Source organism: Sorex araneus, chromosome 1 (assembly GCF_027595985.1).
Source record: "Sorex araneus isolate mSorAra2 chromosome 1, mSorAra2.pri, whole genome shotgun sequence".
Lineage (NCBI taxonomy): Eukaryota > Metazoa > Chordata > Mammalia > Eulipotyphla > Soricidae > Sorex > Sorex araneus.
Window position 1 is genome coordinate 177,755,546 of NC_073302.1, and position 72,089 is coordinate 177,827,634.

The window sequence follows — 72,089 nt, forward strand, 5'->3', positions numbered from 1 at the left end:
TACACAACTGATAAGGGGTTGATATCAAGGATATACAAGGCGTTGGTTGAATGTCACAAGAAGAAAACATCCAACCCCATCAAAAAATGAGGTCATGACCACAGAGAATGGCACACATCGAAAACAACAAAAGCAACTGCTGTTGGAGAGGATGTGGGAGAAAGGGACCCTTTTGACTGCTGGTGGGAATGCCGACTGGTCCAGCCCCTTTGGGAAACAATATGGACGATTCTCAAAAAATTAGAAATTGAGCTTCCATTTGATCCAGCAATTCCACTGCTGGGAATATGTCCCAGAGAAGTAAAAAAGTATAGTCGAAATGACATCTGCACTTATATGTTCATCGCAGCACTGTTTACAATAGCCAGAATCAGGAAAAAACCCGAGTGCCCTACAACAGATGACTGGTTGAAGAAACTTTGGTACATCTATACAATGGAATATTATGCAGAAAAGATGAAGTCATGAACTTTGCATATAAGTGGATCAACATGGAAAGTATCATGCTAAGTGAAATGAGTCAGAAAGAGAGAGACAGACATAGAAAGATTGCACTCATCTGTGGAATATAAAATGGCAGAGTAGGAGACTAATACCCAAGAATAGCAGTATATAATACCAGCAGATTGACTCCATGGCTTGGAAACTAGCCTCACATGCTGGGTGAAAGTCATCCCAGATAGAGAAGGGAGCACCAAGTAAAATGTGATTGGAAATCGCAAGCGGGGAGGGAGATGCACGCTGAAAATAGACTAGAGACTGAACATGTGGCCACTCAATACCCCTATTGCAAACCACAACACCCAAAAGGAGAGAGAGAACAAAAGGAAATGCCTTGCCACAGAGGTGGGATGGGGTGGGGGGATGGGATTGTGGGGTGGGAGTGATGCTGGGTTCATTGGTGGTGGAGAATGGGCACTGGTGGAGGGATGGGCTCTCAAACATTGAATGAAGGAGAAACAAGCATGAAAAATTGTGAATCTGTAACTGTACCCTCACTGTGACTCACCAATTAAAAAATAAATAAATTATAAAAAAATGAGGTGATGAAATGAACAGAAACTTTCTCAAAGGAGAAATCTGAATGGCTAAAAGTCACATGAGAAAATGCTCTACGTCACTTATCATCAGGGAGATGCAGATTAAAACAACAATTAGATATCGATTCACACCACAGAGACTGGCCCAATCCAAAAGAACGAGAGCAACCGGTGTTGGCGTAGATGCAGGGAAAAAGGGACTCTTCTTCACTGCTGGTGGGAATGCCGACTGGTTCGGCCCTTTTGGAAAACAATATGGACGATTCTCAAAAAATTAGAAATTGAGCTTCCATTTGACCCAGCAATACCACTCTTGGGAATATATCCTGGAGAGGCAAAAAAGGTATAGTAGAGATGACATCTGCATTTCCACGTTCATCGCAGCACTATTTACAATAGCCAAAATCTGGAAAAAACCCGAGTGCCCCAAAAGAGATGTCTGGTTAAAGAAACTTTGTACATCTACACAATGGAATACTATGAAGCTGTTAGAAAAGATGAAGCCATGAAATTTGCATATAAGTAGATCAACATGGAAAGTATCATGTTAAGTGAAATGAGTCAGAAAGATAGAGACAGACATTGAAAGATCTCATTCATCTGGTGGAATATAAAGTAACAGAGTCGGAGACTAGCACCCAAGAGTAATAAAGATAAGGACCAGGAGGTCTGCCCCACAGCTTGCAAACTGGCCTCACATGCTGGGGGAAAAGGCAGGTCAGATAGAGAAGGGAGTACCAAGTAGAGGATATTGGGAGGACACATTCAGGTTGAAAGATGCGAGCCGAAAGTTGACTATAGACTGAACAGGATGGCCACTCAATACCTCTATTGCAAATTACAACCCCCCAAAGGAGAGAGAACAAAAGGAATTGCCCTGCCGCAGAGGTAGGGTGGGGTATTGGGGGATGGGGTGGATACTGGGAACAGTTTTGGAGGAGAGTGAGTACTGCTGGAGGGATGGGTAAATGATCCCTGTATGACTGAAATGCAAACACGAAAGTTCATAAGTTTGTAACTGTACCTCCGGTAATTCACTAATAAAAAAATTATTCTGGACCTGGGCTTATGTTTTTGGGAGACTTTTGATTACAGTTTCAATTTCCTTAATATTAATGGGTCTATTCAGGTATTCCAAGTCTTCTTGGTTCAGTCTTTGGAGATTGTAGGAATCAAGGAATTTATCCATTTCTTTTAGGTTCTCTTGTTTCATGGCATACAGACCTTCAAAGTAGTCAGTCTCTGATGATCTTTTGAACCTCATTGATTTCTGTTGTGATGTCCCCCTTTTCATTTTTGATTTGGTTTATTGCGGTACTCTGTCTCTCTCTCTTTCTTTGTGAGTCTTGCTAGCGGTTTATCAATCTTGTTTATTTTCTCAAAGAACTAGCTCTTGGTTTCATTGACCTTTCGATTGTTTTCTGAGTTTCCATGTCATTAATTTCTGCTCTAATTTTTATTATTTCTTTCCTTCTGTCTGGTTTGGGTTCCTTTATCTGGTCCTTTTCTAAGGTCTTGAGCTGTGAAGTCAACCTATCTATGTAGGCCCTTTCTTCCTTCCTCAGGAATGCTTGCAGAGCTATAAATTTTCCCCTTAACACGGCTTTAGCATCCCATATGTATTGGTAGCTTGTGTCTTCATTCTCTTTTGTTTCTAGGTATCTTTTGATTTCTTCCTTGATATCCTTCCTGACCCACTCATCATTTAACATTGAGTTGTTTAGTTTCCAGGTGTTTGATTTGGTTCTCCGTGTTGGTGAGTGGTTAGCTTCTATCTTCAGCGTATCGTGGTCTGAAAGTATGGTTGATACAATTTCTATTTTTCCTATTCTATTGAGGTATGTTTTGTGGCCCACTATATTGTCTATTTTGGAAAATGTTCCATGTGCACTGGAAAAAAATGTGTATTCTTGCTTTTTGGGATATAAAGCCCTGTGTAGGTCTATTAGGCCTCTCTCTTCAATTTCTTCCTTCAGTGTCAGTATTTTCTTGGTGAGTTTTGTTCTTGTCGGTCTATCCAGAGGTGATAGGTGGTATTGAAGTCTCCGACTACTATTGTGCTGTTAGTGATGTCCTCTTTATAGTCTGTTAGGAGTTGTTTTAAGTATTTAGCTGGTTGTTCATTAGGTGCGTATACGTTTAAGAGTGTGAGTTCCTCCTGTTGTACATGTCCCTTGATAAATAGAAAATGATCTTCACTGTCCCTTCTAATCTTTTTCAACCTGAAATCTATGTTGTCAGATACTAGTATGGCCAGTCCAGCTTTTTTGAGGGAGTTGCTTGCCTGCAGTATTGTTTCCCATTTTTTGACTTTGAGTCTATGTTTGCTCTGACTGCTCAGGTGTGTTTCTTGTAGGCAGCAGAATGTTGGGTTTAATTTCTGAATCCATTTTGCCACTCTGTGTCTCTTGATAGGTGCATTTAGGCTATCGACATTGAGAGTGATTATTGTCATGAGGTTTTGTGTCATCTTTCTGTGGGGTTTGTTGTTCTTATGGGGTTCCTCCTTGTCTTACAATAGCCCCTTTAGACCTTCTTTTAAGTTTGGTTTTGAGTCTATGAAGTTCCTGAGCTGTATTTTATTTGAACATTTAAAGAGGACCTGCTGCCAGTTCTCCTCAAGCTTTTCCAGGAAATTGAAAAAACAGGAACTCTCCCAAACAGTTTCTATGAGGCATATATCTCTCTAATACCAAAAGCAAACAAATTAATAACAAAGAAAATTATAGATCAATATCCCTGATGAACACTGATGCGAAGTTCCTCAACAAAATATTAGCAAATTTAATCCAACAACTCATCAAAAAGATCATGCACCATGATCAAGTGGGATTCATCCCGGGGATGCAAGGATGGTTTAACATTCGGAAATCAATCAACATAATCCATCATATCAACAAAAATAAAGATATAAACCATATCAATAGATGCAGAGAAAGCATTTGACAAGATCCAACATCCATTCATGATGAAAACACTCACCAAAATGGGTTTTGGAGGAACTTTCCTCAAGATAGTCAAAGCCATCTACCACAAACCCATGGCAAGCATTATCCTCAACGGGGAAAAACTAAGGGCCTTTCCTCTAAGATCAAGGACAAGATAAGAATGCCCACTTTCACCACTTCTATTCACCATAGTACTGGAAGTACTTGCAACAGCTGTTAGGCAAGAAAAAGAGGTTAAGGGCATCCAGATAGGAAAGGAAGAAATCAAACTCTCACTATTCACAGACGATATGATACTATATCTAGAGAAGCCTAAAACCTCTACTAAGAAACACTTAGAAACAACAGACTTGTACAGTAAAGTCACAGGCTATAAAATCAATACCCATAAATCCATGGACTTCCTATATGCAAACAATGAGTTAGAGGAAAGGGACATAAAAAAAGCAATCCCATTCACAAATCTGCCCCTGAAAATCAAGTACCTCGGAATCAGCTTAACCAAGGAAGTAAAGGACCTCTACAAGGAAAACTATAAAATGCTACTCCGCGAAATAAAAGAGGACATGAGGAAATGGAAACATATCCCCTGCTCATGGATAGGGAGAATCAACATTGTCAAAATGGCAATACTCCCCAAAGCATTAGACAGATTCAATGTGATCCCTATAAATATACCCATGAAATTCTTCAAAAAAATTGATCAAGCTATCCTGAAATTCATATAAAACAACAAATGCCCATGGATAACTGTAGGATAACATAACCTCAGGTAGTTTAGGTTTATTGGATTACTCCTGTCACAGTGCTCCCATTCCTCTGTGTTTATTTGTAGCTTCTTTCTTAGTGTTCTGTTGACTTGTAAATACTGTTTTTCTCTTTTCCTTGAATCCTTTGCATAGTGTATTCAGAACAATGTCCTTTTTGTATGGACACAGGAAGACTTAGCAAATGCTATGCTTTTGTAACCTGGGAGTCATTTAACTCTACATGATATTTTCCTCCTGGGCATCTGTTCTCGTGACCTAAGTCTCAGCTGCCCTTACTTCCTAGCACCCCCAAAAGCAGTGTTCTGAAGATGGACGAGATGGACCCAGGGCAAGCGGTGAGTTGTGTGCTACCCTGGCATCGCAATGGGCCTGGCCAAAGTGCCTAATGCTAACTATAAGTTAAGAGCTTGGTCATGGACAAATGCTGTCATGATCAGAACAGTGATAACTAGATTTGGACCCTGCTAGGGTTAGGAATGATTAATCTGGCCTGAGTGCTGTAGTCTTAGTCTGTGGCAAGATGTTGCCAGGAGAGCTGCCTTGCAAGCCTCAATGTATACCTTGCTATGTCCATATAAAAATAACTAGTATTAAGATGTGAATAAGTTCTTGGACTAAGGAAAGGAGAAAAACCTTTAGTGGTATTATGCCTGCTGACAGTTCAGAAGGGCTTTGAAATGCCCTTAGGTGTGTTCCCTTTGAACCTGATGGCCCTCAGGAAGGGCTTTCTTATGTTGATTTTGCTATTTGGCTGTGTGTAGCCTAGAGGCCAAGGTTTGAGAGACAAGTAAAGGAAGAGACAGAGTGAAAAAGAGGATCCAGGGGGCTGTAGATCCAGAGAGAGGACTGAGCTGGGTGTGCAGGAGATGAGAAAGATGGAAAATTGAATAAACGGTAACTGATCAACAACCAGCTTGGTCCTCGTTCTTTCCCTCATTCTTCCTTCACCTGTCCTTGGCCAATGGCCGTCCCGATCCAGCCCATACACAGAGGTTCCAGAGCACTGAACATGGACAGTGAGACAGAGCTGCCTGGAGAGCCCGCAATTGTACACGCCCTTTGGCGAGCCTTAGCTTTTTACAGATAACTAAAACAATTCTCAGGAAAAAGATGATGGGAGGCATCAACCTCCCCAACCATAAACTTTACTACAAAGTGGTAAAAATTAAAACAGTATGGTACGTGAATAAAGGCAGAGCTGCAGACCAATGGAGCAGGGTGGATTATCCCTACACACAACCCCAAATGTATGATCATCTAATCTTTGATAAGGGAGGAAAAAATGTGAAGTGGAGCAAGGAAAGCCTCTTTAACAAATGGTGCCGGCACAACTGAAACAACCACAAAAGAATGGGCTTAGACCTTGACCTGACACCATGCACAAAAGTCAGATCAAAATGGAGTAAAGACCTCAACATCACACCACAATCCATAAGGTACATTGAGACAAAGTTGGCAAAACCCTTCATGATATTGAAGCTAACGATATCTTCAAAGATAACATGCAACTGATCAACCAAATGGAAACAGAGATAAACAAATGGGACAATATTAAACTAAGAAGCTTCTGCACTGCAAAAGATACAGTGACCAGAATACAAAGACAATCTACAGAATGGGAAATGATATTGACCCAATACCCATCTGATAAGAAGTTGATATCAAGGGTATATAAAGCACTGGTTGAACGCTACAAGAAGAAAACATCCAACCCCATTAGAAAATGGGGCGAAGAAATGAACAGAAACTTTCCCAAAGAAGACATACGAATGGCTAAAAGGCACATGAAAAAATGCTCTTCATTTCTAATCATCAGGGAGATGCAGATCAAAACAACCATGAGATACCACCTCACACCACAGAGAATGGCACACATCTAAAGAACAAAAGCAACCTCTGTTGGAGGGGATGTGGGAAGAAAGGGACCCCTCTACATTATTGGTGGGAATACCAACTGTTCAGCCCTTTTGGAAAAGAATATGGACACTTCTCAAAAAATTAGAAATTGAGCTACCATTTGACCCAGCAATACTACTGCTGGGAATATATCCCGGAGAAGCAAAAAAGTATAATCGAAATGACATTTGCACTTATATGTTCATTGCACCACTGTTTACAATAGCCAGAACCTGGAAAAAAACAGAGTGCCCGAGAACAAATGACTGGTTAAAGAAACTTTGGTACATTTATACAATGGAATACTATGCAGCTGTTAGAAAAGATGAAGTCATGAATTTTGCATATAAGTGGATCAACATGGACAGTATCATGCTAAGTGAAATGAGTCAGAAATAAAGAGACAGACATAGAAAGATTGCGCTCATCTGTGGATTATAGAATAACAGAGTAGGAGACTAATACCCAAGAATAGTAGAAATAAGTACCAGGAGGTTGGCTCCATGGCTTGGAAGCTGGCCTCACATGCTGGGGGAAAAGGTAGTTCAGATAGAGAAGGGAACATCAAGTAAGCTCTGGTTGGAGGACCCGCTCAGGAGGGGAGATAAATGCTGAAAGTAGACTATAGATTGAACACGATGGCCACTCAATACCCCTACCCCTATTACAGACCACAACACCCAAAAGGAGAGAGAGAGATCAAAGGGGGGGGCGCAGAGGAGAGGGGGTATGACTGGGAGGTGGGAGGGATACTGGGTTCACTGGTGGTGGAGAATGGACACTGGTAGAGGGAGGGGTACTCGAACATTGTATGAGGGAGACACAAGTTTGAAAATGTGTAAATCTGTTACTGTACCCTCATGGTGATTCACTAATTAAAAAATTAAAAAAAAATTCTATCTTTGTCTTTGGAAGATATTTTCACGGACTATAATTCCAGGTTTGATCTTTTTATACTGCTCTATTTTCTTTTACTTCAATAACTGCATATTTAATTTTTTCCTTTTATGTAATATAACTTCTTTATCTGGCCATGTTTTATATTCTCTTCTTAACACAGGTTTTATGAAATTAAGTATGGTCAATATTGATATAGTTTTCTTAATTTTCTAGATGTCAGAGTTTCATTGATCTTTTTGAATTTATAATTTTCACCAAACACAGAAAGATGTTCCTCAAATATTCTTGTCTCCCTCACCTCTGGATTCAAGTGAGTTTGAAGTTATTCCACAGGTTGGTAATGTCTCATTAAAAAAAAATTAAAAATATTTGTGTAATTTCTGTTCTATATTATTTATAGAATAATAATATACTACTGTCTACTGCTATTTATTTCACTGTCACTGTCACCCCATTGCTCATCGATTTGCTCCAGCGGGCACCAATAACTGCCATCTATTTAAGTTAATCAATCTTTTCTTCTCAATATCAAATTGACCAACAAGCCCATTCAGTGTATTTTCTACTCTACACACTGATTATAGGTATAATGCCTGGGAAAAATGTGGGTCCATGTAAACCATCACTTTGTTGGCTGTGGGTGATATGGGTAGTTAGGAGGGTAGCAGCCTTCATGGAGACATGCCACTTCCTCCTGCTTGAACCGCTTCTCCCCTGGAAAGAGACTTGAGGGATTAGAACTTGTTAAAAATCTGCTGCGAGAACCTGAAAACAGCAGACACTAAGGTGTCCTCGTATAAGGCAGTCAGTAAAGTGCACCTGAGTCCCCTTGATTGAGCAGCCCAAGAGTTGGCCCCATCAGCTTCCAGGAAGAAATCCGTGTTCTCCAGCAAGGATGAGGGCGTGTTCTGCAGGAAGTTACTTCCGATCTTCCCCAGACTCATCTGCTCTCATGGAAAAGAATTTCGTGAGATAAATAGCGAAGTAATTTATTTTAAGGGGAGAGAGAAGAGGCCAAGGGGGAACATAGGAACGTAAGACTTTATGGGCTTCTACACAGAAGAAAGAATCCACTTTGTGAAGGGAAACAACTCTGAAACTTTGGTGGTCTCTTTCACATCTTGTATCAGCCTTCTGTTCCTATTGAGGTCCACCTCTGTGAGATGGTGGAGGCTTTTCTGGGCTGGCACTTGGATCATTAGAGTCTTATCAGATCCCATTTCTTCCAACTCACAAAGGGATCCATCCTTCATGCCTCTGAGCTGCTTTTGAACTGCAGTCACTTATTTTCTTTAGACCATATCTTAGTTTTACCAGTCCCTGAAAATCATTGTCAGGATCCCACTACCTACTTGTCTGCCTCAATTTTATACATAAGTCCAGACTTACTAGTGCCAATAGATTTTTAAAAACTGATTTTTAAGATTAAAAAAACTGTAGAAAAAAACAATTTTCCCACAAGTTAAAAGATACAAACAAGAGTTAGGTTCACAAGATATTTATAGTCACGGAATCATTATCAATCTGCTACTATTTAAAATCCAAACACTTGTAATAGTAACTCTTAACCTCTCTTCATTCATTTTCTAACACTTTTTATAGTTCAGGGTTGATGATTGTCAGTTATCCCCATGGCTGAAGGTGCAAAAGGGCACAAAGCAGAACAGGAAACCTCCTCTTCCATCAGTCTGCCTTGTGCCCAGACTTGCTTTGACTGCAAGATAAACTTAATCTGCTCATCCATGGGATTAATGAGGAAAGTAGAGTGCTCAGACAAAACCCACACCCACGTGGGGACACTGTTCAAACTCTACACAGACTGTGGACAATGTTGGAGTAAAATACTTTTCACCTTCCTTACACTATAATGAAACAAACAAAAATTCATTTTTCAGGGCCTACTGTATTTTGTATCATCTTTTGTCTCTTCTGGAAGATTAAATGGACTCTCTATTCTGATCTTTTGAGTAAATATAGAGTTTTAATAATATTTATTTAAATATTATGAAAGTATTTCATTTAGTTGACAAATTATCTATTGCCTCATCATTTAGGTACAGTCTGTTGAATACCTAGTGAATACCTAGATAATGGTATTTTGCATCCAGCTTTTGTATTGCTCTCTGAGAATTGCCTTGTAAATGAATGATTTGAGCTGGCATGAGCTTTATCTCCTTCAGGTCTTTGTTTCTTCCACTTAGCACTTAACTGATGCTTCTTTTCTAATGGGCTCTTCCATTACATTTCTTATATGTGTGTCAACTAGGCTAATTGCTTTACAGCAACAAAGCTTTTAAATTGTTATTGATTCTTTATTACTTCAATGAGAAATTTATGAATGAAATAATGTTTTTGATTAAGTGCATAATAGTCAAGGTTTTCTAGTAGATTAGGAAATTTAAAAATTCTGCATTATATGTAATATGAAAGTAAACTTGGTAAACATAACCCAAACAAATATTATTTAACAATATTTTATTAAATGACATTATGTTATTAACATCAATGAAATATTAATTTATTAGCATCATTATGTGTGTTAATATTAACATTAATATTTCTATTTATTTGATACAACATTTATTAAATATTATGATATGTCATTGGTCAGACACGTAGCTATTTCCCCCAATACTACCCTCAATACATACAGGAAAGCGAAATATATCAGCAACTATGAAACAAATAGTAAACCGGTAATGACACTAAAACATTAGCGCATACAGTTAATATCATGCAATAATTGGGCTTTGTTGAAATTCTGACTGCCATATACTAGCTACATGACATTGGACAAGTCATGGAGTCCTTCTGAATCTCAGGTAACCTTTAGCAGGGTTGTGGTGAGAAAGGAATCCTCGTCCACTGTCAGTGGAAATGTCATCTTGTACCCTCTATGAAAAACCATATGGAAATATCTCAATGATCACATAGTGGGATGCTGTTAAAAGGGCTGAATTTATGCCAAGTGAGTTTACAACCTACTTAAAAAATAATTTGTTTTGACAATTTGATGGCAACACCAAAGAATAGATACTATAGACATAGCCACATAAATACATAATAACAAAAACTCCAAAACAAAGACCTACCTGAATCACCTCTCTAACTGACCTTCCTTTTGTCTCTGATCCTGACAAGGCTACCAGACAACTCTGATTCTATCAAGTTGTCCACACTGTTCTATTAAGTGTGGATATTTCAACTTAGTAGGAATGACTTTTATTTGTGTATACTGATGTTCTACTTTCCTGACTTTATTTAAATGTTCTCTACATGTTTCATACAATGTCAATGATTGCTACTAAAAATGACAAAATTAGAGAGATGAACAGACAATTAGCTGGAGAAGAATGCATGTGGCTAATAAACATATGAAAGTTTTTTATCATCACCTATGATAAGGGAAATGCAAATCAAAACAATGAAATATCTCACATTAGTGAAAATGGAATATATCAAAGAAGTGATATATCCATTTTTGGCAGGGTTGTGGTGAGAAAGGAATCCTCATTCATCTAGTTCAACCTGTAAGTTTTCATTTAAAAGAAGAGAATAAGAAAGGTGCGGTGGTTGCCATGGTGGGCACGCTCACAGGTAGGACGCAGGACGTGCGAAGAGCCACCTCCCCCAGGCCAGGCGACGGGTGAAGGATCAGCGACAGATGTCAAAATAGGAGCTTGGCCTCAGGCTGGTCAGCAGTTGGTTTATTTCTCTCTTCTCCGCTAGTAATCCGATTTCTCTGATTTACAGCACAGTTGAAGTTGTTTTGGCCATAGTCCCTGTCATCATACTTCCATTATCCTAGTCTTCTCACAGACCTCAAAGTTTCCAAAGTCTCAGTTCTCCTCCTCATCTTCAATGTCTTGTCCTCGACCCTCTTGTCCTCAACATCTAGTCTTCAGTATCCAGTATTTATCTTCTTCCCAACATCTCCTTCTCAGCATCTCCTTCTCAGCATCTCCTTCCCAGAGTCCAGTCCCAGAGTCTCATTCCAGAGTAGTTCTGTTTTCCTTCCCCAATGTCTGGTCTCATTTTACCATTCTATTCCGTTCCATTCCATTCTGTTCTCTTCTTCTGGTCTAGTCTTCTCTCTTGTTCTGTTCTACCCCTTACAGCATAGTTATATAAGAATCATGTAGGATTGGGATACAAATGTTGGGTTGAACATGGCCATAACAACAAAGAGAGGTAAAGCCCACTCCTTCAGGAGATTAACTCAGGGACAAAATCTCATCTAAGGAGATTACTCAATATCACTAGGAGATTCCACTCAAGGCCGGTATTCCATCCAGGGCGTGTTGTTTTCTCCTTCCCTCAGATAGTAATCCATTTAAACAGTTATAGTAAATTTACTTCTTATATTATTTCTAGCAATGTCATTTTGTATGATTATAGTAAGATATATAGTAAACTTAAAGGTTGGTTCTTCCTGGGAACATCTCACTATATATTCCAGACCACAGTCTTCAGGCCAGTTTAGTTTATCCTAACCCCAGCAGGGTCCTTATTTAGTTGCCTCTTTTTGGGTCATGAAAGAGTTTGTCCATTACTGTGCTCTTAACTTATAGCTAAGTATTATGGCACTTGGCCTTGCCCATTTTGATGCCAGTAGCTCACAGCTTGTCCTGGGTCCATCCAGTCCCTCTTCAGGACGCTGCTCTTGGAGTGCTAGGAACTAAGGGAAACTGATGCTTAAGTCAAGTAAATATGGATGCCCAGGAGTAAATATTACTTTGGAGTCAATTAACTCCCACTTTACATAGCATAGCATCAACTGTCTTATTGTCTATACAAAAGGGGCATTGTTAAGTAAACCATACAAATGACATAAAGAAAAGAGAAAAGCAATATAGAATTATTAGTGCCTGATGGAATTGGGGGGCTGGAGCAATAGTGCAGCGGGTAGAGCATTTGCCTTACATGCGGCCAACCCGGTTCGATTCCTCTGCCCCTCTTGGAGAGCCCAGCAAGCTACCGAGAGTATCTCGCCCACACGACAGAGAGCGAGCTACCAGTGGCATATTTGATATGCCAAAAACAATAACAATGAGTCTCACAATGGAGATGTTACTGGTGCCCACTCGAGCAAATCAATGAGCAATGGGATGATAGTAACAGTGATAGTGACAATGATGGAATTGGGTGTGCCTCAGTTGCACTGTTGTGGGAGTGGCTTAATAAACCTTACACTGCTTCCTTCGGGAGAAGCAAGGACAGCCCAGTATTATCCAACATCAACGTTCTTGGAAAACAATATAGAAATCTCTCAAAAAATTAAGAATAGAATACCAATGAACCCTGAAATTCCATTTCTTGACATCTATCCACAAACAGGTAAACATAATTCAGAAGGACATATACATGTGTTCATTCTAGTGCTTAGTATAATAGCTGTCACTGTCACTGTCATCCCGTTGCTCATCGATTTGTTTGAGCAGGTACCAGTTATGTCTCTCATTGTTATACTTATTATTGTTACTGTGTTTGGCATATCCAATATGCCACAGGTAGCTTGCCAGGCTCTGGCATGCAGGTGCGATACTCTCGGTAGCTTGCCAAACTCTCCGAAAAGGGGCGGAGGAATCAAACACGGGTTGACCGAGTGAAAGGCAAATGCCTTACCGTTGTGCTATCGCTCCAGCAATAGCTAAAATACAGAAATAATCCAACTCCTCAACTGTAGATGAATGGATCTAGAAGTGTGGCATATATGCACAATGGAATACTATGCAGTTGTAAGAAAGGATTAAATCATGCAGTTAGCCGTACATTGATGGAGCTACAGAGTATTGTGCTGAGTAAAGTGAGTCAGAAGAAAAGATATAGATACAAATGATGTTTCTGATATGTGCAAGAAAGAACAGTGAGATTGGAGAGTTGGTCATAAAACTGAATTTTGTGGGAGAAAGGAGGGAGCAGTTCAGTAAGTGGAGCTTAGGGGATCTTGATGGGGGTACCACTATGGTGGTGGGTGTGATGTTCGAAAGATTTATGCATAAAGTCATCATTAAGATTGAAAATCACCATACTTCAATAAAGATTTTTAATCATGCATCCCTATAACCAAATGAAATAGATTTCAAAATTTACGGAATATACTTTGAATAATGTTTTTTAAAGCTAATTGTATACCATTAAATAATTACTAATATTTGTTGAAAACTTTAACAGTAGGTAGTATGAATCACATGTCTATGGATTCAAGATCTTCAATGTATAATGAGGAAAGGGCTGATAAGATCCTCTTCACCCTGGTTCTGAAGTGCCATCAGTACCAAGATGTCATTTTGAGCACCTTTTATTCCTAGAGAAAGCTGAACATGGTAATGTGAATCATGTAACTAGATTAATGTGTATTTTTCTTTCTATTAGGCAAATTTTGTATTACATTATTTTCCTCTTGGAAAAATATTAATTTTGTGCTTATGTACTTAAAAAAAGAAAACAAGGCCAACTGGTTTAAATGGACTTTTTCAGAATCAGGAAAACTGGCTCCTCCTGAGCCTGTCTGTAAGTGGTTGAGTGCTGGCTGCTCCTGGCAGAGGGGACGCCTCTGACACCTAACCCCGTGGGCAGGAACATTTCTCTGTTCATTTTTACACTTAACTCCTGGTAGTTCAGCCAGAGTTCTGTTTTCACATTGGCAACTGTGCAGTGCGGAGTGAGAGAAGGGAGCCTAGTCAGCTGAGAGAAAATACCATTTTTCTAGATCTTTGCCTTCAGGTCATTCTCCATCCTTGCCTCCCATGTGCAGAGAGTATTGAGAGTGAGCTCTCTGTTTTGTCCTGTTAAGATGACAAGTGTGAGTAGCAAACATATAGAAATTGGAGTGGAAATACCGGAAAGTCATTAATGAATCTAAGATTGACTACAAAGACATACTTCTATAAGAAATATTACCCTTTGTGAAATTTCAGCAATTTTTTTTATAACTGCCCTCATTTTAATTTTAAAAGTCCACAGGTTATATTATGTTACTGGATTAAGATAAGGACAAAAGTACAATGCTTACTACTAGTAGGTACAAAACCAAAGTACAGAATAAGCTCTTATTTTTGCCTCCTTGATAAAAATTCTTAATTAAATGAAAATACTGGGTAATTATATCTGAGACACTGCCTGTCCAATTCTGCAATCTGTTGGAATTTATTTGGATAGCATTAGCAGCACCAATGTGAAAAACAATCAAAGGGGTTAGAAAAATTGAAATGACTGATTCCAAGAAAGGCTGAAAGGCCACTCCCAGCATGTGTCAGACAACTGGACTATCACTTTGAAATTAATGTCATCCTGCCCTTAGCATTGGCACAGAGAAGCATCTTCTTTGACACAAATGCAGTCAGCCTGGACAGAAATCTGTTTGCACAATTAAAAGTGAAAACTAAGGGATTATGAGGATACAGTCTGTTTCACTGTACTAGAAATCTTTGTTTCAGATATGTATAGTTTCTACCAATTCTGACTCCAGTAGAAATGTTAACATGCAGATCCTGTAACCCCAGTCGGACAGCGTGTCTAAAGCTCTGCATTAGGTCGAAGGCTACTGCTGACTTTGGAGTCAATGGCTGATTGAAGGCCAATAAAATCACACATAAACTAAGGGTAACTGAGTATAACAGGAATCTATATGCCTCCCGTAAGATATCGGCTTTCGGAAATGCAGAATGCAGATTGAATAACTGTCTAATTTACTACACCTTTGTTTTCAACAAACCATCATGAAAGAATTGTAAGCACGCAGCCCTCCAATCATTCGAGGCTGGCTACAAAGCCCTTTGGCCTCTACAACAATGTACCTTGCTGTCGCTTTGAACTCAGCCAATGCAATGGAGTTTAATCACCATCCTCACCATTCTTTAATTTCTTTCTCTGAAGGGAATCAAGTATTTTTCACTCATTCAAGTGCCCTTTGACTAAAGTAGTGGCAGGATGCACCTGCTTCCTGGGGACTCCCCTTCCTTAAGTTTGGGATAAATCCCAAGAACAGAGAGGGTAGTGGCAGGGCTTGGGAAGACCAGAGGACAAACAGGTGCCACACACAATATTGCACATAAAATTGGCATTGAGAGAGTTGCATTTTCCTCCATTTTTGTCTCTTCTGCAGAGATTTCCTTTCAACGAAGTGTCCGTTCTCCAACTACTAAGAATGCAGTTATTTGCACTGATCCCTATCCCACTGGCAACCTGTTGCCCCTCCTGAACATGGCAGATGCTCCCAGACATACCTGGCCTGGCCTCTGCTAGGACCTACCTCTGTCTGAATTACAGAGTATGGAGTCTCCGAGGGAGATTCTGGCTACTCGGATCTTCACAAAAAGATTCCGTTTCTAAGTGAAAGATCAGTGGAGTTATTAACTCATTTGCCTAAGTCTTCAAGACTTACTCAAGAGCTCTAACAGCTGCTCTTCTTATTTCACCTGACAGAACTCATTACTCCTCTCTTTCCCCTATTTCAAACAGACTCCTGAAAACTGTGCTCAGGAAGACTGAACACTTAGTTCCCCAATGCTTTCAACAGTGGCTTCATTTTAGAGTGGAGAAGCAAGATGTGATCTTCCTTTTGTCAGAAGAGATTTAGAAAAAGGGTAAAAAAACCTACCTTCACTCACTGCTTTGGGGATTTAAGTTTCTGTTTACTTCTAAGGCTTTCTAAATGGAATAGGATTTAGAGCAGCAAAAAAGGGAAACTCTAGCACAGTTGACATATTAAATTATGTGGATTGGCTGGCATATTTTAAAACATACCAAATTAGACAGGCATCAGTGTTTGACAAATTTTACACAAAATATATTCTAAGAAACAAGTGAAAGGAAAAGTGTCAACAAATTTCTCTAAAAAATTTAAAAGATAAATGCCCAGAATTTCAGTTGGAATATTAACTCCATGTAGAATTTAAAGTGACTTTTGTGGTTTATAATCCTTTTAATATTCAATCTGGAAAATTGCTTTGGAACAATGAAAACATGAAATCAAATCATAAAGCAGAGTAACGGATAAAGACTTGAACACAAATTGACATATTTTATCCTGCCTGAGCACATTTCCATTCCTTTTATAAGCACAAAGAGAAGCCTACATTAACTTGTCTCACACAATCATTATTTCCTTTTCAAAATCTAGTTATTTTAAAATGCTAATCTGATCATAATTTTCATTTTTACTCATTCAATTTTTGTATATATATGTATATATGTGTATACGTATCTACATATATCATGAAAACGATTCAAAATAGATAGTTACTGGGGTTAGAGCAATAGCACAGCGGGTAGGGTATTTGCCTTGCACTCACCGGGTTCAATTCCCAGCATCCCATATCGTCCCCTGAGCACCGCCAGGAGTAATTCCTGAGTGCATGAGCCAGGAGTAACCCCTATGCATCACCTGGTGTGACTCAAAAAGCAAAAAAAAAAAAAAAAGATAGTTACTGATGGGCATAGAGTGAAGGCCATAACAAAATAGCTGATGTGGGACTGCATAGTAGCTGAGCACTTCAGGGCATAGATTTTACTTTGAAACTATCACCTTTCTGTTTGAATTATGCTGATAATCAGTATCTGCCAGGCACAGACTAGGGAGAACAAAGTCAGAAAGCACACTTTAGCACCGGGTTTTATTCCTTTACTATTTCAGTGCAACTTTTCAGAGCACATTGAAATTCTCTGCTGTTGTCACCATGTGACTGGGTATAAATGTATGGAGGCATGTCCCAAGGGCAGAGCAAATTATGCTACCTGAAGCCTTTATCTGTAAGCAGCAATACAACAGGGTGATGTAAAATAGAGGACAGATTTATTTAGACATAAACAATGTAAAAATATTATTCGATACAAGAAACATAAAATCCAATATCCCAATAAATCTAGCTGGCAAGGCTTACCTTATTGCTAAATGATTGCACAAAAGAACAAACTTTCTTTAATGTTTCTAGCTTGACAAATGCAATATGTTCTGTCCACAGCCTCCTAACTTTGTCAGGAGCTATAAAGTCCTTCTCTCTTGGGTGCTAACATTTCGGAGAAGGTTTGCAGGATTTCACAGTCTATTGTTTTGCAGCTTACTGAGGTCCTGGCCTTGCATTTGTCCCCTGATATTGATTAAAACAGTGGACCCCACCAGAATGTTTTATTATAAAAGTTGTTCATATTTTGTCCTTAAATTATTAAGCAGTTGTGAAAATGATCTGGTCCAGTGCATCTCAAACATTAATGTGCCTATAAATTGCCTGAAGACCTTTTTAAAGCAAAGACTCAGGGTTGTTTTTTGGTGAGGTTGGAAGTATTTTGAACACGTTCCCAACTATAGTCAATGCTACTTGTCTGCAAACCATACTTTGGGTTGCAAATATCTATCTGCTCTCATTTTCAGAAGAAAAAATGCCTGACCCAGACTAAATATAGAAACTCAAATTTTCGAATATTCTTAGGACAACATATGATCAAGCTCTTTCTGTGTGGTCGGGGTCAGACAATAGGGATATGCAGTCAGCATTCTATCTTCAAGTTGCTTAGATAGGTATGGGAGGCAGGGCAGAGAGAAGAACTTACAGAGTTCACAGCTAGAGCCAGACTCCTACCCCCTGACCCTTAGTCCATGCCATATACAATCTTTCATATTTCTATCTTTTTTGCTGCTTGCTCAGGTCCATTACTTTCTGCCACCAATTCTAGGCCTAATTCCAGTACCTTCCCCAAATTAGATGACAAATCCTTGCATTATAGAGACCTAGGAAAGAGTGACTAGTTGTGACAGAAGGTAAGACTATTATCCTGCATTGTCTTTGATGTAGATTCTCTCTCTCTTTTTCTCTTTCTTTCTCATTCTCTCTCTGTCTCTCTGTGTCTCTCTCTGTCTCCATGTCTCTGTTTCTCTTTCTCTCTGTCCCTCTGCCTCTGTGTGTGTGTGTGTGTGTCTCTCTCTCCCCACCTGCACATACTCAGGCAGACTTCAGAATCACATAGAGTCCTTAACCAGACACATGGAATATTCAGGTAGGGACAGACACTGTACATGGGCATCTCACCCACACATACCACATACATGGCTGGAGGGAGGCTGGGAGATCAGGAAAGAACAGCAGGAACTGCTTGGGTACAGTTGAGAAAGGCCTAGAAACAGTACAGAACACAGGGATCTTACCTGCAGCATGTGGTGGCAGACTGGAGACTTAAGGAAAGCCAGTGCAAGACAGTAGGGAACCACTGGGGTACAGTTCAGGAGAGGCTCAGGGATACATATTCAAACCAGGAAAGCATAAACAGGCCAGAGAGTGACACGGGTACAGACCTGGCCGTGGTACACTGGAGGCGAGTAAGCCATGTGGGACAGGACCAGGAGGTGATACCCAGGAGAGGCCAACACCAGGGACAGCATGAGTGATGCTTACCAGTAAAGAGGGGCCAGAATACTTGGGGAAGGACCTGGACCCATCTACTTAAATTTTACAATAAACCCTAACTTTTAATCTACTGAGTTTTGTATGAAAATCTTTCATGCAATTTTATACATACTTAACATGGGATAATTCACTTTAATACTATGATTCGGATTAGGAAGAATGTTTATAATAATGTCCTAGCCACTAAGTTGATATTATCATTCGGAATCTTGAAATCCAAGAGCAGCTGGTCCAAACTGTTACTACTAGGTTGGAACCCAAGACTCCCTAACCCCAATATTTCTTTGTTACATGAGTGATCCTGCAGTATGCAAGCTAGAATAGGTCAAAATGATCAAGTATTCAAGAACAGGATTCAGGAGATCTGGGTCCATATTCTGCTCTGTCGCTTCACGGTGGGCCTGGGCACATTCATCTCAGAGCCAAGTTCCTCTCCTGCCAGTGGCACAATGCCAACTACTGCAAGATCTGAGAGTGAGAAAAGGAGACAATGTAGTGATGAGAATTACTGAAGCAGAGTACTCAGGACATACCCAGCACCCAATAAACCAAAGTAATATTATTTGCCATATTGTAATTATTGTTAATAATTTTGCTTATAAATCAGTTGAAGAGCTAGACTGAATAACAAAGAAACATTGTCCTTGTAAATGATTGTTTCCTAACTAGAAAATATTTTTAGAATAAAATTGTAAAAATATTACTGCTTATTTACTGTTCTGCCTAAAGACCAAGTGCTAAAAAGGATTCTAAATCTCTTAATTTGTTTCCTTTCTAAATAAGGAGGTAGCCATAATTAAAAAAATTTGAAATTTAAGTGTCTAGATTAGTTTGAAAAATATAAAGCAATGTACACTCTCTAACAATTATCTTTTCTTTTCTCTAAAACACAATTGAAATCTACTTTGATAACCCACCAACTAAACAGTATTTCTATATTAGTCACTTGTAAATAGGAACTGTATAAGTGCACCCTACCCACAAATACTAAGGGAATATATTTTGGGGAGGTTACCATAGCAACCTATACCCCCATTAAGAATGTCCTTAAGTCTGCTGAACTCAGTTCTGTTACAGTACATACTCAATCACAATATTAGATAAACTTGAAGTAGAATTCAAACCAATTTTCATTTTTATTGAGAATACTATTTATATAATAATTTACCCTCATGGTGTGTATTTCACCCAATGTGAAAAAAACCTGCTCCATATGGTAACTACTACCCCACTATTTATATCTGAACACATCACTCAGATAAACATTCATTTCTCAAAGATCTTTCATCTTAAAGTATTTTGGAGCTAGGAAGATAGTTTAGTACGCAGAACACTTACCTTGCATGTAGCCAACCTGGGTTCAACTCCCCGAGTCTATATGGTTCCCTGAGCACCTCTAAGAGTGATCCTGAGCAGAGGTCAGGAGTGATCCTCGACCTCTGCCAGGTGTGAACCAACACCCCCAATCCCAACCAAATGAAAGTTCTCATTTGTCTAGATAAAGATTTTTGTAATACTGTTAAATTTTTCTGAAAATTTCTGAGGCAAGACCAAATGAAAACCCGTTAGAGTTACAACTTTTTAGTAAATATTGGTTGATTATATGATGATGTTTACATTATATTTTCTGAACTCAATTTTTTGACAATTGAATCACCATGAGATACACAGCATGAGATACAGTAGTTACAAAGCTGCTCATGGTTGAGTTTTAGTCATGCAGCCTTCCAACATCCATCCCTCCACTAGTGTACATTTCCCACCACCAGTGTCCCCGGTGTCCATCAGTCACCTTGCCCCCCAGCCTTCTCTATGGCAGGCACTTCCACCCCCTTCTCTCTCTTCTTTTGCAGATTAATGAACTCAATTTTTATTTAACCTTACAATTTCTATTCAGAAAACTGGTTATATGAAGAGAAATCCAGACAATAAGATATTTTACAAATAAACAATGCATTTTGCTAGCTGGACAAAAGGTACAATTAAGTTATTCTGATTAAACACATGCAGAAAAGAAAAAGCTATACAGCAGAATGAGTGAAGACAGCCCCACTAAATAAAAAGCAGACATTATTTTCAAACACTTGTTTGACTTTCAGAAAAGCAATTATACCAGGGGATTAAAGAATTAAGCCTTCAGAGTACATATAAGTGCAAAAGTGCATCTCAAACCATAATGACAAAAACTAATGCCTTTGTGAACAACTTTAATATATCTAATAGTAGTTGGCCTAAGAATCCTTCCCTATCCCTTCTGAAACATCCACTTGGTAATACTTCAGGAATCTTCCTTCCTCCCTCTCTCCCTCCCTCCCTTTTCTTTCTTTCTTTCTTTCTTTCTTTCTTTCTTTCTTTCTTTCTTTCTTTCTTTCTTTCTTTCTTTCTTTCTTTCTTTCTTTCTTTCTTTCTTTCTTTCTTTCTTTCTTTCTTTCTTTCTTTCTTTCTTTCCTTCTTTCTGTGGGCGGGGAGGGGGACATCTGCAATGCTCAGGACTTATTCCTGGCTCTGCACTCAGGGCATAGGAGACTATCTGGAATGCTCAGGAACAAACCTGGGTGAGGCATATGTAAGGCAAATGCCCTACCCACTGTACTATTGCTCTGGCCCCTTAACTTCTTATCCCTTAATAAGTATATTGGTGTGTGTGTGTGTGTGTGTCGGGTGGGGGGGGGAGTGTTGGGGATGGAATTTGGTCACCACCATTAGTGCTCAGGGTTATTCCTGTCTCTGTGCCCAGGGAGCATTCCTTATGGTGCAGAGGGTACTATATATGATACTGGGAATCAAACCAGTTTTGGCTGCATGGGAGGCAAACATCTCTGTTCTATCTCTCTGGTCTCTTCTTTTTTTTTTTTTATTGAATCACCATGTGGAAAATTACAATGCTTTCAGGCTTAAGTCTCAGTTATACAATGCTGAAACAACCATCCCTTCACCAGTGCCCATATTTCACCACCAAAAAAACCACAGTATACCTCTCCCTCACCCCCCCACCCCCGCCTGTGTAACTGATAAATTTCACTTTACTTTCTCTTTACTTTGGTTACATTCAATATTTCAACAAAAATCTCACTATTATTGTCAAGAGTTCCCCATTAGAGTCAGACCTGCTGTGAAGAGATATGAGGTTTTGGATTTCTGTATTTTAGCAACTAAGTCCAAGAAAATTTCTTCCAGAAATTGGATCATTGCAAGCTTTTATCTCTCATTAATGGTCCTCATAATATGGCGGTCGCCACGCCCTTCCTCCCCGCACCCCTCAAGGAAAAGGCAAGAGAGAAAAACCTTTCTCCTCCTGGGCAGGCATGAAATCATGCTCCTGCAGCTGCAGTGAAGCCACACACCTGTGGCCGCTGGGATCACATCTCAGCAGAGAGCCTCTGGCTCTTCTTATCCCACTATTTTTTTTAAAAAAAACCAATAGATTCAATAATTGTGAGAATTTTTCTGATATACACATATGTAAATATAATTGTAATACTATTATAAACATATTTCTGGAATCCCAGAAAAAGGTTTTTTTAAAAAAAAACATTAATTGAATCACTGTGAGACAGAACCTTACAAAGCTGTTCATGATTATATTTCAGTCATACAATATTCCAACACCTATACCTCCACCAGTGTACATTTTCCAGCACCAGTATCCTCAGATTAGAAAAAGATGTTTTTCCAGGGTTATTTAAACAAGTAATATTACTCAACCTTTGGACCACAGATCTACTAATTTATCTAGAAAAAAATTAATGGTATAATTGGAAGAACTGATGCAATGGTTTAGAATAAAAATAAATTGGACTAACAGGTAATTTCTTGGGCTAAAGTCACCTGACCAATTCGTTTTAATTGATTAAAACACTGAAAGGGGACAGCTTAGTTAAAGGGCTAACCAGGAACTCCAGGGCTCCTCTGTGACTCATCCCCATGGCAAGTGGTGAGTGTAAGAACTGGAATGGGAACTGTTGACAAAAGAAGGCAGAGATGGAGAATAAAAGAAGATGAAATAAATTTGCATTCAGAGCTCTGCAGCTAATTTTGAACTCCTTATAAAGCAGAGAATGTCACACAGCACCAAGTCGGGTTTTGGAAAAGCAGAGAATGACAAAAGAGAATTCTGAGAAGGCAAAAGCAAACAGTACTTGTCAAAAGAAAGTTAAATTCTGAGTGATGTTCAATGCGATTCTTCCGTTAGAGCTTAGAAATATTCAGGAAAACTTCCAGAATTACAACATAATTAGTTATTTGTTATTTTTCAAGGAGCTGGGGATCATGCACTTCTGTGAATGTTTGGTTCAAGGGACAGGATTTCCATGAGAAACCCAAAAGATCCAAGAAAATTGCAGCTGGTTTGGACTGTCAAGACTATTGTAGATGATGGAGATGAGATGGTTTGCGAATGCCCTCCAGTCACAATGAGGAGCACCTTTAATTTGGAAAGACGTTGGAATGACTCTCTGCTTTTATATTCATAAATATTTCTGGGAAGAGATCTACAGCCATATAGATTCAGATGGATCCAGATTCATAAACAATTTATAGAGTCATTCAGAGATTGAAAACAATCTTCACCCAAGAACTGATGTGATTATAATAGAATCAAGGAGAGCCTTAACAGAATAATGGGCAAGTGTTTTACTTTAAAAGGAAGGAAAGCAAACTTTAATAGTAGTAAGTTCAGATGGATGACTTGTATATAAAACTCTATCTTTATGAAGACAAATTGATGGGGTGACTTTCATCTGGGACCTGTCTGTCACTGTCATTCCGTTGCTCATCGATTTGTTCGAGCGGGCACCAGTAATGTCTCTCGTTGAGAGAATTTTTGTTACTGTTTTTTGGCATATCCAATACGCACGGGTAGCTTGCCAGGCCCTGCCGCTTGGGCTCGATACTCTCGGTAGCTTGCCGGGCTCTCTGAGAAGGGCGGAGAAATCGAACTCAGGTCTGCTGCGTGAAAGGCGAATGCCCAACAGCTGTGCTATCGCTTCGCCTTTCACGTGGCTGATCCGAGTTTGATTCCTCCGCCCCTCTTGGAGAGCCCGGCAAGCTACCGAGAGTATTGAGCCCGAGCGGCAGAGCCTGGCAGGCTACCTATGCGTATTGGATATGCCAAACACAGTAACAATATGACTCTCAATGAGAGACGTTACTGGTGCCCTCTCGAACTGGAACCTGTCTAGCCTTTGCAAATCATCCTCCTTCATTATTTAGTTATTAAATTTTGTAATTTTCTGAGCAGAAATTCTTTCCTAAACTAAATTCTGTTTTCCTCCATAAAATTCATATAAAATATAAATCTTCTCTCATACAGAAAATGGGACAAAGATAAAGTTTCTAACTACCTGCTTATCCAACATGCATAAAATAAACTACATGGGAAAGGGTTGCTGAGGGAATCTCTTGACTCCATTTCTAGAAATTTTACAAAGACAACTTTCCACTATGATAGATTTCAGATAATAAGATTCAAGTCTTAGGTCCTGGTTCTGATTTTGATTTATTTTATCTAATTTTTATTATACCCAACTGTTCTTCTAAGATAGTGTGCTAAGGCATATCACTTAAAAGTAAATTAAATTAACTTTGAGTAGTTTTAAAGTTCCCTCATGATTTCCTCAGTTCAATGTTTCAAATACATATGAAAATCCCTGGTCTATCTGCATTGACTTGGACGAACCAAATGATTCAAAACTTTTTCTGGCTCTATTATTCCATGAAATCTGAGTGACAACATTTAGCTTTATATTACTTATTGATATTATTATTGTTATTTTTTTCTGAATAGCTCCAAGGGGTCTTATACAGCGGTTTGCTAAGCCTTGGTTTCCTCATCTAGGATAGCACTGCACTGTAGCACTATAATCCCTGTTGTTCATCGATTTGTTCTAGTGGGAACCAGTAATGTCTCCATTGTGAGACTTGTTGTTACTGTTTTTGGCATATAGAATATGCCACGGGTAGTTTGCCAGGCTCAGCAGTGCGGGCAAGATAGTCTTGGTAGCTTGTCGGGCTCTCCAAGAGGGATGGAGGAATTGAACCCTGGTCAGCTGAGTGCAAGGCAAACACCCTACCTGCTGTGTTATCACACTAGTACAACTAGTTATATTACAAAGAATTAAAAAGTAATTTCAGTGTTGGGGAAAGGGTGAATATCCAGTTCTCAAACCTATTTTTTTCAACTCATAGGCACATATTTACTATATAGGTGACAGAAATTTTACAAGTTCTATTTGATAACCTTTTAATGGTGCAGAATGTAAAAAAACTTTGGAACCTGGCATAAAAGCATTAACAAATAGCCAGTCCACAATTGAGCACATAAGAAAGTAATTTTCGAAACTTCTACTAAAGCACTGTAATTCCTTTTCAAATGCTGTAAGCTATCTTTTTTATTGGATCACTGTGAGATACAATTACAAACTTTTATGATTATGTTTTAGTCATACAATGATAAAGCACCTATTCGTCCACCAGTGCACATTTTCCACCAAAATTGTTCCCAGTGTCCCTCCTGCCACACCTATCTCTTCCCACCCCTTGCTTCTGTGGCAGATACATTTCCTCTTACTCTCTCTGTTTTGGGGGCATTATGAGTTGGAATACAGATACTAAGAGGTCATCATGTTTGGTCCTTAGTCTTCTTTCAGCACACATCTCCCATCCTGAGCAATTCCTCCAACAATTATTTCCTTGGTGGTCTCTTCTCCATCCCAACTGCCTTTTCTCCCAGAATCTGAGGCCAGCTTCCAAACCGTAGAGTGGTCCTCTTGGACCTTATCTCTATCCTTAGGTGATAGTCTCCTATTATGTTACTTTATATTCCACAAATGAGTGCAATCATTCTATTTATGAACCTCTCTTTCTGATCTTGTCAAGTGCTTTCTCTACATCTATTGATATAATCATATGGTTTTATCTTTTCTTTTATTGATATGATGGATTATGTTGATTGACTTGTGAATGTTAAATCATCCTTGCATCCCTGGGATGATTTCTACTTGTTCTTGTTCTATTATCTTTTTGAGGAGTCGTTGGATTCTATTTGCTAGTATTTTGTTGAGGATCTTTGTATCCATATTCATCAGGGGTATTGGCCTGTAATTCTCTTTTTTTGTGGTGTCATTGTCTGCTTTTGGTATGAGAGTGATATTTGCCTCATAGAAACTGTTTGGAAGTATTTCTACTTCTTCAATTTCTTAGAAGAACTTGAACAGGACTTGTAGTAGGATTTCTTTGAATGTTTGAAAGAATTCACTGGTGAATCCATCTGGGCCAGGACTTTTGTTTTGGTGGAGACTTTTGATTAATATTTTGATTTCCTTGATAGTGATAGGTCTATTCAGGTATCCCAAGTCTTCTTGGGTCAGCTTTGGGAGATTATAGGAGTGCAGGAATTTATCCATTTCTTCAAACTTCTCCTGTTCTGTGCCATAAAGTTTCTCAAAGTAATCTCTGATTATCCTTTGAATTTCTCTGGTTTCTGTTGTGATGTTCCCCTTTTAATTACTGATTCTGTTTATTAAGGGTCTCTATCTCTCTTTCCTTGTGAGTCTTGCTAGTTGCTTATCAATCTTGTTTATTCTCTCAAAGAACCATCTCTTGGCTTTATTGATGTTTTGGATTGTTTTGTTAGTTTCCATGTCATTAATTTCTGCTCTAGTTTTTATGATTTCTTTCTTCCTGGCTGGTTTGGGCTCCTTTTGTTGGTCATTCTCTAAGATCTTAAGCTGTGAGGTTAAGTTATTTATGTGGGCTCACTCTTCCTTCCCGAGAAATGCTTATAGAGCTATAAACTTTCCTCTTAACACAGCTTTTGCCATTTCCCATAGGTTCTGGTAACTTGTGCTGTCATTCTTGTCCATTTCCAGGAACTTTTGATTTCCTCTCTGATTTACTTTCTAAGCCACTGGTTGTTCTCTAGTGAACTGTTCAATTTCCAGGTGTTTGGTTTGATTTTCTGTTTGTGTGCGTGATCCACTTCTATTTTCAGTGCATCAAGGTCTGAAAAGATTGTTCATACAATTTATATCCTCTATTTTATGGAGGTATGTTTTGTGGCCCAGTGTGAGGTCTAATTTGGAGATTGTCCCATGTGCACTTAAGAAGAATGTGTATTCAGCTTTTGGGGGATGAAATGTCCTATATATATCTACTAAGCCCATGTCTTCCATTTCTCTCCTCTGATAAAGTATATTCTTACTGAGATTGAGTCTGGTTGATCTATTGAGAGGTGATAAGGTATTGAAATCTCCATTATTGGGTTGCTATCAATGTTTTTCTTCAAGTCTATAAGCAGTCATTTTAAGTATTTTGCTGGTTCCTCATTAGGTACATTTAGATTTAGGAGTGTGAGTTTTTCCTTTGATCAAGAAATTACCTTCACTGTCTCTTGCAACCTTCTTCAGTCTGATGTCTATGTGATGTGATATTAGTATGGCTGCTCCAGCTTTTTTAAGGGGTTGTTTGCTTGTAGAATTGTTTTCTATTCTTTCACATTGAGTCTGTGTCTGTTCAGATGTGTTCTTGTAGGCAGCAGAATGTTGGGTCCAATTTTCAGATCCATCCTGTCACTCTGTGTCTTTTAGTTGGTGCATTTAGCCCATTGACATTGAGAGAGAGATTACTGTTACGGGGTTTTGTCCCATCTTTCTGCCAAAGTTTGGTATATTTGAGGGGCTTGTTTTGTCTTAAAGTAGCCTTTTCAGTTGCTCTTGTAAGCTGCTTGCTTAGTTGCTTTGTAAGCTGGTTTTGAGGTGATAAAGTTCCTTAGCTGTTTTTTGTCTGTGAAGCTGTATGTTGTTCCTTCCAATATGAATGAGAGTCTAGGTAGGTAAAGTATTCTTGGTTAGACATATACTTCCTTGAGTTTGTTCACTATATGCCACCACTCTCTTTGGGCCCTGAGGGTTTCATTGGATAGGTCTGCTTTGAATCTTAAGGATGCTCCTTTATAAGCAATTTCTTTCTTTGATCTTATAGGTTTCAGAATTTTATCTGTCTATGATTATCGTCATTCTAATCAGGATGTGTCTTGGAGTATTTTTATTTAGATTTCTTCTAGCTGGTATCCTTCAGGCCTCCTGGATCTAATCGCATGTGCTCTTCAGCTCAGGGAAAGTCTTAGCAATTATGTCATTGACAGTTTCTTCCTTGTCAGGGTTTTCTTCCTGTCCCTCTGGGACTCTAATGATGCCTGTTATTTCTCTTGGCTTCATCTTAATTCTCTCTTAACATCTGTTGGTTTATTTTGAGGCTCTTTTCCATTTTCTGCTGCTGTCTGGAGATTCTCTGCACATTATCTTGGAGCTCACTGATTCTCTCCTCAGCAGCTGTTACTCTGTTACTGAGGCCTTCTACCGAGTTTTTCATTTCACTTACCAGGTTTTTTAGGTCTGTCATTTTTGCTTGTATTTTTGTTTGCATTTTCCTCACTTCCGCTCTTAAATCCTCTTGTATTTTATCAGCAGTGTGTTCTATTGCTTCTTTGAGCTTTTTATACATCCTTAAAAGCTTCATTTTAAATTCCTTATCTAGTGGGTTATATAGTTCATTATTACTGTTTGATACATCTGGGTTAGCAACTTCAATCATTCAGCCTGGTGTCTTCCTCTGTTGTTTTACCTTTGTGCCTTTTGTGTTTTGAAGTTTTTTCCCATGTTGTTGTAACTTTGTGACTTTTACATTTTGGAGATTTTTTTCCTGTGTTGTATGCTTTTGCCCCAGCAATGGGGCTATCTTTTGTGTGCTACCATGGCTTATTGATAGGTGAAGATATGTGACACCTAATATGTAGGGTTTAGACACAACAACTTCTTCACGTGTATGCTTTCCCGTACACTCGGTATTGTGGTTAGAGATTTTTTTTTGAAGTAGCAGATTTTATTTAGAAGGTCTTAGGGAAGGAGGAAGGGATAAGTGGAAAAGAAAAACCAGTAGGAGTAACGCGCTCAAGAAAGAACGCGGGCTCCTCCGAACATGGAGAGAGCTCTACACACATCCTAGCACTGGACATGAAAGCATGAAAGTACACATCTCAAGGGGGGAAATGCGGGCAACACATGTGCTCGGGCACCACATGTGCTCGGCCACGTGGGCGCGAGCAGCACATGGGCTCAGGCAGCATATGCGCCTGTGGTTAGAGATTTTTAAGGTATGCCATGGTGGGTAGATGCAGGGAGGTGACATTATGGGTCCACAACCTGTTGGAGGAGTGAGTGGGTTCAGCACTCTGGGGGTGGTGGCGGGCAGGGGCTGGCGGTTCCTGGTGAGATGCTGGGGCAGGTGCCTCTGTTCCGGTTAGGGCTGGGATTGAGGCAGGGGACTGGGCGAAGCCAGGAGGATCAACACACTTGTTGGAGTAATGGGTGGGTTTGGCGCTCTGGCGATCACCTGATTTATGTTGCAAACACTTGCTGCCTGCCCACCTCACTCCCTCCATTAAGGTACAGGCAAGGATTTCTGGGTTCCTCTCTAAAATGTCTTGGCAAGAGATTAAAAAAAGATCCTTAATAGTACTTGACGATTACACACAATACATTGTAATTTTTCCACCTTTGCCCTTGTCCTTAGGCATGAGGCACTGAAGTCATGGTGATTGTTTTCGCTATGTAGTAGAGATGGCACCATTGGGCCTAGTTCGCACCACTAGGGTTCACTGTTCTCTCGAAGGAGAAGCAGCCAGTCCTGCTGAGCCTCGGATGCTTTCCTGCCTGATGCTACTCAGAGCCTGCTTCACGGCCTGACAGATGTGCACCAACCACAGCCGCTCAGTTTTGACTTTACCCGTCTATGTCCTACAAGCTTTGGAGACATAAGAAAGTTCAAAAACCTTTCTAACTAGTTTTCTTGAAGCTCTCCTTTGTGGTCAAGCAGGCACAGCCTACAGTGCCACTGCTACAACAGTCAGAGACCGACCCTTTGACAGTTACCTACTAAAGCATGCCTCTCTCTTGACCTTCAGCACAAACCTATTAATATTTTCAATGACCCTTCCCTTGGCTTGCAAAAATATATATATTTTTTGTTTTGGGCCACCCATGGTAGTGCTCAGGGTTTACATGTGGCTCTATGCTCAGGGATCACTCATGACAGGCTCAGGGGACTAAAGATATAAGCCAGATCAGCCACGTGCTAGGCAAGTGCCCTACACAGACTACTATTGCTCCGATCCCCATTGGCCTGAAAAATCAATCCATCTTTTTTGCATGTATGTCTAGTACTTCATTTTGGAATGTGAGCACAACTTGACTTACTGTGTTATTCTCAGCAGTTGAATTCACAGCTTAAATAAAGACAAAAGGAGTTATAACCAACTCTGTTTGGTTAATAGAAGTCCTAGAAAACATATTCAAAGTCTTTCTTCTAGAACATGACAGTTTTTCTGATTAAAAGCTAAATTATCTTTTCTATTTTGTTTCATTACTTGTGATACTTTCCCATGGTTTATAGATTTCAAATCTTGGTAGTGTTATTGCTGGCTACCATTGAATCTGCCTCCTAACTGTAAAAGGTAAATTCCTGGAACTATGTGTTGTTCTAAGCACCACATAGGCAGATTTAATTTGAAGAATGTTTAATGTCTAATGTTCACTTCTGACTTGCTTCTGAAGGCAAGAGTTAACTTCTGAGCACATTAATCTCAATCACAAGGTGTTGAATTTATAACCCTCTTGCTTGACTTGATTAAATAACTGGAGACTCCAGAAATTGCACTGAGCTTTTTAAAAAGATTGGGTCTCTAGGAACTTTCATATGTTATTTGTCTCTAGCTAAATACAGCTGTACTGCATTTAAAGCATGACTGAATCAGGAGTTGGGGCGGGGAATTATAGAATTGCTGCCTTGATTTCAACATCTCTATAGCCCAGTTTGATGCCTTTCTCTCCTTGCCTCCACCCCAATACTAAGTACTCCTATCGTTTCACTAGGGTGTAAAGGCTTTGAGGTCTGAGGCCTGGCTGAGCTATGCTCTCCTTTGCTATTACTCTTCTCATTTGTTTGGATAAGTACCTTCCCTGAGCTATAATGAGGGTCATAGCTTTCCCTGCTTAGTTTCCTCTGTTTTGCCCATGGAGAAAATTCTAGCTTCTCCATAGATAATCTTATGGATTTTTATGAAAATATGGGAAGGAAGAGGGAGAGTGAGACACTGTATAGCAAATTAATAAACTTATCCTAAGATGGTAATAGCCTATAGCACCAATGTATTATTCATTCCTAGTGTATTGTATAAAATTAAACCCTAATGGTAAAAATTTCAGACTTTATAACAGAGTATAAAAAGAGAACTCACGGCTAAGAACCTATGAACATTTTGCACTAAAGGAAAGCATATTTATACCAAACTTTTGCCTCTACTTAAAAATTTGACTTTGCTAATATCTCTCAGAAGACACGTCTGCACATATTTAAACCTACTTAACAAATCCAGAATATCTCTCTGATCCTAATAACTGGTTTGATAAATATCTAAAATCTCATTCACTTACTGCATTCACCATTGCAATATGTCATTTTGGTTAAAATAAATTTTAAAAATCCATCCACACGCATATATATTGTTGAGAAAGAGAGAGGGATTTTAATGTCTTTCTAAGGCAGCGATTAATATTCTCCTTTGATTCCACATCAAAATTCAACAAGTGGGCCAGAGTGATAGCACAGTGGTGGGGCGTTTGTTTTGCACGCAGCCGACCTGGGTTCGATCCTCAGCATCCCATATGGCTCCCGCCCTGCATCGTCAGGAGTAATTCCTGAGTGCAGAGCCAGGAGGAACCCCTGAGCATCTAAGCATCGCTGGGTGTGACCTAAAAAGCAAAAAAAAAAAAAAAAAATTCAACAAGTGTTAGTTACTTAAAGGTGAGTTATAAGGCAGCATCTGAAATGATACCAGTGAATCCTTGGTCACCTTAGCATTAAAATCCATGGATCTCTCCCATACTTTTGTGAGTTCTGCAACCCATGCATGATTTTGTAGCACCATGCATTGATTTTTTGGAAAATATTGGTTCACTGAATTATGCAGACTTCCAAATGTTCACACATTTTATGATCCAACCCCCCCCATCATAGTACAAGCTTAATATCATTACCAATCTCATTAGAAAAAAAATTTAAATATTGGGAAGTTGTCAAGCTCAGGGTTGAGATACAAGTTATTCAAAATGCTAATTTTCACGTGAAAGCTTGGATTTTATCATTGGCAAGATAGAATATAAATGATTTTTCTTGAAGTAATAGGCTCATTTTGTTCATTTTAAAGATTATTTCTGCCAAAGGCTCTACACATGCCTGAATAATGGTAGCTTGTCAAGTAGTTACTTCAAGTAAGATGGATATTTGTAAAAATCACTGGCTAGTTCAACTCAAAACTCAATGACAGAAGTACTTTTTCCTTGAGATGGGATCATGCTTTTATATCTAGCAGGAGTTCTTTATATACACTCTTTCCACTCATCACACATAATGTTAACATAATGTACTCAACAATTAAGACTTAATAAAATAATAATCTTCACTAAATCACCACTATATTATGTGGATATGGTAGCTCTATTTTGTTTTTAACTTAAACATGCATGTATTAACCATCACACTAGTAGACTGGTACAGGAGTGACAAATAATACTTGCATTATTACAAGCTTTTTTAAGCACAGAATCCTTGAGAGACCCTTGGGAATTCTCAGGAATCCGTGGACCACTCTCAGACAACTAATTGTAAACAGACAATCACAGTCAAAGGAAGTACAAAGGAACAGAAATCCTCTAATTGTGCTTCTCAAGCCCCACAAACTATAATTCAAAGCTCTGCTTGCTTTGTCCACATTTTATACAAATTTTAAAATATTCTTGTGCTTTCTCTTCAACCCTCCTCCAAGTTCTCTTCTTGATTGTCGTCTTTACTGTTCAAGTTTCTTTAATCTTTCTCTGTCTACCTCTTCAAGCCTTGTCTCCTCTGAAGAACTCAAATTAAGTGGTTCAAGAGGGGAAGTAAGAAAAAAATAATTGTCACTGTCACTGTCATCCCATTGCTCATCGATTTGCTCAAGTGGGCACCAGTAACATCCCCATTGTGAGACTTGTTGTTACTGTTTTTGGCATATCAATTACACCATGGGTAGATTGCCAGGCTCTGCCGTGTGGGGAGGATACTCTCGGTAGCTTACCGGGCTCTCCGAGAGGGACGGAGTAACTGAACCTGGGTTGGCCATGTGAAAGGCAAATGCCCTACCCGCTGTGCTTTCACTCCAGCCCAAGAAAAAAATAATTAAAATTTTTTACAAATATGAAAGATTCAACAATAATATCAATTTTGTTGCCACATTCATGTATTTGGGAGAAGCTAAGTCTACTCTATTCTAAGAGTTCATTTTCAGTATGAAATTAGATGAGTGGAACTCATCTTTTTACTATAGGTCTGAAATTCTTCTCTAGCAGTGCTTGATTAGTACCTAGGTTGATAGCAAAAAACCTCATACATAGTTCTGAGTGAGTGTTGTAAACTAACGATCTTGGTACTTTAGACAGTTGTAATTGCCAGTCACATTGTGAGTCCTGGCTTTATAAATTTCTTCAATGCCAGTAGTCCATTTCCATGAATCTTAATTGCTCTTGTCCTCCATATATTTTTGTCAGTTTGTAATTCCCTTCATATTTAATCATCCTTTTCTGCTACAAGCTAAAGGTAAGTGCTTTCCTGGCAAACCCAAACTGATAACAGGTTTTGGTTCCAGAGTGGTTTACAGGATATAGAAGCTCAAAGCAGAAATCCATTATTTGGTATCCTATCTCGTTAATATTGGAAAGTAGTTGATAATTCCTTGGCAGTGAAAAATGAGGTAACTGTGATTGTTTGAAAGCAGTGGCAAATGAGTATTTGTAATTTTCCAAAATGAGCTGTTTATTGTAAAAAAATAACTTTTCTACAATTCCTTGAGAGAATACTAGTTATTACAATAGGATTTGGGGAAACAATATGGATGGAAGGTATGTGGTTGTAGCTGGCTAGTTCTTCATAAATTTAAGATTTAGGCTTAAGGCAAAGAAAACCAGAGAAATTCTAAGATTAATCTAAAAATATCACATATAGTCCTATTTCTAATGTACACTTTTTTTCTAGTTCTGCAAGCTGCATAATTACAGCCCAAATGGAATTCACGGGTCAGCCCCATGTCTTCTATAAGTTAGGACATGGACTAAACAAAAGAATAAATCAAAATGAGGACACTTGTAGAGTCCAGTGACTCAGAATCACATGTTTCTAAATTCCACTGAACATTATTTCTTCTCAGTTTAAGATAAGCCTCTCCTATCTTAAAGATTTTCAACCAGTTACTTTTCCCAGGGCTGCACATTATCTCCACGGTTCAACACAGTCACTTATTGCCCTGGGACCATGGTTAGAGTCCCACAGACTGGGACAGGAGTGAGGGCTATCAGTAACCTGGAAAATGTTTATGGATATGGTTTTAGACAGGAGAAAGAAATGCCATTTTTGGTGTAGGGATGTGTTAATATTGATCAGATTATTATAGGTTATCTATGATATTATTATCATATATAAGATGTCTGATTGTTTGAGAAGAACCAAGTTTGCTTGGTGGCACTTTCAAGGCCACAAGGGATATCTCCAGCAGTGCTCAGAGGGTCCTTTGGTAGCAAAGATCCTGGATCAAATTTGATGCCTTGCACATATCAAGTTTGTGCTCTAGTCCTTCAAGCTATCTCACTGGCCCTTATGTTCTAGTTTTGGTATAGATATAGTACAAAAATATTTCTCTAGTTTTTGTTTTTCAAAAGAATTGATAAAAACATCCAGACCTCAATTCCCAAAAGAAAGAGTACTGGTGATTACCATAACAAGCTGGAAAAGTCAGAGCTAGAGAAATAGTACAACAGGTAAGGCACTTACCTTGCATGAGTCCAATAAGGGTTCCATCCCTGATGCCATACATGGTCCCTTGAGCAGAGCACCACCAGAACTTATCACTGAGTACAAAGCCAGGAGTAAGCACAACTGGGTATTTAAAAAAATGAATGAACTGAAAAATGCCCCCTTTCCATATAAGTAGACTGATACTACCTGCCACTCAAGTGTGCCAGGAATGTGAGACTAATGGTGCAAGGCTTAGGACTTTTCTAAGCAGAAAAATCATATGTTTTCTATAAAAAGTCACAATTTCAAGTCTAGTTTTAGATCTGGTAAAGAAACATACTAATACAAAGTGAGAGGAAGCTAAAGTTGGGAGTGGACTTTTGTGCACCAGTTCTCAGTTCCCTGAGAATACAAAATAAGTTTGCTTAACTCGCTTTGCACATGTAGCGTCCCAAGACAAAGACCGACCCATAAAACACTCTCATTAAATTCTGGTCAACATTAGAATAAAATTATATATTGAGAAGCTCTATATGTATAAATACTTTATGCATAAGGAGAGGTTCTTTCCTTACTCCTTTCATAAAGGCATAGTCTAGTTTATCATTTGCACATAGTGGAAAAATCAAACATATTTTTATTTGTGGAGGGGAAACACATGAAGTATTCATTAACAGATTAGTTCTAATTTGCTTGCTTGTTTGAATAGCAAGATATCTCCTAGAAAACTATCTACTAGAGAACACAGGACATAATTTTGATAATAAGATCTGCCAAAGTGGATTAAAGACCTCAATATTAAACCCAAATTCATAAGGTACATAGGGAAAATGTAGGCAGAACCCTCCATGACATTGAAGCTAAAAGCATCTTTAGGAATGAAACACCACGACCAGGAAACCTAACATATGGGACTACATTAAACTAAGCAGCTTCTGCTCTTCAAAAATAAAACAAAACAAAACAAAAACCAGTGACCAAATTATAGAGAGAGCTCAAAGAGTGGGAAAAATTGTTTACCCAATACCTATCAGATAATGGGTTAATAGCCAGGATATACAAGACATTAGTAGAATTGTACAAAAAAAAACCTCCAACTCCATGAACAAATGGGAAGACAAAATGAACAGAAACTTCCTCAAAATATAAATTCAAATGGGCAAAAGACACATGAAAAAATGCTCTACTTCACTATTAATCCGGGAAATGCAGATCAAAACAACAATGAGATATAATCTTACACCGGAGACTGGCACACATCAAAAAGAACAAGAACAAGTGCTGGTGTGGATGTGGGGAGAAAGGAACTATATTTCATTGTTGGTGGGAATGCTGACTTGTCCAGCCTTTCTGGAAAACAATATGGGCTTTCCTCAAAAACCTAGAAATTGAGTTCCCCTTTGACCCAGCAATACCACTTCTGGGAATATATCCCTGGGGTGTCAAAAAGCAGAAATGGCATCTGCACCTGTATGCCTGTATGTTAATTGTAACTTTGTTCACAAATTCAAATAAATCTGGAAACAACCCGAGTGCCCGAGAACAGACGACTGGTTAAAGAAACTTTGGTACATCTACACAATGTAATACTATGCAGCTGTTAGGAAAGATGAACTCATGAAATGTGCTTATAAGTGAATGGTCATGGAGAATATCTACTAAGTGAAATGAGTCAGAAAGAGAGGGACAGACATAGAATGACTGCACTCATTTGTGGAATATAAAACTACCTAATATGATACTGATGCCCAAGGACAGTAGACACAAGGGCCAGGAATATAGCTCCATACTTGGAAGCCTGCCTTATGATCTTGGGGAGAAAGCAGCTGGGTTAGAGAAGGGATCACTAATTCAATGATGGTTGGAGGGATCATTCAGGATGGTAGATGTTTGTTGAAAGTAGATAAAGGACCAAACATGATGACCTCTCAGTATCTATATTTCAAACCATAATGCCCCAAAGTAGAGATAGAGTATGGGGAAAGTTGTTTACCATAGAGGCAGGGGGAGAGTTGTGATGGGGGCAGGGCATAGTGTGGACATTGGAGCTAGAAAATGTGACCTGGTGTAGGAATGGGTGTTTGATCATTGTATGACTGAAACTCAAACATGGAATCTTTGTAACTGTATCTCATGGTGATTCAATAAAAAGTTATAAAAAATATGACCTTCACTGCTACAAATTTCTTTAGCCTTAAATCTATGTGGTCTGATAGTAGTATGGCCACACCAGCTTTTTTGAGGGGGTTGTTTTCTTGTTTAATTGTTTTACAGTCTTTGACCTTGAAGCTGTGTTTACTTTGATTGTTAAGATGTGTTTCTTGTAGGCAGCAGAATGTTGGGCTCCATTTTCTGATCCATCCTGCCACTCTGTGCTTCTTGAGTGGTGTATTTAGTTCCTTGACATTGAGAGAGATTACTGTGATGGCGATTTGTGCCATCTTTATGTAGAGTTTGGTGTACTTTTGGAGATCTTAAAGTAGCCTATTTAGTTCCTGTAATAGTGGTTTTTAAACTATGAGGTTCTTGAGTTGTCTTTTTATCTGTTAAGTTGTGTATTATTCCTTCAAATCTGAATGAGAGTGTGGCTGGGTAATATATTCTTGATGAGGTGTTTATTTTATTACAAAGGAAAACTGAATAAATAATTTTATATCTATTCATGAATACTGCTTCTCTATAATATACAAATGAAGACAATTTAATTTCATATAAATTAAAATGTGATGGGTAATTGCTAAGAAAGTATGGATAGCATCCAATTTTTAAAAAAGATCAATTGTGAATATTTCCCATGAAATTATCATACTGCAATCTAGTAACATATTTCTCTTGTCTAATATATAATAACTTTTTTGCAAATGTTTGCCATATGTTAATAATGCATTTTAGCTCTATAACAAAAATATTTTATTATGTACATATAAAACTTTTATGAATTTAAGCACAATATTTAGAGTATAAAAATTTAGGAAGCCAAACTTCAGTTGATAGGATGTTAGGCCTTACTTCTTTTACATAAGCTCCCCACTATAACACATGCTTCTGATTTTATACTGGGTAGACGAGATATACTCAGTAGTTTACAGAACATTGTAATAGTTCCCAGTGTATGGACTTAGATTAAAAAATTTTTGACACTTAACAATAGTTATGTCACCCAGATGCAAGGAGCTCAAAGGATATCAGTTGAAAGAGACTCCATTCAAAGGACTCTAAAACACACCCTATTCAGAATCACAAATACCATAAACAGAGATACAATACTAACAACAGCAAAAACAAAGAAGAAAATTACATACAAAATAGCATCCCTCAGATTTACAGAAGACCTATAAATGAAACTCTCTGGGCCCAAGGTCAATGGTGGGATATAGTTAAAAGCCTCATGAAATAGAGACTTCACAAAGAATACTTTATCCTACTAGACCCTGATTCAGATTTACACAACTTCACAGATAAACAACAACTCTGGAACTTCATAGACTCAAAATCAACTTTGAAAGAAAAACTGAAGGAACTACTTTAGTAAGGCAAGGCAAACTTTACAAACAATGATGTCCTAATGAAAGATGGCACAAAATCCCATGACAATAATCTCTCTCAATATCAATGGTTCAAATGCATCAATCAAGAGTCACAGGGTAGAAAAAATGGAATTCAACATTCTGCTGTCTACAACAAACACATCTGAATAGTCAGAGTAAATAGATTTAAAGCCAAAGGCTGGAAAGCCCTTCTTGAAGCAAACAACTTCCTCAAAAAATATCAGGGTGGCCATACTCAAAAAGACCAGGGGGGCAATATCTGACTGCATAGATTTCAGATGGAAAAAGTTTAGAAGAGATAGTAAAGGTTATTTTTTATGATCAAGGGATATATATGTACATATATACATACATATATACATATGTATACATATATATACTAAAAAGAAATTACACTCCTGAAAATATATGCACCCAATGAAGGACCAGAAAAATACATAAAACAGCTAATAGACTTCAGAGAGAATATTGATCACAACACAAAGGAGTTGGAGATCTGAACACATCTTTTTACCTTTGACTGATCAATGAAACTAAAATTCATCAAGGAAAAACTGGCTTTGAAGGAAGAAATGGAACAGAGGGAATGAGTAGATAGATATATGGAGAATTTTTCATCCTCTAAAAGCTGAATACACATTCTTCTCCAGTGCACACGAGGCATTCTCCAAGACAGAACATATGCTGGGCTACAGGAAACATCTCTTTAAAATCAAGAGGATGGAAGTTTTATCAATTTCCTTTCCAGACCATGATGCACTGAAAATAGAAGTTAATCACACACAGAATCAGAGAATCAAATCAAAGACCTGGAAATTAAACAGCTCACTACCGAGCAACCAGTGGGTTAGAAGAAAACAAAATGGAAATCAAAAGATTTCTGGAAACAAATGAGAATGAAGACACGAGCTGTGGGATACAGCAAAAGCAGTGTTAAGAGGAATGTTTATAGCCCTGCAAGCATTCATCAGGAAGGAAGAAAGCCCCGAAATAAATAACTTGGCTTCGCAGCTTGCAATCTTAGAAAAGGAGATCACACGCTGCTTCTCCCAGAAGGGAGCATAATCTGAAGCCCTCATAGCCATGCTACTGAACTCCACGCCAGGTTGTTTCACTCAGGGCACCCCAAAGGGGGGCAGGTGAGAGCCCTCCCTGCCCCAAGGGACCCAGACCTGGCAGGGATAGGTCTTCTGATTTTATACTGGGTAAAAAAAATCAGAAAATCTCCACAACCCAACCGCTGCCACACTCAAGGCCTCTCCCCACACTCTCGGGCTGAACCTCACATATGAGTGAACATATTCCTGAAACTCATGACCGCTTTTGTGGCTGCACGATATATCATAAAACACTCCCTACCTATTATCCATAATTACCACATCATATTTTATGGGGTTCAGATAGTAGACAACAAATCATAGAGGGAAATATATATATGCATATATACATATATTCAGATATATATAGCAAGGTTCACATCACCCAAACTTTAACATGTTAGTGATATCCTATAAAATGTCTTAATGTCTCCTGCCAAAATAGAACAATCTTCACATTGTTTCCTATATGAACTGTTTTGAAAGCATGTTCAGCAGTTCTTCTCAACAGACAATACAAAGTATATTATTTCAGTTGTGTTTTGGGACAGGGATTGGGACTTTGGGATGGAAACATTTTGAATTTGGTGATGGGAAGGTGTAATGGTGGTGGGATTGGTCTTTGAATATTAAATGTAATCAAATATTGTGAACTAACTTATAAAATAAAAAAAAAATTAAAGGTAGATCTTAGAAAAGGACCAACTAAAGGGACCAAAACCAGGCAGGAGGAAAGAAATAATAAAACTTAGAGCAGAAATCAACAAGCTGGATTGCCAAAAAACAATTCAAAATATCAATGAAATCAAGATCTGGTTATTTGAAAAAATAAGCAAGATCTATAAGCCATTATTAAGACTCAGAAGATAAAGAAAGAACTTAATAAACAAAATCTTAAACAAAAAAGTGGATACCAAAGCAAAAATCACAGAAATTCAAAATATCATTAGAGATTACTTTGAGAATCTATATGCTACAAAAGAAGAGAATGTTGTAGAAATGGATAAATTCGTGGACTCCTATTACTTAAAAGGCTGAACAAAGAAAACCTGAAACACCACAACAGACCTATCACTATTGAGGAAATTGAAACAATAATCAAAATTGTTCCTAAGAACAAAAGCCCAGGCTCAAATGGGTTTATTAGTGAATTCCACCAAAGCTTTAAAGAGGACTTACTGCCAAGCTTTTTCAAACTTTTCCAGGAAATTGAAGAGACACTCTTGAACAGTTTCTACGAGGCAAACCTCACCCTGATACCAAAAGCAGAAAGAGACTTCACACACAAAAAAGAGAGTTACTGGCCAATATCCTTGATGCAAATTAGTGAAAAAAATTCTCAACGTAACACTAGTAAATAGAATCCAAAAACTCATAAAATAGATATTAAACCACAACCAAGTAGGATTCATCCTTGGGATGCAAGGATAGTTTAACATTTGCAAGTCAACCAACATAATACACCATATCAATAAAAGAAAAGATAAAAATCATATGATCATACAAATAGATGCAAAGATAGCATTTGAAAAGATCCAGCACCCATTCATGAGAAAAACTCTATAACAAATGGGAGTTTGTAATTCTGTATCTCATGGTGATTCAAGAGAGAGATAAAGTGACTGTGGTTAAGGCATTCTGGGGGTTCGGGGTGGGGTAGAAGCAGGGAAACTGGAGACATTGTTATTGAGAAGTGAATACTGGTGAAGAAATGGGAGGAAGGGAGGAGGAGGAAGAAGAAAAAGAAAAAGGGGAGGTAAAGGAGGAGGAGGAGAAAGAGAAGAAAAAGGTGGAGGAGGAAGGAAGAAGAGGTGGAGAAGGAGGAGGAGGAGGAAGAAGAGGAGGAGGAGGAGGAGGAGGAGGAGAAGAAGAAGAAGAAGAAGAAGAAGAAGAAGAAGAAGAAGAAGAAGAAGAAGAAGAAGAAGAAGAAGAAGAAGAAGAAGAAGAAGAAGAACAAGAACAAGAACAAGAACAAGAACAAGAACAAGAACAAGAACAAGAACAAGAACAAGAAGAACAAGAACAAGAAGAAGAACAAGAACAAGAACAAGAACAAGAAGAACAAGAACAAGAAGAACAAGAACAAGAGAAGAAGGAGGAGGAGGAGGCAGAGAAAGAGAAGGAGAAAGAGAAGAAGAAGAACAAGAACAAGAAGAAAAAGAAGAAGAGGAAGAAGAGAAAGAAGAGGAGGAAGAAGAGGAGGAGGAAGAACAAGAAGAGTAGAGGAAGAAGAAGATTCTTCTACAAAGTATCAAAAAATACCCAATAGTGATGCTATATTTTAATTCAGATCACACATTTTATAAAAGCTTATTCATAGGCATTTATATGTATTTATATGCTGTTTTTGTTTTGACACCATGACCAGAAATGCTCAGGGCTTACTTCAGCCTCTGTGCCCAGGAATGACTCCTGATGTGCTCAGAGGATCATATGCAAAGTCAGGTATCAGATCAGGATCAATTATAGACAAAACAAACACCTTAACCCTTCTACTATCTCTTTGGTGCATTCAGTATATTTTTTGAAGTTATTATGTTGGGGGACTGTACGTATTCAAAATAGATAAGTGATTAAGACAAAATACAATAAAATTAACCACATAGAACTTAAATTCTAAACCATGGCAATGTTAAAATTCTTGTCTTGCATTTAGGTATTGTAAAATTAAGATGATTGACTGTTATAAAATGTAAATTTTAACTATGCAAAGTACTTTTAAGCTATCTTAATATGCTGTGTCTTGGCTTTGAAGCTTGGCCTTTGCTACTAGCTAAATGCTGCAGGTGAGAAAATTATAGATGATCTTTTTCCACAGTCAAGACCAATGATACAGTTGTTTCAGAAAAGGGAAGTGTCATAGATTGAATAAAGTAAAGGGGGAGTGAAATCATTTTGATGTTTTTTTCTCTAGTTAGTGAATGCTCACTAACTAAAGAACAACTAAGCATGTAGGAGCAGCCAATATGGCTCTATTTGGCTATTCATGTATACTCATATTTGGTTTTTCTTTTTTTCTGGCTTTTTTCTACAATTGCTCTTCTCCACTTCTTAGAGCTGCAGTGTGGCTGAGTGAATTTGTTTGATCAATGTGAGATGAATAGAAGTCTTAAAGTCAGTGCACTAATCATCATATCCCTTTCTAGTGCAGAAATGACAGGGAAAGCAAGACCTCGAGTTAACCTAATTCTCCAAACTGCTTGGATGAGCAAGGAGCCAGGACCCAAACATTCTGGATTTGCAGTATGGCAAAAGATAAACTTGTGCCAAGCCCTGATTCTTGAGTTTTGTTGTTTATGTTTTGCTTCATTATATCTTGCTCCATTTTATATTACTGTATCATAATCTATTTTATCTTGACAATGGGATTCATTGTTTATATTGTAATATTCATTATCTGTTTGCATTATTATTTTTTATACTATGCTTAGAAGCTTGGACTGGGGCAATAGCACAGCAGGTAGGCTGTTTGCCTTGCTCGAGGCCGACCCGGCTTTGATTCCTCTGTCACTCTTGGAGAGCCTGGCAGCTACGGAAAGTATCCCAACTGCATGGCAGCTAGGCAAGCTACCCGTGGCGTATTTGATATGCCAAAAACAGTAGCAAATCTCACAATGAGCACATTACTGGTGCCCACTAGAGCAAATCGCTAACAAAGGGAGGACAGTGCAGTGCTACAGTGCTTAGCAGCTCAAGTAAAGGTGCAGGAAGCAGACTGCAAACTTACCTAGTACTGGAATTCTGTTCAACTGCAAGGAAAGAATCAGGACTTTAGCCTCAGTGATTTAGACTCAGCTACATTTTGTGATGATTGCCACTAAGAGTGCTTCCCATTACCTTCACCTCTCTCTGAACTTTCATTCTAATAATGCTTTGCTGTTATCCCTGATTCTAATTTTTACTCTTTCTCCATGAAACTTTCACTGCCACATGTTATGGTTTGCTTCTAGCCTTTTTTCTTTCATTAACAAAATCACACAAAAAATAATTGTCCATGCTGCATTGCCTCTTTAATATCACTGAATATATCATCGTGCATGCCAGTACCTGTTCTCATAGACATCAAGCCTGTATGTGCTAACAATTCATTTGAGACTAGCTTTGCCTGACCATCCCTAGTAATGTCAGCCTCTGGAACTAAGACCTCTAGGAAATGAAGCAAGCAAGAAAGACAGAAATACCGTGTGTTTTTACAGGACTTAAAAATTTTAGTTTAATTTCTGAAATTTCTGGAATTACCATAGAGTGCCACCTGACTCCTCTTTCATTGAGAGAAAGTAGCTGAAGTATGGACAGATGGTTCATGTTTCACATGTAAATTTATGTATGTGTGCACTCTCAAACACTACGCCAATAGTTACTAGGTATAACCCCAAATCAAAGCAAAGGAACTGAGTGGCTTGATGGTTACTGTGTCTGTGGAGCTCGAAGGTTGTTATCCCAATTTTTAAACATTTACAGAAAGCTATTTGAGATAAACCTTAGAGATGGCAGAACATGTAAATTATTTAGGAAACAGCAGGAAAAACATCCTTATTTGCTGTTATTTCCTAAATTGTTTCAGAGATGTATAACTTTGATTTATCAGAGAGAAGGCCTCTGGCTACAGATTCGGTCTGCTTCTACTGCAAGGTGGCACTGACTCACAAGCAGCCTGTGGTATCCTTTCGTGTTCCAGACACGTGCTAAACATCCTTCAGAAAATCACAGCTTATCTGGGAGACAAAGAGGGTGAATAGAAACTTACAGTCTCCCATGGTGGTTCTACACGGAAACACCAAGGAATGCTGGGAAATCCAGACCAGGTTCTTAGACACATGCAGAAGGCTTAGTCATACCATTGAAGCTTTTTCTTCCAGAAGAATAGTAAGTACTACTGGGGGCTTTACTTGCTTTTATTATTAGAAATAGTTAGGGTCACATTTTGATTCTGATGAGAGGTTGGTTGATATGCAGACTTGGGTATCCCCAGAGCACATTCCGGAAAACTGCTAAGGAAAAGTTCCAAATCCATTTCCCCAGCCTCATCACGATCCACAGTTCCCCTCCCTTTGTTGCCCTGCCATGTGTAAGCAGAGTGCTTCTGAATTGTTTTAATGATGTGCTGCTTTTTTCCTCAAGTACTCCATACTTTAGGTGCCAATTCACCTTTTCCTCTCATAAAGAAGTCAGGGAAAAGAACAAGGAAAATGGCTGAACAATTGAAAATCCAGCATATTGAAAAGGTCATTGTATCACCACATACTATTTTAAGTTCTAAATGTCTTAGGCATTGTGAGTCCCTTTTTTGACATGCCATTCTCCTGTCAAGTACTCAAAAGTGGATAAGAAAGGACACACATTATTTTGTCTACACGTAAAACACGATGCTAAGCATAAGAAAAGATACTCAAATAATCCATGCTTTTTTTGTACTGTTTTCATTTAGAATAGTTTCGGACATTCGTTTTTGTTGAAAGGGTAGTAGTTAATACATAATTTGGTTGCATACCACAATGATTCAGTCACTGTCACTGTCATCCCATTGCTCATCGATTTGCTCGAGGCGGGTACCAGTAACATCTCCATTGTGAGACTTGTTACTGTTTTTGGCATATCGATTATGCCACAGGTAGCTTGCCAGGCTTACCCTTGTGGGCAAGATACTCTTGGTAGCTTGCCGGGCTCTCCGAGAGGGGCAGAGGAATCGAACCCAGGTCGGCTGCGTGCAAGGCAAATGGCCTACCACTGTGCTATCGTTCCATCCCAATGATTCAGTAGAAATTAAATATCCACATAATTAACATTTTAATCTTTCATTCTTACATACTTTTCTGGTTCTCATCTATCATGTCACTAATTTTCCTTCAGTAAAATCTTTTGCATTGAACACCAGTATTTAACATTTACTCAGAGCTATCACTTTTCAAAATATTCATAGGAGATAGACACTGTTGATTTTCGTACCTTTTTTTCCCTCAACTCTCACACTAAAGAACCTGAATATCCAAGTACTGGTGATTTTGTATCAAAATAAAATAGTGTTCTCTGCAAGATTCCCTTGAAAACAGAGGTAACACTCATCTGGTTCCGTGAGTAAGTGTATGTCTGCTGAGAGGGAACATCTGCCTTCTGTTTGGAACTTGAGGCCGATGATTAATATATGACTATGGAGAAATTATCCAACTTGTGAATAAAGATGAAACAGACAGATGAAAGGACCTGAGACACTGACGATGCTATGAAACAACTACACCAATTGTTTCAAGTATTGGGATTCTGGTGTCTGTTACTCACAGCTGAAAATATTAATGGACAGAGTACTTGTGTGAACAACCTCTCACTTGCACTTAATGGCATATGCCTACAGTAGACTTTCAAAAGTCTTATTTTCCTGTTGAGGGGGAATTAATGACTTAAAATTAAAAGTATTCACCAAGAGAAAGGTGGAGTAGGACTCAGGTCCTGGAAATCTCCATTTCTATATTCTATTGAACTGTTCCCAACTCTGTCCAAGAAAATCTAATAGAATTATTCATCCCATCTTTTGAACAATTTCAGACTCTTCTATTCCTCTTTAATTACAAAGTGTTAGCAAATGCCTCATAACTCTTCTGTTTTCTTTGTTTGAATTCCATATAAGTTTAATTTTTTCCTTTGCCTGTGATTGATGTTGGCTGGGCATGTGGCTTAGTAATAAAACAAGAGAAAAGGTCTGGTAGAAGATGAAAATGGCTTCCTTTTGCTCTGACATTATCAGTCTGGCTGTACTTCTTACTCCAAAACAAAGTCAGTTCATGAAAAAATGGCAGAGGGAAAAATGATAAGGACCTAGATTCTTCACAGTAGTTTTTAGCCCCTGGAATTAACCCTAGAATATCTTTACCATTGAGCTTTTCAGTGTTTCAGATAATATTTTTTATTGTTTATGCAAGACTGTGGCAGGGGAAGACACACTAATGGGTTATCCAGTTTCCTCATCTCGGTGGAGATAGCTCCAATTTAAAAGCACAGTCGGGCATTTTTTGTGTGTGTGTGTGCCTTCTGGCTATTTCAATTTCTTCTTTGAGGAAGTTTCCATTATTTTCTTCTCCCCATTTTTGGATAGGGTTGGGTGTTTTTTCCTTGTAAAGTGCCTTGTATCACTAATCACCAGGGACATGCAAATCAAAACAACAATGAAATATCATCACATGCCACAGAAACTGGTACAATTCAAATGAACAAGAGCAACCAGTGCTGGGTGGATATGGAGAGATAGGGACCCTCATTCATTGCTGGTTGGAATTCCAACTGATATAGCCCTTTTAGAATACAATGGAGACATTCCTCAAAAACCTAGAAATTGAGCTCTCATTTGACCCAGCAACATCACTTCTGGGATTATACACCATAGATACAAAGACATACAGCAAAAACTTCTATGTTCATGTACTTCTATGTTCATTTCAGCACTATTCACAATAGCTAGAACCTGGAAACAACCTCAGTGCCAAAAACAGATGAATGGATAAAGAAACTATAAAACATCTACACAGTGGAATACTACACAGCTATTATGAAAAATGAGGTCATGAAATTTGCCTATAAATGGTTGGAATTGGAGGGCACCATGCTGAGTGAAATGAGTCAGAGGGAGAGGGACAGATATAGAATGAATGGCATATTTTTGTGGAATGTAAAATGCAACAGTATGAAAATACTAACCAAGTCCGGGGAAAATGGACCAGGAGGACTGGTAAATGGTTGGTCAAAGGTGTGGGAGATGGAGGGTAGGTAAGACAGAGAAGGGTCCATTATGACAATAATAGTTGGAAATGATCACTCTGGACAAGAACTGAGTGTTGAAAGCAGGTAAAGGGATATACATGATAACCTTTCAACATCTCTATTGCAAACGGTAATGCCTAAAATGAAAGAGAGAGAGAGAGAGAGAGAGAGAGAGAGAGAGAGAGAGAGAGAAAGGGAAGAGACATGTATGACACAGAGGCAGGCTGGGATGGAGGTGGCTTGAAGGGGTAGGAGGGAAACTGGGGACACTGGTGCTGGTAAATTAAACAGATGGAGCAATAAGTGTTGGAACATTGTATGACTGAAACACAATCATGAACAATTTTGTAATTCTCTATCTCATTGTGATTCAATAATAAAAGTAAATAAATAAATAAAATATTGAACCTATCACTTAACTTTAGGATTATTTAAAGACTTAACCTTTCATGAAGTTAATGTGCAAAATATTATAATGTATGAAATCAAATGAAGTTTAATTTTAAAATAAATAAACAAATTATTTAAAAGTACTTTAACAGGACTGTAATAATGTCATTTATAAAACTGTTATATCCCAGGCATTTTATTATATTTTATTAAATGGTTTTAATTTCCTTACTTACATAGGTCAAGATCATATAGTAATAAAAATTGGTTCTTACTGATTTATTTTGTGATCATTCTATTCCCATTTCTTAAAGTTTTGTTGGAATAAGCAACATAAAGTAAATTAGTAAAGTGCCTCAGAGGGCATGTTGGGACTGAGAGGGAAACTGGAGACACTGGTAGAGGGAAGGTCACACTGGTGCTGTTGGAACACCAAACGCTTGAAACAACTATAGTAAACACTCTGTAAATCAGAATGTTTTTAATAAAAATTAATTTTAAAAAATCACAGTAGGATGGCTGCCACCCTGCCACAGACATCATGGAGATACTTTCCCGGTGAGGCCTGGATATTTCCCAACCTTCCTTGCCTTCCAATCAAGCCACCCAAACACTCATTGCTGCTCACCACAAGAGCCATGTTATTACTCCAGTGGGAGACATAGAGCAACAGCAAATTGAAGAACTAAATCTAGTCACTGAGAATGCAGAATTCTTAGAATCAATTAATGTGATTGATTGAACTGAGTGGGTCAGGCAAACAACTTCATGGTATGCACCAATGTCTATATATTTAGCTTTCTAAGAATTTACAATAGTTTAAAAATTTGCTCACTGAATATGCTGGAGGACATGACTATCTGGCTTCTGACTGCAGATTGTCAGAAGTCAAAAAACTATTTATCATTAGCCAGATATATGACCTTGAGGAAGATATAGTATTGAATGAGCCTGTTTCCTCTTTACGACAGGCATAATAATGACATCTACTAATTGGACTATTTGAAGGTTTATAATTTTTTATTCTAGTGTAGGCTTAAAGTAATTTTTAACTAATTTCATTATTTGCTAACTGAATTTTAATCATCTTGCATTTCTTGTCTTTTGGAATGATAAAACTTTCTTGCATTTAGAAAGTTTTCCATAACTGTATCACTGTCATCCCATTGCTCATCGACTTACTTGAACGAGTAGCAGTAACGTCTCTATTACACTCAGCCTTGAGATTTTAGCAGCCTCTCCTTACTCATCTTCTCCAACGATTGGAGGCTCTTTCAGGGTCAGGAGAATGAGACCTATTGTTAATGTTTTTTTTTCCACAACTATCTGAAATTAATTTTTACATATAACATGACTGTATTGCATTTGTCACACTCATAACAGAATAAAATATCATTATGAGAATAATTGTGTGGAGCTGTATGTTTAACTAAATTATTGCTACTAATAGCTTAGCTAAATCTCCCCTCCCCAAGTTTCAGTCATGCAATACTGGTCATTTAAATTTGGTAAAAATTCCCAGACTATCTGTTTTTAAGGTGGTATAAGTGGTGTTGATTTTACTGACTGGTTTCAGTAAGTTATTTCTTTTGATATTATTTTTCAATGACTGACTATTCTGAGGTGGCTATCATCCACCTGTACACTGTAATTTAAAATTTTTCCTCAGGGTGCAGCAAAGATTCATACAAATGCTTTCTCAATGGGATGTCTTTTCTCAACCAACTAACAATTTATTCTTCTGTGCATGTAATTTAATTGTAATCTTTTCAGAAAATTATCTCTAAACATCATGTAAGCATAAAATTCTGGAAGGAAAATTATAATACCTGGGATTACATTTTTAGCATTTGAACTGCAGAGTTCTATAGTAAAATAAATATTCCTGTTAGTTACAGTCACCTTATCTATAGAAAACAGTTCTCACACTTTAAGATAAGGCCACTAGATGTATTGAAGTTTAAGTCATAATTATGATTTGAAGATTAATCACTGAAATTTTATGCTTAGATTTTCTTTGCTATAGATTCACTTTGCTGTTAGAAGTTCTCAACAACAAATAAACTTTTAACTATTCAACACTTTTCCTGCATAAAATACTTTAATTAATTTATGAAAATGTGACAATCTTATCTAGCAGAGCACGGCACAAATATTAAGAGAAAATAGACTATCCTATACAGTTTATATGATTAATAAAATATTGATAGTGGCAATTTGCAGATTTACATTAATGCTAGAGTGCAAGTATTGGCAAAGTCAGATACTATCTAAATTAAATATAAATATCTTACTAAACTAATTGCTTCTGCAAGATATATCTTCTAGATAATAAAAATACAAAAATATGTGCTTAGTTGCATTTAAATATGCCTAGAGAAAAATCAGGAATTGATTTAAGAAATATTCTAAAAGAAATTCAAATTAGAATGATAAGGATTGATTTCAAAAAGTAGAAATTACATTAGGGATAAAATGACAAGTCTAAAAAGGTGGGATAAAACGATAATTGTGCCAAAGACACATGACTTGTTTATGACAGGAGAAACAGAATCATGAATGTTGCAAATACTTTTTAATTAAGGAGAGAGAAACATGTCCAATGTTTTCTTAAGATTGAAGGGAAGGCGTAGAGAGTCGGAGAGACTCAGCTGATAACAAATAACATGAGATTATTTTGGAGAGATTTAAAACATTAATTAAAAGTCATCATCTTGGCAGCAAGAAAACCTGGCTACAGGCACAGCTTTATTCCAAGTTCTGGAAGGAGGACAGCCTAGGGATTGATCCTAAAAAAAGGAAGAGAGAATCAGTTTCTAGTGATGGTGATGGTGAAACAATGAAAGTCAGCAAGGATCCAGGACACTGAGTTCACAGCAGCACAGTGTAAGGTGCTTACTTATCATCTAGTTTGCTCTCAAGACCCCTGGATGGTCTGCAGAGACCTCATTTTTATTACTAATATTTCATTTCTGGTTAGCTACTAATTTTTTTGCAATAAAAATTATTATCTTTTTTAACCTTTGAGGAAACCAAGGAGCAGCAAGGGGATGAGCCCAGTACAGTCGACTACTACTGGGTCATAAACTGCAACTGGGAAGTTCTTCTGGGCGCTCATCTGGTATACCACATCACTGCCTGAGTTTTTCCATCTCTTCTGGAAGTCTCACTTTGAAATCTATATCCATGGATTCTCTTAGTTAACCCAGCCAAAATCCATAAGTTGAAAATATAGAGATAGGACAAGCTCTATGGCTGTAGTAAATAGTTCCTGACACCTGTTGAAGCAATATTTATGAAAAATACCTGAATCTACTAACGGGGATGGATGCTATTCTGGAACTGATCACCCAATATGCAAACTGAGAAAACAGTAAAGCTTGTCTGAATAACACTTTGATTTCACAAAGAATGTTTCATTTAAAGAGACTTTGATATTAAGAAATGAATGATGGACCAGATCTTTAGCAAATTTTATATCAGAGTTGAGAAAATTAACTACAGCTCTGAATTTACAGATGATATTTCATGTGCAATGTATTTACAATAATTCCTATTTTTCATTCTGCACCTTTAAAACTATGTAAGTTTGAAAGAATTATAGATATTCTTTTAGTTGATAATTTAGCAATAGTTTTAATGAATTAAACCATTAAAAATAAAGCATCAAAGACATTGATAAAAATTAACAAAGTTTTAATACAATAATAGAAATAAGAACAATAAATGTATAAATAGTACTTCCAATTTATCCTTTTCTTTTCAGGCAGTTAAGAATAAAATTTAACTTTTGATGAAAACTTCAGGTTGAAAGAATTTGATGACTTGGCTAGGTTTATCCAGCGAATAAGGATAGCCCTTCCATCTCTACATCAAAAGATTTCTTGTCTTCCCTACACTTGTCCTCTCTTGCAAGTGCATGAATGATATATTCCTTAGATTGTGAGTGAGCTCCTCAAGGCAAAATTTTGGCTTGAAATGGATAGTGTTCAAACTGTTTAAACACTAAATGAATAGGAAAGTATTTTTACATAAATTGTTTCCGTTTAGCACATTTTCATATTTCATATCAGAAGCACTTCCTGTCATAAGTAAAAGCCTACCTGCATAGACAGAAAATGAGGTCCAGAGAGGTTAATTAAGTGCCTAGAGTCATATAAGTGATTTACTAGCAGAACATGCAACGTTGAACTCCAGTTCTATCATTTCATAGTCGAACTTTGCTTTTCACAGTGCAAAATGTCAGTCTCCTTCCAGGCTGCTCTGTTTTCCATGCATGCATTTTCCTAGTCAACGTGTTTTCTGTATTAGTCCAAACTTCATTTGAAGGGAGAACAGGGCCATTATATATACACCCTAGTATTTGCTGTTGAGTATTTCCTAGTTTGGATTTCAACATCTCAATATAACTGAGTGATAAGCATTTTTAGTAATCAAGTTTCAGGCAAATAATTCAATTTTAAATCGTGCTTACATTTTAAAAATTGACTTTGGCACTCCCAAAGTTCAACAGCAAAAGCCTAATAAACCTATTCAAAAATGAGGAGAAGATGTGAGCCCCAGGAGTGCCAGAAGTGAGCAACAAATCCCGCACAGGCTTTGAAGCAACCCACCACTTCCTGCACAGGTAAAGCAGCCAGTGGGAGTGGCCTCCAGGGTGGCTGCAGTTATTTTTCTCTTTCCCAGCATTTTGGATTCACAGGTCAGCTTCCATTACCTAATTCTGAAGAGGATATCCTGGCTATTCCAAACACATTAGGCCAATAGTCCACTAGTCTATTCCAGTCAAAATACCCTGCCAAAACACCGAAATAACAGTGAACACAAAGAACTGAGCAATCTCAATGAACAAGAACACATCCCCTGAAGCTGCGCTAATGACCCCACATAAGGCATAAAGGAGCACCGAAGACATAGTATTCTTAAAGGGAAAAAAAGAGACCACCACCAACCAAGCCCATCTAGAATCCTCCCTTGCAGTGAGAGGTGATCACTAATAGTGTACTGAAAGGACCCACCTCTATACTACCACAGCAACATAAAGAAACAGCGCAGATCCCGCCACAAGGAGTGGATAAAGAAAAGACCCCCTGAGGCCTCTCTGGAAATCCCCACAAATATAATCTCTCAGATAAAAAAATTCAGAGATGAAATGTTGAGGATGTACGACAAACTCAAAGAAAAGGTGGAATAAACATCCAGTAAATTAAAGGAGGACATGAAAGAAACAGTGAAATGGACAGCCAAGAAAATACAGGAAGAAATGAGAGCAAAAATAAGAAAGCTACAAACAGCAGTGTCACTAATAAAGGATTCAGTAGACGAAATAAAAAACTCAGTGGGTTCCCTCAACAGTAGAATGACTAAAACTAAAGATAGAATCAATGAGCTTTAAGAGGAGCTGCAGAAAGCATACAGGCAACAACATACAAGGGGAAAAGACCTCAAAATAACTCTAGTGAGAGTCAGAGATCTAGGAGATAAACTCAAGAGGAACAACATAAGATCATCGGAATATGAGAAGGACAGGGAGGCAACCCCAATGAAAAATCCACAGTTAAAGATACCATTGCTGAGATGTTCCCAGAGCTGAATGCAGCATCCAGATCCAAGGAGCCCAAAGGCTACCAACTAAAAGAGACCCTAATAAAAAGACTCCCAAGACATATTATAATCAGAATGACATATACTATGGATAGAGACACAATACTGCAAGCAGAACGGTCAAAGAAAAAAATCACACACAAAGGAGTACCCCTTAGATTTACAGCAGACTTATCAGAGGAAACCTTCGAGCCTGAAGACTATGGTGGTATATAGTGAAAAAAAAACTCAATGAAATGAATGCCTCACTAAGAATACTTTATACAGCTAAAGTCTCACTCAAACTTGAAGGAATGACACACTATTTTATGGGTAAAAAACAACTCAGGAACTTCATAGACTCAAAACCAACCTAAAAGAAGGATGAAAGGGGCTACTGTAAAACAAGTAAAATTCCTACAAGCACAACAACCCCCCACAGAAAGATGGCACAAAACCTCAGGACAATAATCTCTCTTAATGTCAACAGTCTAAATGCACCAATTTAGAGACACCGAGTGGCAAAATTGATTTAGAAATTGAACCCAACATTCTGCTGCCTAGAAGAAATACATCTGAACAGTCAGAGCAAACACAGACTTCATCAAAGTATGGAAAACATTTCGACAAGCAAACAACTCTCTCAAAAATGCCGGACTTGCCATACAAGTATCAGACAACATAGATTTCAGGTTGAAAAAGATTAGAAGGAACAGCAAAGACCATTTTTAAGTAAACAGAATATTTACAACAGGAATAAACCACACTCCTGAACATATATGCACCCAATGAGGGACCAGCTAAATACGTAAAGCAACTGCTAATAGGGACTGGAGCGATAGCACAGTGGGTAGGGCATTTGCCTTGCACTTGGCCAACTACGGTTCAATTCCCAGCATGCCGTATGGTCCCCTGAGCACCACCAGGAGTAATTTTAAGGAGAACATTGGTAGCAATAGTAGTCGGAGACTTCAACACCACCCTATGACCTCTTGTTAGATCAACCAGACTAAAACTTAAGAAGGAACTACTGGCTTTGAATGAAGAAATGGAAGAGAAAGGGATAATAGATGTATACAGAACTATCATACTCCAAAATCCAAATATACATTCTATTCCAGCACACATAGAGCATTCTCCAAGATAGACCATGTTCTGGGCCACAAAACAAACTTAAATAGAATCTGAAGAACAAAAATTGTATCATTTTTTTTGGACCATGATGCACTGAAGATAGAATTTAACCACATACAGAAGCAGAGAATCAAATCTAACACCTGGGAATTAAACAAATCAATGTGGAACAATGAGTGGGTCAGAGAGGAAATCAAGGGAGAAATCAAAAGATACCTGAAAACAAGTAAGAATGAAGGCACGAGCTACCAGAACTTGTGGGATGCAGCTAAAGCTGTTTTGAGGGGAAAATTTACAGCTCTGCAAGCAGTTCTCAGGAAGGAAGAAAGGACCCACATAAAGAACCTGAATTCACAGCTCAAGATCTTAGAAAAAGTCCGACAAAAGGATCCCAAACCAGGCAAGAAGGAGGAAATAATAAAACTTAGAGCAGAAATTAACGACATGGAAAACCAAAACACTATCCAATAAAATCAATGAAACCAAGAGCTGGTTCTTTGAGAAAAGAAACAAGATTGATAAACCACTAGTAAGACTCACAAAGAAAGAGAGAGAGAGAGAAAGAGAGAGAGAACCCTAATAAACTGAATCAGAGATGAAAAGGGGGATGTCACAACAGAAACCAAAGAAATTTAAAAGATTATCAGAGATTACTTTGAAATTCTATATGCCACAAAACAAGAGAATCTAGAAGAAATGGATAAATTCTTGGATTCCTATAATCTCCCAAGGCTGAACCAAGAGGATCTGAAATACCTGAATAGATCTATCACCATCAAGAAATTTGAAACAGTAATTAAAAATCTCCCACAAAGCAAAAGCCCAGGTACAGTTGGATTCACTAGCAAATTCTTCCAAACATATAAAGAGGACCTACTACCAGTTCTTCTCCAGCTTTTCCAGGGAATTGAAGAAACAGAAACTCTTCCAAACAGTTTCTATAAAGCACATATCACCCTAATAACGAAAGCAAACAGAAACACCACAAAAAATTACAGGCCGATATCCCTTATGAACATGGATCTGAAGATCCTCAACAAAATATTAGCAAATAAAATCCAGCAATTCATCAAGAAGATCATATGCCACGACCAAGTGGGATTCATCCCCGGGATTCAAGGATGGTTTAACATTTGCAAGTCAATCAACATAATCCATCATATCAATAAAACAAGACAAAAACCATAAATGAAGAGAAAGTATTTTACAAGATCCAGCACCCTTTTAGGATGAAAACATTCACCAAAATGGGAATTGAAGGAACTTTTCTCAATATAGTCAAAGCCATCTACCACATGACTACAGCAACCATTATCCTGAATTGTGAAAAACTAAGAGCCTTCCCTCTAAGATCAGGGACAAGACAAGGATGCACTCTCTCACCACTACTATTCAATATAGTATTAGAAGTTCTGGCCATAGCAGTTAGACAAGAAAAATACATTAAGGACATCCAAATAGGAAAGCAAGAAATAAAACTCACTATTTGCAGATAACGTGATACTATATTTAGAGAACTCAAAAGCCTCTACCAAAAAACTCCTAAAAACAGTAAACTTGTATATTAAAGTCACAGGCTATAAAATCAATACCCAAAAGTCCATGGATTTCCTATAAACAAATAACTAGAGAGAAGAAAATAATACGAAAGAAGGCAATCCTGTTCACAATCATGCCTCAGAAAATCAATTACTTTGGAATCACTTTTGCTAAGGAGGTAAAGGACCTATCAAAGAAACTAAAAAACCCTATTTCAAGAAATAAAAGAGAACATGAGGAAAATGAACCTCATCCCTGCTCATGGTTTGGGAGAATTAACTTTGTCAAAATGGCAACACTCCCCAAAGCATTATACAGATTCAATACAATACCTATAAGGGTATCCATGACATTCTTCAAAGAAATTGATCAAACACTCCTGAAATTTATATGGAACAACAAGCACCCATGAATAGCTAAAGCAATTCTCAGGAGAAAAAACAGATGGGGGCATCACCTTCCCCAACATCAAACTGTACTACAAAGTGGTAACTAAACCAGCATGGTGTTGGAACAAAGGCAGAGCCGCAGACCAAAGGAACAGGGTTGAATATCCTTACACACACCCTCAAATATATGATCATCTAATCGTTGATAAGAGGGCAATAAATTTGAAGTGAAGCAAGAAAACTTCTTTAACAAATGGTGCTGGAAAAACTGGACAGCTAAATGCAAAAAAATGGGCTCAGACTTTACCTAAAACCACGCACAAAAGTCGGATCAAAGTGGATTAAAGACCTCAATATTAGACCAGAATCCATAAGGTGCATTGTGAAAAGTTAGGCAAAATCCTCTATGATATTGAAGCTAAAGATGTCTTTAAGGATGAAATGCCATTGACCAAACAAGTGGAAATAGAGATAAACAAATGGGACTATCTTAAGCTAAGAAGTTTCTGTACCTCAAAAGAAACATGAACCAGAATATAAAGACAGTCTATAGAAAGGCTGCAGAAAAGGGGTTAATATCAAGGATATAAAAGGCACTGGTTGAACTCAGCAAGAAGAAAATATCCAATCCCATCAGAAAATGGGGTGATTGGGGCCGGAGCGATAGCACAGCGGGTAGGGCGTTTGCCTTGCACGCAGCCGACCCAGGTTCGATCCCCGGCATCCCATATGGTCCCCCAAGCACTGCCAGGAGTAATTCCTGAGTGCAAAGCCAGGAGTAACCCCTGAGCATCGCTGGGTGTGACCCAAAAAGCAAAAAAAAAAAAAAAAAAAAAAAAGAAAATGGGGTGATGAAATGAACAGAAACTTCCCCAAAGAAGAAATCTGAATGGCCAAAAGACACATGAAAAAATGCTCTTCATCACTAATCATCAGGGAGATGCAGACCAAAACAACAATGAGATATCATCTCACACCACAGAGACTGGAACACATCCAAAAAAACAAAAACAACCAGTGTTGGCGTGGATGCAGGGAGAAAGGGACTTTTCTTCACTGCTTGTAGGAATGCCAACTGGTTTAGCCTTTTTGGAAAACAATATGGATGTTTCTCAAAAAACTAGAAATAGAGCTCCCATTTGACCCAGCAATACCACTTCTTGGAATATATCCTGGAGAGGCAAAAAAGTACAGTAGAATTGACATATGACTTGTATGTTTACTGCAGCACTATTTACAATAGCTAGAATCTGAAAAAAAATCGTGTGCCTGAGAACAGATAACTGGCTAAAGAAACTTTGGTATATCTACACAATAAAATACTATGCAGCTGTTAGAAAAAATGAAAACATGTAATTTGCACATAAGTGGATCAACATGGAGACTATCATGCTAATTGAAATGAGTCAGAAAGAGAGGGACAGACATAGAAGGACTGCACTCATTTGTGGGATATAAAACAACATAATAGGAGACTAACACCTAATGGCATTTAGAATAAGGGTCAGGAGGACTGCCCCATGGCTTTATAGCCAGTCTCATGTGCTGGGAGAAAAGGTAGCTGGGATGGAGAGAGGAGAACTAAATAAATGATGGTTGGAGGGATTTTTCGGGATAGTAGATGCATGTTGAAAGTAGACTATGGACCAAACATGATGGCTGCTTGTTAACTGTATTGAAAACCATAACACCCAAAAGGAGAGAGAGAGTAAGAGGGATTGTGCCTGGCACAGAGGCAGGAGGTAGGAAAGGTGGGGGTGGTGGGAGGCTAACTGGAAACATTGGGGGTGGAGAATGGACACTGGTGGAGGGTTGGGTACTTGAACATTGTTTGAATGAAACACAATCATGAAAGTCTGTAGGTCTATAAATATATCTCACAATGATTCACTAAAAGAAAAAAAACCACATACAACTTAGAAAAAAAAAAACAGGAGAAGTTATGAACAGATATTTCCCCCAAGAAAATCTATGACTTGTTAATAGGTATATTTAAAAAAGTGTTCTCCAGCACTTATTATTAGTCATAATAATCAAAACAAGAAGGAGATATCATTTTACACCAGTGAAGATGGCAAATACTAAAACGACTAAAATAACCAGTTGTGGCAGGAATGTGGTGAAAAAGCAACCTGCCTTCATTGTTGCTGGGAATGTCACCTAGCTTGACCTCTGCAGAAAGAAAGTACAGAGATTTCTTGAAAAGGCTAACAGTACCACCCTTTGGCATCTACTCTTAGTAGTACCACCCCTTGGCATCTGCCCCTAAGCACAAAAGACATTAATTCTAGAGGTGTATCACTTGTATCACTTGTCATCCCGTTGATCTTCGATTTGCTTGAGTGGGAGCCAGTAACGTCTCCATTCATCCCTGTCGCGTACTAGTGTAGCCCAATGAGATCTGCTTGCTCCAGGAACACGAAGAGCCTCAAACCATTCATAAAGGGTTTTGACAAAGAAGTCTGACCATCTCATTGGTGGGCGGCCACGCGGTCTTTTGATGTCCCTTGGAATCCCGTCGGTAACAGCTCTAGTCCAGCGATCATCTCTGAATCGCATTAGGTGTCCAGCCCATCTGATTTTTTTTTCTTTTTGGGTCACACCTGACAATGCTCAGGGGTTACTCCTGGCTCTGCATCTCAGGAATTTCTCCTGGCGGTGCTCGGGGGACCATATGGGATGCTGGGAATTGAACCCCGGTCAGCCGCGTGCAAGGCAAACACCCTACCCCCTGTGCTATTGCTCCAGCCCCGCCTATCTGATTTTTTTTTTTGGCTTTTTGGGTCACCCGGCCACACACAGGGGTTACTCCTGGCTCTGCACTCAGGAATTACCCCTGGCGGTGCTCAGGGGACCATATATGGGATGCTGGGAATCGAACCCGGGTCGGCCGCGTGCAAGGCAAACGCCCTACCCGCTGTGCTATTGCTCCAGCCCCAGCCTATCTGATTTTTGATGCTTTGAAAAATGAGACAGCGACCCTGATTCTTGATCGTTGATGGAGGTCAGAATTCCGGATTCCTTCTTTCACTTGAGTGAAAAGTGATACTCCAAGCATAGCTCTTTTGATTCCTCTTTGAGATAATTTTAAAGTTGTACACTAACTGACCGAAATGAGAAGGCATCAATCACATCACGCCATTTTCAACACTGGAGAAGAACTGTTCCTTGGAACATGAGACAATAGAGGCATCAGTGGTGTAGTGTCCTAGTCAATACAAACTTGTCCGTGAGCATTGATTCATTTGAGTGCGAACGAAACCGAATGGAACGATTATGCTTGAATAGATGTGGCTCACTGCTGGCAGTTTCTATCTTTGTTGTCTATTCACCAACATCCAACTATGATGAAGAAATTGAGAAATTCTACATGGAGCTGGAGAAAAGAAGTTCTTATTATTAATACTTATTCATTTGCTCGAGTGGGCACCAGTAACGTCTTTATTGTGAGACTTCTTGTTACTGCTTTTGGCATATCAAATATGCCACGGGTAGCATGCCAGGCTCTGCCTAGCGGAGATACTTTCAGTAGCTTGCTGGACTGAGGAATAGAACCAGGGTTGGCCGCATTCAAGGCAAACGCCCTACCTGCTGTACTATTGCTCCAGTCCATTTGGAAAGCAAACTACTGAAATAGTGCTTACAATTAAAACAATTTTTAAAATATTCTAGTCTGGGATGGAGAGATAGTACAGTGGGTAAGATGCTTGTCTTGCAGACTGCCGACCAAGGTTTGATTTCTAGTCCCCCATACATGCCCCTCCAAACCCACCAGGAGCAGTCCTTGAGTGCAGAGTCAGAAGCAGACCCTGAGATTACTGAATGTGCCTCCAAGTCCCTCTATGTTTATATGTATACATAAACACTTATCTGTATATGTAAGCATATATAGTATGTAGTCTAAAGTCAGAATGATCTGCATCTTCCTCCCTCCAATTAAAACAGAAGAGCTAACTTTGCTTTCCAAATAGCACACATCAATTCATTCCCTGTTTCGCTTGTTCTCATAGATGAGTTTCTTATGTTTTAGCTTTTCTAAAAAAAGTGGTTATATTAAGATGTTGACAATCTCAGTTGATATTAGAAAATGGAAGTATTTTTTTCTCTTTAATATTTGTAATAAGATTAGGAAAACAGGGCATTAATTAAAATGAAGTAGGCAATGAAGTTTTGTTTGAATTTGAAAGTCAACTTGAAGTTCTTGTTAATGCTTTTTGTCATTTTGTTATATCTGGGGAAATGCTTCAGTCATCTTGACCTTTTAACTGATTATTATGAATGAACATAGAAATTAAACCCAGATTCTTTTTTTTCTTTTTTGATTTTGGGCCACACTAAGCAGTATTCAGGACTTTCTTCTGGCTCCGTACTCAGGAATTACTTCTGATAGTTCTTGGGGGGATCATATGGAATGCCAGGGCTTGAACTCCAGTTGGCCCTGTGCATGGCAAACATACTACCTGCTCTTCTATCACTTTGGCCCCTAGCCCAGATTTTTCTGGTTCTCTCTACACCTGGGTACTGATCTGTAACAATGGGAAATGCTTCATTATTATGAAAAAATTATCCTTTTGAAGAAGAATGTATGTATCTAACAAACTTCAGTAAACCCTGCTCATGTTCTCCTTTCTCTGTATTGCTTGAATGACGTTTATGATTGTGTAGCTACATGATAAGATTATTACTTCAGGAATGTAAAGCATTACTTTGGGAATATAAAATCAATTAAATTCATCGATTTCTGTCATAGTCACTTTTGGGGGGTTAACTTTCATTTTTGGGAAAGGGAAATGGAAGACAGTAAGCTACTATATCATTTAAGATAACAGAATATCACCTTGTCTCTCAAAAAATAAAAACAAACAAAAAATAAAAACAGCCAACCCTCATACACAGAACACAGAACAAAAAGCCAGTGACTGGAAACTATATATTTTTTAATCATTTACTTAGACCAAAAGTAACGAGAAAAGTACCAGACTGGAGCTATAGCACAGCGGGTAGGGCATTTGCCTTGCATGCGGTCAACCCAGATTCTATTCTTCCGTCCCTCTCAAAGAGCCTGGCTAGCTACCGAGAGTATCTCGCCCGCACAGCTGAGCCTGGCAAGCTACCCGTGGCATATTTGGTATGCCAAAAACAGTAACAACGAGTCTCACAATGAAGACATTACTGGTACTCACTCGAGCAAATCGATGAACAACGGGATGACAATGACAGTGACAATTATTAATTAATTATTATTTATTAATTCATAGTATGCATTAATTATGCACACCTATGTTCATTGCAGAACCCAGTACAACAACCAAGACACAAAAACATCCCAAATGTCCAAGTGGGGATAAATGGATCAAGAAATTATCCTATATATACACAACAGGATTCTATGCAGGTATAGGCAAAGATGAAATAACGCAATTTCCCATTATGTAAGAAAGAAAGTATTATATACCAAGTAAAGTCAGTCATATGGAATCGGACAGAGACTAACTGATCTCTCTCATATGTGGAATATAAAGATACAGTAAAGAAACAGCCAATCATCAAAGGCAACAGAAATGGAGATTTGGTCCAAAGAGTTGAGAGTTTATAGGTGGGGGTTGCAAAGGGAGCATAATGGGATGGATCCTTGGGACATTGGTGGAGGGACGTGAGCACTTTGGTGGTGGGTGTGGTGCTAGAATTAAGTATCACACAGCTATAATTAACAGTATTGTAAATTGCAAAAAATTAGCTAAAATATTTAAAGGATAAAAGATTCAAAAATATAGATTTTTAAAATCAAGTTAAACAGTAGAGTTGCATATAGTTTTTTGCCTCTTATATTTGATGTTTTGCATGTAAATAGAAAAAGTCTGAAATAAGTTTTTCTAGTTTAAAAAATATTAGGCTCTATGAAATATAAAGACTCGTGTTTATAACACATGTTATAAATATGTATGTATTTATATGTATTTTTCCCATAAGCATTAGAGTTTTCAGAGTAAATAGTGATCCAGATGATCCCAATTAATGTTTTAAAAGAGTACTCTAGGGGCTGGGGCAATAGCACAGCTGGTAGGGCGTTTGCCTTGCACACAGCCGACCCGGGTTCAATTCCCAGCATCCCATATGGTCCCCTGAGCACAGCCACGAGTAATTACTGAGTGCAGAGCCAGGAGTAGCCCCTGTGCATCACCAGGTGTGACACATAAAGCAAAAAAAAGAGTACTCTATAATTTATCTTAGCATTTCTGAAAAGAGCACTTCACTCATTCAGGGTTCCTCTTTTTTAAATGAGTCTCCCATATAATTGATTGCTTTGTAGTCACTCACTTTGATTTAACTCAACTCATCAGTGATTACCAGGTATAAGTGGAATTTACTCTTTTATTAAAGGAAGGCTATTTAAGTTTCTACCTCAGAGAGAATCCAATGCAAAATAGAGCCAGCATAATTACATACATACTTTTTTAACTACCATATCATAATATTTTGATTTGCTTTATATCACACACTTTCCCAGCTGGTGGGCAGCTTCTGTTTTAGCTTTGTGGATTATATTAGTAGCAGGGGAAAGAGATGTTGTACACATTGTGAAACTAATGAGAACAACATTCTAGTGTTATTTGAGGATACAATAATACATCTGTTTGATGGTCTTTGAGTTGCTTTGTTATAACTCTTACTCAAGGAACAGTGGCATTTAGAATTATTTATAGAATGCAGGGACTTGGCACATAGCAGCAGCATTTAAGTGCAAGGTTAGCCAGGAAAAGAGGAAGACTTAAAAAAGGAATAATGAGGACACTAGAAACCAAGATTGGAATCAAACCAGGCAGTCCGAAGGGGAACAAACAGACAGGACAAGTCAGGGAGCCATGGAAGAAAGCAGGAAGGTAGCAAGAGAGAACACCAAAGCAGGGTCAAGATTTAGACAAGAGGCAGTTTCTATCTTTAGTTTGGAACCTGCTGGTCTTGTGGGAGCCAGTTCTTTAATCCAGTGCATATAAATCCATGCAGGTATCTTAAAGTGTGAATTCTACACAAGAATGGTAAGAGTCAGCATTCTCATTAAACTTCTACTTGACCCTGATGTTGGCAGATAAATCACAGATAGTTGAGCAAATTCCTAGCCCAGTCCAGGGACAAGCAAAGTAAATAAAAAACTGACTAGTTGTTTCTCAGTTAAAGCCAAAATTTGCTCATTGCACAGTGAATATATTATATATGCATAAAATTGTTTTTGTTGCATATATACATAAAATTGTTTTATATATATGCATATATAAACAATTTCAAGCATGCCACAAGTGTGTGGGATAAAGGGCAGTTAGGATAGAGAAAGGACCAGTATGACAATAATATTTGGAAATGATAACTCTGGATAAGAACTGAGTGTTGAAAGTAGGTAAAGGTTGGAAGTGAGGGGGCAGAAGGGAAACTGAGGACATTGGTGGTTACACTGGTGAAAGGATGGGTATTGGAACATTGAATGACTGAAACCCAATAATGAACAAATTTGTAACTGTGTATCTCACTGTGATCCAATTAAAAAATAAAAGAAAAATGTCAACTTTTTTATGGTCTCATGTTAATAATTTAATTGTTCTCTCAATATCCTCTAAAATGATCCTGTTGAATTTTTAACTCCAGTATTTCTGAATGTGACAGTTTTTGGCATTGGGTCTTTACAAAGGAACAAGATAAGATGAGCTCATCTTAGGAGAGAAAATCCAATATGACCCATGTTTTATAAGAAAGGAAAATTTGGGTACAGAGACAGGTGCACCACAGAGGGATGGTGTGGTGATCATCATATAGATACAGATGAGCCCATGCCTATTAGTGAGCACCAGGGATCTCAGGCAAACCTCAGAAACTAAAAGAATTCAGGAAGAATTATTCCCTACAGTTTTCAGAAATCATAGCCCTTCTCATGCCCTTATTACAAGTTCTAGTTTCCAGAACTGTGGGAAAATGCCTTTCTGGTATTTGAGTCACCTAGTTTGGGAAACGTTATTACAATAGCTCAATACCTGGCTAAACAACAGGAATACTGTCTTGCTATATTTTTGAGCAAATACTCACCATTAAGAAAAAGTATACCAGGAAATAGTTCATAGCTAATATTTATAGCTTCTTTGTTTGTTTTTTTGGGGGCGTACCCATCAGTTAGCTTGGGGCTTACTCCTATCTCTACACTCAGATGTCACTCCTGCAGGGCTCAGGGGTGTTACAGATTGAACCAAGTATGCACTGTACTTTAACTATGACCCTAAGATGTATAAAGTCTTACGAGAAAGAAAGTCTGTGCAAAAGAATCACCTAGATGTGAATCCATGTCCTTCAAGTTCAGTAGGCTGTTTTTCAAATGTATAGCCAATGGAGGACTCAATTAAGCAACACTTTTCTCCCTCGTGTCTGCAGGGTGCTGTTAAAAGGTTCTGTAAAGGATTTGTTGTTAACTGCATTTTGAAAACCTTCAGATTCAAATACACATTAATTTAATTAATGATCTAGGGAAAACCAATCCAAACACCTAATAGTTAGAAAATCTTATGAACCTTACAAAATGCACTGAACTGAACCAGGAACTGCCTGGTTGTGCAGTTCCCTAACTGTTATGCAAGATACACTTCCCTGAATTCTCATATTAGCATCCTATTTTAGGGGATAGTGAATGAAAGGATCAAAGTTGCAACTAAGAAAATTCATGCCAACTCATCTTTAAATTTTAAATGCATTTTACTATAAACTATCCAGGAGACATCCTGAGTCTTGTTTGCTATTGTATCCTCAAGGCAGAAAAGATGGTGCCCTCTGGAATGAATTTAAAAAGTGAATTTAAAGGTCTATTATAAAATGGAAGGAAGAGCACAGTCAGTTTGACATGGGGCAAAATGGAAAAGAGCAAAACTGATGGGGTTTGCAAAGAAGAAATGAGAACAAAAAATAAAATATTTAAAGTCGCTCTATGTAGTTACAGTCTTTCTTCAGAAATATATCAACGAGCACAAAGAAAGATTTTTTGCCATCTGTTCTGCTCTGCATAATTGGTGAAGAAAAGTCAGTGCACAAATAAGCAATAACTGACACATGTCGTTGTTCTAATCCACACCAGGTGTGCCTCCCAAGATTGCCATCAATAGTTGATCTTGTACAACTGTACAGGACACCTTTCACAGTGCAGACATTATAGATTTGTGTAATGATTAGAACATCTTTGTCAATAAACTCAGTAGTATATCATAACAACTGCAAGCAGAAATTATTTTGAGAAGAGGGAGCTTTTACCAAGCCATCAATGAGTTACATGAGTTAGTAGCAGTCTGGAACTATAACAAGCAGAATAGCATTTCAACCAATAAAATTGTCTGTACCTCTTCTGACATTAGAATGACAGAAGAATGCCACTGAAAATGACATTTTTTTATCTGCCCAGCACACTTTCCACTTATGTGGGGAATCACCTCTTTTGTGAATACCCAAGAATCTAACCAGACAGGGGAGTAAGTCTCCCAGATGGATAGTCATGAATTCTTCAAAAATGTTTATTCTAGGTCTGTTGCTGAGAATCACTCAGATAAATACATGAGCTTGAGCTTGAAATGCCATTTTCACACATGAAACGCATTTTGGGAAAAAGAATATGGGAAGAATCACCCTCCCCAACCTCAAACTCTACTACAAAGCAGTAATAATTAAAACAGCATGGTAGTGGAACAAAGGCAGAACCACAGACCAATGGAACTGGGTTGGATATCTTGACACATACCCTCAAATATATGATCATCTAATCTTTGATGAGGGAGCAAGAAATGTAAAGCAGAGCAAGGAAAACCTCTTCAACAAATGGTGCTGGCAAAACTGGACAGCTACATGCAAAAAAAAAAAAAAGGTCTCGGATCTCTATCTAACACCATGTACAAAAGTCAAGTCAAAGTGTATTAAAGATCTCAACATCAGACCAGAATCCATAAAGTACATGGAAGACAAGGTTGGCAAAACCCTCCACAACATTGAAGCTAAAGGTATTTTCAAAGATGACATGCCGCTGGCCAAGCAAGTGAAAACAAGTAAACAAATGGGACTATCTTAAACTAAGAAGCTTCTGCATCTCAAAAGAAACAGTGACCAAAATACAAAGACAGTCTACAGAATGGGAAAGGTATTCACCCAAGACCTATCTGATAAGGGATTGATATCAAGGATATACAAGGCACTGGTTTAACTCTACAAGAAGAAAACATTAAACCCCATCAGAAAATGGAGGGTGGAAATGAACAGAAATTTTCTCAAAGAAGAAATCCGAATGGCTAAAAAACGCATGAGAAAATGCTCTACATCACTCATCATCAGGGAGATGCAGATTAAAACATCAATGAGATATCATTTCACACCACAGATACTGGCCCACAACCAAAAGGACAAAAGCAACTGGTGTTGGCGCGGATGTGGGGAGAAAGGGACTCTCCTTCACTGCTGGTGGGAATGCTGACTGGTTCAGCCATTTTGGAAAACAATATGGACAATTCTCAAAACATCAGAAATTGAACTCCTGGGGCTGGAGCTATAGCACAGCGGGTAGGGTGTTTGCCTTGCATGTGGCCAACCCGGGTTCAATTTTCAGCATCCCATATGGTCCCCTGAGCACTGCTAAGGGTGATTCCTGAGTGCAGAGCCAGGAGTAACCCCTGTGCTTCGCCAGGTGTGACCCAAAAAAGAAAAAAGAAAGAAATTGAGCTCCCATTTGACCCAGCAATACCACTCCTGGCAATATATCTCGGAGAGGCAAAAAGGTATAATAGAAATGACATCTGCATTTGTATGTTCATTGCAGCACTGTTTACAATAGCCCAAGTCTGTAAAAAACCTAGTATTCAAAAACAGATGACTGGTTAAAGAAACGTTGGTACATCTACACAATGGAATACTATGAAGCTGTTAGAAAAGATGAAGTCATGATATTTGCATGTAAGTGGATCAACATGGAAAGTATCATGTTAAGTGAAATGAGTCAGAAAGAAAGAGAGACAGGCATAGAAAGATTGCACTCATCCGTGGAATATAAAGTAACAGAATGGGAGACTAACACCCACGAGTAGTAAGGATAAGGACCAGGAGGTCTGTCCCACGGCTAAGAAACTGGCCTCACATGGAGGAGGAAAAGGCAGCTGAGATAGAGAAGGGAACACCAAGTAGAGGATGTTGAGAGGACCCATTCGGGGGGTTGAAAGATGCGAGCTGAAAGTAGACCATAGACTGAACAGGATGGCCACTCAATACTCTATTGCAAATTACAACACCCAAAAGGAGAGAGAACAAAATGGAATGCCCTGCCACAGAGGCAGGGTGGGGTGGTGAGGGATGGTGTAGGGGTATGGGAGGATACTGGGACCATTGTTGGTGGAGAATGGGCACTGCTGGAGGGATGGGTACTCGATCATTGTGTGCCTGGAATGCAAGCATGAAAGTTTATAACTCTGTAATTATACTTCACGATGATTCACTAATAAATTTTTTTAAATGTTAATGATAAATTTTTAGGACCAGGAATGTGGCACATCATAGAGCCTGAGCTTGCATGTGTGAGGCTCTGAGATCACTCCTCAGCACAGCAAAAGATTATATGGGTAAAGACAGAGTAATGTTGCTCATTCAAAAAAAAGAGACATCAAATTAGTAAACTCCAGGTATCATTTTAGTTGGTGCAGATGGAAGGGAAAAGTAAGATCAGGGATGCCACTGTACCTCCACCAAACCCCAGTTTTCTTCAGAATGGCCCTCTAGAGGATGGAAAGATACTCCAAGGCCTGCAGCAACTGCTTTGCTTGTGATAGGCCCAAGTTCAGTGCTGGGCATCACATATCCCCCATTGCCACCTGGTGTGGCTTCAAGCCCTACAGGGAATGAGTCAAAGCAGAGTATCATTAGTCAAGCTGAGCAGCCAGGCACAGGCAGGCCAGCTGGCGAGAGTTGGGAGTGGCCCTCCGGAGTCACCCCCACCAACACCCTCTACCCAGCACTCCCAATGTCATCTTTTCCCATCTGTTAATCACCATAGTTTACACCAGCACTTGGGATTAGCACTTGGGATTTATAGCATATTGTTATAAATTTACTTGTTTCAGTAATTCATCTACTAGAGGTGAGTGAAACCCCCTCAGATATTGTCTTCACTTTCACTCTTATTTATTTCCCTAAGCACAATCTCAAGTTTCGTCAGCTTTCTCCCAAATAAATTATTTAATATTTTTAACGAGAGTAATATTTATGATAAATTACAGAGACACACATCATACACACGCACATACACACATATAAAACATGGTTTCTTTATCTTGTCATGCGTTGATGCATGTTTATGTTAATTCCTTTTTTGGGCTATGTAAATATTGTTGTATGATTCCTTAAAGTTTGTGTTTTTGTATGCCCTGATGAGTGCCTCACAGTAGTATTTTGGATAATATGGTATTTTATTTTTGTGGGAACTCTCTGTAGCATTTTATTGGAAGATCAACTAATTTGCACTTGCACTTACAGTGAGCCAAAGTTTCTTTTTCTCCGCATCTCCACCAACAGTTTTTTTTTATATAGGTCAGTCTCATCTGTATGAAGTAACATCTTATTGTGTTTTGATTTGCATTTCTCAAATAATGAATGATAAGCATTATTTCATGAATTTGCCTTCTTTGAAAAGTGTCTGAGTATTTTGCCAATTATTTTATTTAGTCACATGTACTCTTATTACTGAGTTATTTTAATTTTTCATTTACTTTGTATACTAATCCTTTGTGGAGTATATTATGTGCAAATATATTCAAGTAATTGCTAGGCTGCCTTTTTCTAGTAGTTTCTTTCACTGAAAACTTTTTATTTGACATAGTCTTATTTGCTTATTCATGGTTATTTCCCTGGCCTATGAAGTTGAGTCAATATATTTGAGGTCAAAATACATCTTATATTGAGCTCCTGTAGTATATCATATATATGATATATGCATCTTTTATGCATTTTGTAATATGAGGTCTAATATCCATCAATTTATTATATTTTGACCTAGATTTTTTTATGAGATTTGCCATATTTTCAATACCACTGTTGACAATGCTTTTCTCTATTGTATAGTTTTAATTCCTTTGTTGTAGATTAGATCTTTACTTGTGGGGTAGAGGTGTGTTATATCTATATATCCAAACCACAGAGCCAACAACACTGGGGGCATGAGATCTAATGACCAAAACCAAAGTTAAAAATGTACGTGCTGGGCTGGAGTGACAGTGCAGTGCGTAGGACAAGGTCTTGCAGTAGCTAATGGGAATCCAATTCCCAACACCACGTGCAGACCCCTGATCACTCTGCCTGCATATCCCAACCACTTCTTCTAAACCAGGGCTTTTTTTCTTTCAAAGAGTCTTGATTGCTGTTCCAATTCCCTTGCTCGTTATTGGTCTGTTTCCATTTCCTCATTGCTGAGTTTTGGGAGATTACAAGAGTCTATGAATCTGTACATTTCTTCCAGATTTCCAATTTACCCACATAAAGTTGTTTAGAGTAACCATTCATTACTATAACTTGGAATTTCTGAATAATCTACTCAAATATCTCTTATTTTGTCTGTTCTATCTTACTTGAGCATTTTTCTCCTTTTTTCCTCAAATATCTAGCCAGAGGTTTGTCTATCTTGTTTATTGCTTCTAATAACTCTTTTTCTTAGTTGCATGAACTCTTTTTATTGCTTTATTGATTTCTATGTTATTGATTTCTGTTCTTTTTTTATTATTGTCTTTTACTTGTTTTGCAATTCATCTGCTATTCCTTCTCCAGGCATTAGAGATATATGTTTTTAGTTGTTAATTGGGGTTTTTTCCTCTTTCTTAATGTAGGCTCATATTGCTATAAATTTTCCCCTTTGCAAGCTTCTACTATATCCCAGAGATTCTGATAGCTTGTTTCTTCATTCTCATTAGTTTCAAGGAATCTTTTCATTTCTTCTTGGTTTCACTTTTGATACCATTGTTATTTAGCAGTGTTTTGTTCAGCTTCCAAGTATCTGAGGTCTTTCCCATCCTCCTTTTGTGCTTAAATTCTGCTTTCAAGGCATTGTGGTCTGAGAGGGTACATAGTATGAGTTCTACATTCATAAATTTAGCTATATTTAAGTTATACCTCAATTAGCCTGTCATCTAGCCTGGATAATGTCCCATGTGGATGGAAAACCAATATCTAAAGTACTGTAAACAACAGAATTATAATCAATATACAAGTTATTTTTTAAAATGTGTATTCAATTTTTGGGACACAGAGGGCCATGATTTGTCCATTAATGACAGTTGTTTGAATTCCTCATTTAGGACTTTTGTATCTTTACTGATATTCTGACTATCTTTATCTGTCTAGAGGTAGAAGTAGAATTTTAAAGCCCTCCATTACTATCATGCTTCCATCACTAAAGGATAAACTTAAAGGATATGGATTGTAATTGAATATTTTTGCCAAGATTTTGTTGAGGTTTTTTGCATTGTTTATCAAAAATACTGTATATTTGGTGGAAAAAAAAAACCTCATGGCTGCTTCTCCCGGAAGGGAGCATAAAATGAGGCCTCCATAGCAATGTCACTGGACTCCGCACCAGGGTTGCCGCAGAGGGGGGCAGATGAGAGCTCTCCCCTCCCCAAAGGACCCAGCACAAGCAGTCGACCTTCACTACCCCACCGCCACCACACTTTAGGCCACTTTCCACACGCTTGGGCCGAGCCTCACACATGAATGAACATATTTCTTATATTTCTGGACACATCATCATAAAGGGAAATAAATCTATATATGTGTATATATATATATATATGTATATATATATAGATGCCTCTTGGAGATCCTAGCAAGCTACTGAGAGTATCCTACCCTCATGGAAGAGCCTGGCAAGCTCCACGTAGCATTTCAATATGCTAAATACAGTAAGAATAACAGGTCTCATCCCCCTGACCCTGAAAAGAGCCTCCAATTGTTGGGAAAAGTGAGTAAGGAGAGGCTGCTAAAATCTCAGGGCTGGGACGAATGGAAACATTACTGGATTCCATTCAGGTAAATTGATGAACAACGGGATGATAGCGATACATTGATACTATATATTTGATGCAAACACACTTTAAACTTTGGTTGCTGTGCTTTGGATCTTATGTTTTTAGTTTCTTTTGGGTTCTGTAGTTTGTATATACACATATACCACACCTCTATACTGCAGATGTGTCCTCTGCCCTGTTACTTACCATCTGCCTCTTCTTACTTCCTTTCCTTGGTTTATTTACTTCTATATTCTTACCAGTTCTGTAGTTCAGGGACCAGGTGACACCAGATCTTTAAAAACCACTTTCCGATGTATGGATAGAAGCTAGTATAGAGCAGAGATACTAGATGACTTTTGCTTTTGTTCAAGTGATAGAGGACATTTCTGACTCAAATAATATCATCAAATATAGAAGACAGGATAGAGATGTGTCAGTATACTAAAATTACCTCAAAGATGAAAAACATTGAGAATCTACTTTAAACCAGTTACAGTTTTAGACACTAGGATATAAATGCACATAACATAGACAAATGTTTAAGCCTCCATGATGCTTGCATTCTGTTGCTGAAGATAATCACTGGAGAAAGAAGCAAACCACAAGGCATTGCAGTTGGTTTAAAATTTTGAAGAAAAATTAAAGCATTAAATTTAATCACAATTAAATAAAATTACTGTTCACCCAGGGAGGCCACTCTGAGGAGCCCACCTTGTACAGAGATCTGACTGGAGTAAGATATGTGACCTTCAAAGATGTGGAGAGAGACGAAAGGGAG